This window comes from Triticum aestivum, chromosome 4A (genome assembly GCF_018294505.1).
Source record: "Triticum aestivum cultivar Chinese Spring chromosome 4A, IWGSC CS RefSeq v2.1, whole genome shotgun sequence".
Classification (NCBI taxonomy): Eukaryota; Viridiplantae; Streptophyta; class Magnoliopsida; order Poales; family Poaceae; genus Triticum; species Triticum aestivum.
Genome location: NC_057803.1, coordinates 563,947,734 through 564,019,822, shown reverse-complemented (window position 1 = coordinate 564,019,822; position 72,089 = coordinate 563,947,734). Strand labels below are relative to the sequence as shown.

At 45.0% G+C, this 72,089-nt stretch overlaps 3 protein-coding genes across 4 annotated transcripts; 1 reads left to right on the top strand and 2 right to left on the bottom strand.

Annotated features, from left to right (window-relative positions):
• Positions 1–42,700: 42,700 nt before the first annotated feature.
• On the bottom strand, positions 42,701–46,302 carry LOC123082317 (cathepsin B-like protease 2). 2 transcript variants are annotated; one of them, XM_044504673.1, is made up of 11 exons: positions 46,084–46,161; positions 45,608–45,652; positions 45,435–45,515; positions 45,178–45,340; positions 45,049–45,053; positions 44,877–44,951; positions 44,648–44,773; positions 43,737–43,955; positions 43,258–43,371; positions 43,138–43,173; positions 42,701–43,036 (listed from the first exon to the last, which is right to left on the bottom strand). In XM_044504673.1, exons 1-11 carry the CDS (start codon positions 46,144–46,146, stop codon positions 42,926–42,928), a joined length of 1,038 nt encoding a protein of 345 aa, XP_044360608.1. In that variant the 5' UTR covers positions 46,147–46,161; the 3' UTR covers positions 42,701–42,925. The 2 variants fall into 2 exon arrangements, with proteins under 2 accessions (XP_044360608.1, XP_044360607.1); XM_044504672.1 differs by lacking the exon at positions 45,608–45,652 and having other exon boundaries at positions 46,084–46,302.
• A 13,105-nt stretch (positions 46,303–59,407) lies between these two features.
• LOC123086983 (uncharacterized protein At1g28695) lies at positions 59,408–61,109 on the top strand. Its single transcript, XM_044508854.1, has 3 exons — positions 59,408–59,680; positions 59,834–60,217; positions 60,496–61,109. The coding sequence occupies exons 1-3, from the start codon at positions 59,462–59,464 to the stop codon at positions 60,964–60,966; spliced, it is 1,074 nt and encodes a 357-aa protein (XP_044364789.1). The 5' UTR covers positions 59,408–59,461; the 3' UTR covers positions 60,967–61,109.
• Positions 61,110–62,589: 1,480 nt separating this feature from the next.
• Positions 62,590–64,659, bottom strand: LOC123086982 (peptide-N4-(N-acetyl-beta-glucosaminyl)asparagine amidase A-like). The gene has a single exon (XM_044508853.1). It carries the CDS (start codon positions 64,491–64,493, stop codon positions 62,781–62,783), a length of 1,713 nt encoding a protein of 570 aa, XP_044364788.1. The 5' UTR covers positions 64,494–64,659; the 3' UTR covers positions 62,590–62,780.
• Positions 64,660–72,089: the final 7,430 nt, after the last annotated feature.

Sequence of the window (72,089 nt, the reverse complement as noted above, 5' to 3'; positions counted from 1 at the left end):
GAGGACTTGGTGTCCTGAACTGCGTGTTCAGGACTGGGTGTCCGGGACTGTGTGTCCTAAGGTTTAAATACCTAGCCGCTCCAACCAGACGTACAGTTGTCACAGCAACTGGAACTGGTCCAACATATCATTGTCTTCAACGAGTCACTGGTTTCATCTTCACTTCCTTTTTCTTACTGTTACTCATTGTGAAGCCATTGCATGCTTGCTCTATCTTTTGTCTTTACAACGTGAATGTATGATCTGTTTGGCTTCATAACTTCTTCCTACCTGATCCTTATTACACTGCAGCTGTTTGTCATTGTGCTTTCACTCTATTGAATACTTGACCATGGCTGGCCTAGTGTAATCTAACTTCCGCTGCATAGTAATAGGCATAATCTTTGCTGTTTGTCTTCATAACTCCCACGTTTTGAAGACTTTCATAAAAATCGCCTATTCACCCCCCTCTAGTCGATATAACGCACTTTCATGGAGGCTAGTCAACTGTTTGTCCAAAGATTGAATGAGTAGTAGGTGTGTAACATTTGAGGTGGAGATTCCCTTATTATTTATAATCCGGCACTCAACAACATTTGCCGCCATTGTTCAAGCAATTTGAGAGAGAATACTGCCTAAGAGAAAGTAGTCCACCATAGTGATGTTGTGGGACCGAGGATGATGTGTGATGTGATTGTACTTGTCAGTTAGCCCCTTGTGGCGATTCCAACATGTTTGATGCTATGAAGAAATTAAGTGGAATCAGTCGTTGTCAATCAAGTGTGATAGGTGGGCTAACATTGTTGAGTTTACTTTGATGGTCGCATTTCATATTATGTATGAGGAGCCAAGCTCATACATAAAGATGATTGTTGAGTGTGATGCAACTAGTTGAGGTCAAGCACTGACAATCAAACCCCCTGTAATATTGCACAAATAGAGGCTGAAAAAGAGAGCAAATAAGGGCATCATCCGAACGGGTGACATGCAACCCGGACAATTCAAAAGTAGTCCATACGCCAGGGTTGTAGCCTAGACAGTTCGGCTAGGTAGTCTAACCTACCGTTGTTTTGAGGACACAAGCCAAACGACCAGGGGGAGCCAAACAGTCTAGGCATTGGTCGAACATCCGACAAGCAGCCCAGACGAAGACATCCCCTGACTTACTATCCAACCTGATGTCCGACTTAAAGAAAAATGTTGTAATGTTTCTGGGCGAGTACTCGAACGTCCGACTAGCAGCTCAGACAATCCGGCCAAACAGTGAACATGAGAATTTGGCCAAATGGGAATTTGAACAAAGGTAGACTTATTTGGCTTTGGACTTTTGTGAATGATATGAGTGAATTGTGTATAGGTGATACTGACTTGAGCAAATCCATAATGAACCCCTTTGATCATATATGTCAAGATATAAATGGAAAAGATACTGCACAAAAAAATAGAAAAGGCCCAAGAAATGAGAGAAAAAGAGAGAAGGGGCAATGTTACTATCCTTTTTCCACACTTTTGCTTCAAAGTAGCACCATATCTTCATGATAGAGAGTCTTCTATTTTGTCATATTCATATACTAGTGGGAATTTTTCATTATAGAACTTGGCTTGTATATTCCAATGATGGGCTTCCTTAAAATTCCCTAGGTCTTCGTGAGCAAGCGAGTTGGATGCACACCCACTTAGTTTCTTTTTGAGCTTTCATACACTTATAGCTCTAGTGCGTCCATTGCATGGTGATACGTCTCCGTCGTATCTACTTTTCCAAACAATTTTGCCCTTGTTTTGGACTCTAACTTGTATGATTTGAATGGAACTAACCCGGACTGACGCTGTTTTCAGCAGAATTGCCATGATGTTGTTTTATGTGCAGAAAATAAAAGTTCTCGGAATGACCTGAAACTCCATGGAATATCTTACAATAAATAATAAAAAATCCTCACCAAGGATGAAGACCAGGGGGGCCACACCCTTTCCACGAGGGTGGGGGGCGCGCCCCCTACCTCGTGGGCCCCCTGGAGACCTCCCGACTCCAACTCCAACTCTATATATCTGCTTTTGGGGAGAAAAAAATAGGAGAGAAGATTTCATTGCGTTTTACGATACGGAGCCGCTACCAAGCCCTAAAACCTCTCGGGAGGGCTGATCTGGAGTCCGTTCGGGGCTCCGGAGAGGGGGATTCGTCACCGTCGCCATCATCAACCATCCTCCATCACCAATTTCATGATGCTCACCGCCGTGCGTGAGTAATTCCATCGTAGGCTTGCTGTACGGTGATGGGTTGGATGAGATTTACCATGTAATCGAGTTAGTTTTGTTAGGGTTTGATCCCTAGTATCCACTATGTTATGAGATTGATGTTGCTATGACTTTGCTATGCTTAATGCTTGTCACTAGGGCCCGAGTGCCATGATTTTAGATCTGAACCTATTATGTTTTCATCAATATATGAGAGTTCTTGATCCTATCTTGCAAGTCTATAATCACCTATTATGTGTTATGATCCGTTAACCCCGAAGTGACAATAATCGAGATACTTACCGGTGATGACCATAGTTTGAGGAGTTCATGTATTCACTATGTGTTAATGCTTTGTTCCGGTTCTCTATTAAAAGGAGGCCTTAATATCCCTTAGTTTCCGTAAGGACCCCGCTACCATGGGGGGGTAGGACAAAAGATGTCATGCAAGTTCTTTTCCATAAGCACGTATGACTATATTCGGAATACATGCCTACATTATATCAATGAACTGGAGCTAGTTCTGTGTCACCCTAGGTTATGACTGTTACATGATGAACCGCATCCGACATAATTATCCATCACTGATCTGATGCCTACGAGCTTTCCATATACTCGTTTACGCTTATTTACTTTCCCGTTGCTATTGTTACAATCACTACAAAATACCAAAAACATTACTTTTCTTTCGTTACTCTTTTGTTACCGTTACCATCACTATCATATTACTTTGCTACTAAACACTTTGCTGCAGATACTAAGTTTCTAGGTGTGGTTGAATTGACAACTCAGCTGCTAATACTTGAGAATATTCTTTGGCTCCCCTTGTGTCGAATCAATAAATTTGGGTTGAATACTCTACCCTCGAAAGCTGTTGCGATCCCCTATACTTGTGGGTTATCAAGACTAATTTCTGGCGCCGTTGCCGGGGAGCATAGCTCTATTCTTTGAGTCACTTGGGATTTATAACTGATGGACACTATGAAGAATTTGAAAGATGCTAAGACAACAATGTATCCCTCAACTACGAGGGGAGGTAAGGAACTACCATCTAGCTCTGCACTTGATTCACCTTCTGTTATGAGTAAGCTTGCGACACCTAAACCTGCTTCTGCTATTCGTTCCGATATGCCACATGTTATTGATGATGCTACTTCTGCTATACATGATACTTATGATGAAACTACCTCTATGCCTGATACTACTATGCCACTTAGTGATTTTCTCGAGGAATGACTTGCTAGGGCTAGAGAGATTGAAAATATTGAATCTGATTATGATGATGAAAGTGATGATGAAGAATCACTTGTTATTCCTGAGGGTTATTTATTTGATCAAGAAGCTTCTTTAGCTATTTTAGCTTGCAAAGATAGATATGAACTCAAAAGGTTATTAGCTAAATGGAATAAGCAATCTCTAAATGCTAGGATGAGACATGACCCTGCTTTTGCTACTTCACCTATCTGTGTTACTAGTAAGGTTTATGAATTCTCTGTTGATCCTGATATAATTACTTTAGTTGAATCTGATCCTTTTCATGGCTATGAATATGAAACTATTGTGGCACATCGTACTAAATTAAATGATATAGCCACCCTGTTCACTAATGATGAGAGATCTCGCTACTTTTATATCCTTAAAATATTTCCGTCGTCATTACAGGGTGATGCTAAAATATGGTTTAATTCTCTTGATCCTGGTTGTGTGCGTAGTCCCCAGGATATGATCTATTACTTCTCTGCTAAATATTTCCCTGCTCATAAGAAACAAGCTGCTTTAAAGGAAATATACAACTTTGTGCAAATTAAAGAAGAGAGTCTCCCACAAGCTTGGGGGAGGCTTCTCAAGTTACTTAATGCTTTGCCTGATCATCCTCTTAAGAAAAATGAAATACTTGATATCTTTTATAATGGACTAACCGATGTTTCCAGAGATTACCTGGATAGTTGTGCTGGTTCTCTTTTCAGGGAAAGAACACCGGATGAAGCTGAAATTCTATTGAATAATATGTTGACAAATGAAAATAATTGGACACCTCCGGAGCCAATTCCTGAGCCTATTCCTAAACCAACTCCGAAGAAGAGGGGTATTCTATTTCTCAGTCCTGAAGATATGCAAGAGGCAAAGAAATCTATGAAATAAAAAGGTATTAAAGCTGAAGATGTTAAGAATTTACCTCCTATTAAAGAAATACATGGTCTTAATTTACCGCCTATTGAAGAAACATATGATCTTAATCCCTTATTTATTGAAGAACCTCCAGACCTCGATAACCCGACACAGGTAGTAAATGTAAATTCTCTCTATAGATATGATAAATCTGAAATCCCTCCTGCTAAAATTGCTAGTCAATGCTTGGATGAGTTTGATAATTTTATGTTTAAGCAAGAAGACTTCAATGCTTATTTTGGTAGACAATTAAAACAAGATGCTAATATGATTAAATATTTGGGTGATTATATGGCTAATATTAGAGGTGAACTTAAACTTGTTAGCAAACATGCTTCTATGGTTACCACTCAAGTAGAACAAGTACTTAAAGCTCAAAAGGAATTGCTCAATGAGATGAATAGTAAGAAAAATAATTATATTGTTAAAGTGGCTACTAGAACCGGTAGAATGACTCAGGAACCTTTGTATCCTGAAAGCCACCCTAAGAGAATTGAACAAGATTCTCAGAGAAATAATATTGATGCACCTAGTTCTTCTAAAAGGAAGAAAAAGAAAAATGATAGAACTGTGCAAACTTCTAGTGAACCTATTGTTGAACCACCTGATAATCCAAATGATATCTCTATGTCTGATGCTGAAACACAATCTGGCAATGAACATGAACCTAATGAAAATGTTAATGATGATGTTCATAATGATGCTCAACCTAGTAATGATAATGATGTATAAATTGAACCTGCTGTTGATCTTGATAACCCACAATCAAAGAATCAATGATATGATAAGAAATATTTTGTTGCTAGGAAACATGGTAAAGAAAGAGAACCTTGGGTTCAGAAACCCATGCCTTTTCCTCCCAAACCATTCAAGAAAAAGGATGATGAGGATTTTGAGCGCTTTGCTGAAATGATTAGACCTATCTTTTTGCGTATGCGATTGACTGATATGCTCAAAATGAATCCTTATGCTAAGTACATGAAAGATATTGTTACAAATAAAAGAAAGATACTAGAAGCTGAAATTTCCACCATGCTTGCTAATTATACTTTTAAGGGTGGAATACTATAGAAACTTGGAGATCCAGGAGTACCTACTATACCATGCTCCATTAAAAGAAATTATGTTAAAACAACTTTATGTGATCTTGGAGCCGGTGTTAGTGTTATGCCTCTCTCTTTATATCGTAGACTTGACTTGAATAAGTTGACACCTATTGAAATATCTTTTCAAATGGCTGATAAATCAATTGCTATACCTGTCGGTATTTGTGAGGATGTGCCTGTTGTGGTTGCAAACGTTACTATTTTAATGGACTTTGTTATTCTTGATATTCCCGAGGACGATAGTATGTCTATTATTCTTGGAAGACCTTTTCTTAATACTGCAGGGGCTGTTATTGATTGCAACAAAGGCAATGTCACTTTTCATGTTAATGGTAATGAGCATACGGTACATTTTCCGAGGAAACAACCTCAAGTTCATAGTATCAATTCTATCGGAAAAATTCCATCGATTATATTTGGAGGTTTTGAATTTCCTCTTCCTACTGTCAAGAAGAAATATGATATACTTATTATTGGGGATGTGCATATCCCCGTTAAGGTAACCTAGTGCTATTCGAAATTTCTCCGGTTTCATGTTAATCGGAATGAGTTTGTTAACAAGACTTGATCAACCTTGTTAGTGGATTCCTTTTGATGAGCATGAGATGGATGAAACTAGAAGCACAACCTTCTGTACCCTCCCTATACTTTCTGTTATTTAGTTGAAATAAAGTAAAAATAAATATTTGTTTGTCTGTTGTCTGATTATCCATGCAATATAAAAATACCTCGAAAATAAAAGTTCTCCAAATGCCTTGAAAATTAAATATGATTTTTTTCTAGAATATTTGAGGATTTATGGAACAGAGAACACACCAGGGGGGCCAACCACCTTGCCACGAGGGTGGAGGGCGCGCCCACCCCTCTAGGGCGCGCCCCTGCCTCGTGGGCCCACGGTGGCCCTCCTCCACTTATTCCTGCACCCATCCTCTTCTTCTTCCTCCCACAAACACGAAAAACCAACTCAAGCACAAGTTCCAGCCCTCTTTGCTGCCATTTTTGATCTCCTTGCTCAAAGCACCTCTCACAAAACTGCTTGGGGAGATTGTTCCTTGGTATGTGACTCCTCCATTGGTCCAATTAGTTTTTGTTCCAGTGCTTTATTCATTGCAAAATTTTGCTGCTTAGGTGACCCTGTTCTTGAGCTTGCATGTCAAATTTATATGGTCAAAAGTAGTTTTGATGCATGATATAGGCCCTAGGCACTTGGAGGAGTGGTTGCTATCAATATTATTGAGTTTGGTTTACTTTTATTTTGAAGTTACTAAATTTTTTAGAATTTTTTAGAAAATGATGAGGAGATTATTGAGGGGCTCATCGAGCCAAAGCTCGAAGGAAAAGGCACCGAAGCCTAAGTATAATTTGCCGCGCACCACGGAGGTTCAGGCGTGTGAATGGCCTTTCGAGGATTTCTTAAGAGCAGCCGGGATTTATGAAGATTTTCATGAGTTGGCTCAGACTGCAGGCCTTACTGCTTTCCTCCATGACCAATGTGATCAGTATCTCTTGCTCACAAATACCTTTGTGCAAACTTTCATTTTCATTCTAAGAACTCACCACCTACGGTGGAATTTCATTTATATGATGAGCATAAGGAGATGTCACTTTATGATTTCTGTCGAATTTGTTTAGTCCCTTTTGGGGGCAAGACAGAGGAACCACATCGTGATGATGTGGAGGGATTTATTGACACTATCACTGTAGGGGAAACAAGGAAGGTTTCCGATGCACGAATCACTAGCATACATTTTCCTGTTTTACGTTACTTTGCATTATTTGCTAGTCGTTGCTTAATTGGTCGTGGAAACTGTGGAAACCTGAGTATCCCTGATATTATCATTTTGCATCACGGCTTATACGGTGATAACTCTTTTAGTATGGGCGGCATTATTGCTAGACGGTTAAGTATGAACCGTACCAAGGGCCCCATCTTTGGAGGCATCTATGCCTCACGCCTAACTGCACATTTTAACATACCTATTAGGCATGTTGAGAAGGAAGAAAAAGTGATGCCTCGTGTTTATCTAGATTATAAAAGTATGGTGGCATATTATTTTATTATTAAGAATAGGGCAGGAGAGCTTAAATATCAATTGTTATTTAATAAACATCATCCTGAGACTATTACCTTGCCTGCTCCTTCTTTATTTGATTTTACTGTAGGCACGTACCTTGTTCCGTTGACGGCTATTCACACCTACCAGAACCCTGCACCAGCCAAGGAGCCAGAACCGGAACCACAATTTGATCCTTCACGACAGTCTAACTATCAGTGGGATCCGGAGATGATTGCCAGCCAGTGGCAATCGGAGCCTTGTTCTTCCTCATCGCAGTACGACCCCAACTATTATTATGGATATCCGCCAGGCCAGCCGTGGCCATAGACCAACTTAGGCCAAAAGCCTAAGCTTGGGAGAGTACGTATTTCTCACCGACATTACATTTATGCTCACACACTCATTGCTAGATGTCGGTGCTCATACTTTTTCATTGTATCATCCATGCCAGTTTATTTCCTTTTATGCTTTCTTCTTGTGTGTTTGATAAACCTTAAGAAAAACCAAAAATATTAGTAGTAGTTTACTTTTCTTGTTGTAGTAATAATTAAAAAGAAAACTCAAAAATATTTCCCGTTCTTCTTTTGCTTGTTGGGAGCTTTCCCGTGTAAATAGTTTTATTTCTTTTCTTTAGGGGTCAGTAGGAGAAGACCATGATTAAATTGTTGAAGTGGCTCTTATATGCTTTATTGTTGATTTAACCAAGAGCCCATATTGCTTTGTCTTCTCCTGTTTATTGAATGCTCGCAGATTCTAGCTTAGTCCAATGCACGTGCACTCTTATTATTATTCACATTGTTCGGTCGTGCAAGTGAAAGGCAATTATGATGATATATGATGGACTGACTGAGATGAGAAAAGCTGGTATGAACTCGACCTCTTTTGTTTTTGTAAATATGATGAGTTCATCGTTCTTGATTCAGCTTGTTATGAATAAACATGTTCGCAATGACAATTAGAGATCATAGTTGCTTGTGCCATGCTTGATTAGCTATAAGTTATAATAGTTTACCTTGCATGCCAACATGCTATTGAGATGGTTATGATGTGGTATGATGGGGTGGTATCCTCCTTTGAATGATTTAAGTGACTTGACTTGGCACATGTTCACGCGTGTAGTTGAAACAAATCAACATAGTCTTCACGATATTTATGTTCATGGTGGATTATACCCTACTCATGCTTGCATCCAATGTTTATTAATTTTAATGCATGTACATGGCTGTTGTCGCTCTCTAGTTGGTCGCTTCCTAGTCTTTTGCTAGCCTTCACCTGTACTAAGCGGGAATACTGCTTGTGCATCCAATCCCTTAAACCCCAAGGTTATTCCAGATGAGTCCACTATACCTTCTTATATGCGGTATCTACCTGCCGTTCCAAGTAAATTTGTATGTGCCAAACTCTAAACCTTCAAATAATCATCATGTTTTGTATGCTCGAATAGCTCATGTATCAACTAGGGTTGTCTGTATCTTCCATGCTAGGCGGGTTATTCTCAAGAGGAGTGGACTCCGCTCCTCACTCACGAGAAAATGGCTGGTCACCGAGATGCCCAGTCCCATGCTTTATGCAAACTAAATCAAAATAATTGCAAAACAAAACTCCCCCTGGGATTGTTGTTAGTTGGAGGCACTCGTTGTTTCGAGCAAGCCATGGATTGATGTTTGTTGGTGGAGGGGGAGTACAAACTTTACCATTCTATTTGGGAACCGCCTATAATGTGTGTAGCATGGAAGATATCGTCATCTCTTGGTTGTTATGTTGACAATGAAAGTATACCGCTCAAAATATTATTCACCTCTATTTCAAAACCGAGCTCTGGCACCTCTACAAATCCCTGCTTCCCTCTGCGAAGGGCCTATCTATTTACTTTTATGTTGAGTCATCACCCTCTTATTAAAAGCACTAGCTGGAGAGTGCAGCTGTCATTTGCATTCATCACTATTAATTTATATTGGGTGTGACTATGATTGGATCTCTTTTACCATGAATTACAATGTCTAGTCAGTCCTTGATCTTTAAAGGTGCTCTGCATTTATGTTTTGCGGTCTCAGAAAGGGCTAGCGAGATACCATCTTGTTATAGCATATTATGATTGTTTTGAGAAAGTGTTGTCATCCGAGATTTAATATTATGGCTTGCTAGTTGATTATGCTATTGATATGGGTAATCATGAGACCTGAGAATTATTGCAAATATGGTTAGTTATAATCTTTGTTGAAAACTTGAATGCTAGCTTGACATATTTTCAACAACAAGAGCAAACAGAGTTTGTAAAAGTTTTTCTTTATTTCTTTCAGTTTGTCAACTAAATTGCTTGAGGACAAGCAAGGGTTTAAGCTTGGGGGAGTTGATAGTCTCCGTCGTATCTACTTTTCCAAACACTTTTGCCCTTGTTTTGGACTCTAACTTGTATGATTTGAATGGAACTAACCCGGACTAACGCTGTTTTCAGCAGAATTGCCATGATGTTGTTTTATGTGTAGAAAATAAAAGTTCTTGGAATGACCTGAAACTCCACGGAATATCTTACAATAAATAATAAAAAATCCTCACCAAAGATGAAGACCAGGGGGGCCATACCCTTTCCACGAGGGTGGGGGCGCCACCCTAGGGCGCGCCCCCCTACCTCATGGGCCCCCTAGAGACCTCCCGACTCCAACTCCAACTCTATATATCTGCTTTCAGGGAGAAAAAAATAGGAGAGAAGATTTCATCACGTTTTACGATACGGAGCCGCCGCCAAGCCCTAAAACCTCTCGGGAGGGCTGATCTGGAGTCTGTTCGAGGCTCCGGAGAGGGGGATTCGTCGCCGTCGCCATCATCAACCATCCTCCATCACCAATTTCATGATGCTCACTGCCGTGCGTGAGTAATTCCATCGTAGGCTTGCTGGACGGTGATGGGTTGGATGAGATTTACCATGTAATCGAGTTAGTTTTGTTAGGGTTTAATCCCTAGTATCCACTATGTTCTGAGATTGATGTTGCTATGACTTTGCTATGCTTAATGCTTGTCACTAGGGCCCGAGTGCCATGATTTCAGATCTGAACCTATTATGTTTTCATCAATACATGAGAGTTCTTGATCCTATCTTGCAAGTCTATAGTCACCTATTATGTGTTATGATCCGTTAACCCCGAAGTGACAAATATCGGGATACTTACCGGTGATGACTCATAACCCACAAGTATAGGGGATCGCGACAGTTTTCGATAAGTAAGAGTGTCGAACCCAACGAGGAGCTAAAGGTAGAACAAATATTCCCTCAAGTTCTATCGACCACCGATACAACTCTACGCACGCTTGACATTCGCTTTACCTAGAACAAGTATGAACCTAGAAGTACTTTGTAGGTGTTTTCGGAAAGGCTTGCAAGAAAGTAAAGAGCACGAAAATCAAACTAGGGGCTGTTAAGGTAAAGAAGCAACTAAAGTAAATATAGAGAGTGTGGAAAAGTGGTGGTAGGAGTTGCGAAATTGTCCCTTAAGCAATTGACTACTTTACTAGACCGATAGCAAGTATTATGTGGGAGAGGCCACTGCTAGCATGTCATCCCTGACTTGGAATTCTATGCACTTATGATTGGAACTATTAGCAAGCATCCGCAACTACTAACGTTCATTAAGGTAAAACCCAACCATAGCATTAAGATATATTGGTCCCCCTTCAATCCCGTATGCATCATTTCTATGCTAGGTTGAAGCTTCTGTCACTCTTGCCCTCCAATACATAGTCCTATCAACATACAACTAACCCTATGGTGTGATCCACGCGCGCAATCATATGATGGGCACCAAAGGACATCAACATAACCACAAGCAAATTAAATCAATCATAGCAATTCATCAACCACCGATAGGACAATGAAAATCTACTCAGACATCATAGGATGGAAACACATCATTGGATAATAATATGAAGCATAAAGCACCATGTTCAAGTAGAGGGTACAGTGGGTTGTGGGAGAGTGGACCGCTGTAGATAGAGGGGGGAAGGTGATGGAGATGTTGGTGAAGATGGCGGAGGTGTTGGTGTAGATCGCGGTGATGATGATGATGGCCACGACAGTGTTCCGGCGCCACCGGAAGAGAAGGGGAGAGGGGGGACCTTCGTCTTCTTCTTCCTTGACCTCCTCCCTAGATGGGAGAAGGGTTTCCCCTCTGGTCCTTGGCCTCCATGGCATGGGAGGGGCGAGAGCCCCTCCGAGATTGGATCTATCTCTCTGATTCTGTGTTCTGTTATGGCTCTGTTTCACCGTTTCGTATATATATGGAGATCCGTAACTTCGATTGGCCTGAAACCTTCGCCGTGATTTTTTTCCGAATATTATCTTTCTTGCGGCAAAAGAAGAGCATCAACCGCCTTACGGTGGGCTCACGAGGGTAGGGGCGCGCCCTAAGGGGGGGCGCCCCCTGCCTCGTGACCACCTCAGGCACTCGTTCACGTTAATTTTCGTTCCGAATTTTCCATATTTTCCAAAAATAAGCTTCGTCCATTTTTATCCCATTTGATATGGATATTCTGTGAAACCAAAAACATGCAACAGACAGGAACTGGCACTGGGCACTGGATCAATATGTTAGTCCCAAAAAATAATATAAAAAGTTGCCAAAAAGTATATGAAAGTTGAATAATATTGGCATGGAACAATCAAAAATTATAGATACGACGGAGACGTATCAGCGTCCCCAAGCTTAATTCCTGCTCGTCCTCGAGTAGGTAAATGAAAAAAAAGATAATTTTTGATGTGGAATGCTACCTAGCATAATCTTGATCATATGTCTAATCATGGCATGAATATTAAGACATGAGAGATTCAAAGCAATAGTCTATCCTTTGACATTAAGACAATAATACTTCAAGCATACTAATAAAGCAATCATGTATTTTCAAAATAACATGGCCAAAAAAAGTTATCCCTACAAAATCATATAGTCTGGCTATGCTCCATCTTCACCACACAAAATATTCAAATCATGCACAACCCCGATGACAAGCCAAGCAATTGTTTCATAATTTTGACATTCTCAAACCTTTTCAACTTTCACGCAATACATGAGCGTGAGCCATGGACATAGCACTATAGGTGGAATAGAATATGATGGTGGAGGAGACAAAAAGGAGAGGATAGTCTCATATCAACTAGGTGTATCAATGGGCTATGGAGATGCCCATCAATAGATATGAATGTGAGTGAGTAGGGATTGCCATGCAACGGATGCACTAGAGCTATAAGTGTATGAAAGCTCCAACTGAAACTAAGTGGGTGTGCATCCAACTTGCTTGCTCATGAAGACCTCGGGCATTTGAGGAAGCCCATCATCGGAATATACAAGCCAAGTTCTATAATGAAAATTCCCACTAGTATATGAAAGTGATAACTCAAGAGACTCTCTATATGAAGAACATGGTGCTACTTTGAAGCACAAGTGTGGAAAAGGGATAGTAGCACTGCCCCTTCTCTCTTTTTCTCTCATTTTTTTGTTTTTATTTTTTATTTTTTTATTTTTTTGGTGGGCTTCTTTGGCCTCTTTTTTTATTTGGGCTTCTTTGGCCTCTTTTTTTGTAAAGTCCGGAGTCTCATCCCGACTTATGGGAGAATCATAGTCTCCATCATCCTTTCCTCACTGGGGCAATGCTCTAATAATGATGATCATCACACTTTTATTTACTTACAACTCAATATTACAACTCGATATCTAGAACAAAGATATGACCCTATATGAATGCCTCCGGCAGTGTACCGGGATGTGCAATGATCTAGCATAGCAATGACATCAAAAAACGGACAAGCCATGAAAACATCATGCTAGCTATCTTACGATCATGCAAAGCAATATGACAATGAATGCTCAAGTCATGTATATGATGATGATGGAAGTTGCATGGCAATATATCTCGGAATGGCTATGGAAATGCCATGATAGGTAGGTATGGTGGCTGTTTTGAGGAAGGTATATGGTGGGTTTATGGTACCGGCGAAAGTTGCGCGATACTAGAGAGGCTAGCAATGGTGGAAGGGTGAGAGTGCATATAATCCATGGACTCAACATTAGTCATAAAGAACTCACATACTTATTGCAAAAATCTATTAGTCATCGAAACAAAGTACTACGCGCATGCTCCTAGGGGGATAGATTGGTAGGAAAAGACCATCGCTCGTCCCCGACCGCCACTCATAAGGAAGACAATCAATAAATAAATCATGCTCCGACTTCGTTACATAACGGTTCACCATACGTGCATGCTACGGGAATCACAAACCTCAACACAAGTATTTCTACAATCCACAACTACCCACTAGCATGACTTTAATATCACCATCTTTATATCACAAAACTATTGCAAGGAATCAAACACATCATATTCAGTGATCTACAAGTTTTATGTAGGATTTTATGACTAACCGTGTGAATGACCAATTCCTGTCATCTCTCTAAATAGATATAAGTGAAGCAAGAGAGTTTAATTCTTTCTACAAAAGATATTCCCGTGCTCTAACAAATATAAGTGAAGCAAAAGAGCATTCTACAAATGGCGGTTGTCTATGTAAAGAGAAACAGGCAATCCAAACTTCAAATGATATAAGGGAAGCACATGAAGCATTCTATAAAGCCATACTCAAAAGATATAAGTGAAGTGCTAAGAGCATTATATAAATCAACCAAGGACTATCTCATACCCGCATGGTGCATAAAAGAAAAATAAAAACCTAAATGCAAAAGACGCTCCAAGACTTGCACATATCGCATGAACGAAACGAATCCGAAAACATATCGATATTTGTTGAAGAAAGAGGGGATGCCTCCCCAGCATCCCCAAGCTTAGATGCTTGAGTCTCCTTGAATATTTACTTGGGGTTCCTCGGGCATCCCCAAGCTTGATCTCTTGCCTCTCTTCCTTCTTCTCACATCGAGACCTTCTCAATCATCGAACACTTCATCCACACAAAACTTCAACAGAAAACTCGGTAAGATCCGTTAGTATAATAAAGCACATCACTACTCTAAGTACTGCTGCAAACCAATTCATATTTTGTTTTTGCATTGTCTCTACTTTAATATAAGTTTTTCATGGCTTAATCCACTGATATAAATTGATAGGTTCATCAAAACAAGCAAACTATGCATCAAAAACAGAATCTGTCTAAAACAGAATAGTCTGTAGCAATCTGAACATTCACCATACTTCTGTTACTTGAAAAATTCTACCAAAACTAGTAAAAATAAACAATTTGTATAGTAAGACAGTGCAAAAAGAATCAGAACCATTTGACATTCCAGCTAAAAATTTAAAATCGCGCACTACAGCCAAAGTTTCTGTCCTGCACCGTACAAACCATCAAGCAAATGTAAACATCCTAAAGGCAAACCTTGGCACATTATTTTTATAATACAATGGAATTGTACAAGGGGATAATTATTTTTGTTGAAAAGTTTCTGTAATCAAGATTCACAAAGTTGCCGTGAGCATGAACAAAGTTCAAGGAGCTCTCCCACTTCAACAATGCGTGTCTTTCTCACTTTCACTTTCCTTTTTGAAAAGTTTTGGGTTCCCCTCTTTATTTTTGTTGTTTTTAAACTATATGAAAGCACTAAACAGAAATAAATGACTCTCTAAAACTTCCGGGTTGTCTCCCTAGGAGCGTTTTCTTTAAAGCCATTAAGCTAGGCATATAGTGCTCAAGTAGTGAATCCACCCGGATCCCAAGGTATATCAAAGCCAATTTTAATTAACAATGATTTGTAATTTAGTAGTGAGCACAAAGCAACATATATCAAGCAATGACGAAGTCTAACTCTCTTCATATGCATCGGCATGTCATAAAAGAACAATTCATGCACACCTAGTAAAGGCCAATGCATAGTATAAACAGTTTCTTGCAATTTTATCATGTTGGAAACATAGAGAGGTGGAGATATAGTTCCTCTCTCATAATAATTGCAAGTAGGAGCAGCAAGCACATGCATATTATATTTATCGAAATCATCATGTGCAACGGTAAAAGGCAACCCATCAATATAATCCTTAATAAGTGCAAACTTCTCCGATATAGTATAATCGTGAGAATTCAAAAAGATAATAGGACTATCATGCGTGGGTGCAATAGCAACAATTTCATGTTCAACATAAGGAACTATAGCAAGTTCATCTCCATAAGCATAATTCATATTGGTATCTTGGCCACAAGCATAGCAAGCATCATCAAAAAGGGATATTTCAAAAGAATCAACAAGATCATAACAATCATCATAGCAATCATCCTCCGGTAAGCACGAAGGGAAATTAAACAATGTATGAGTTGGAGGGTTACTCTCATTAGAAGGTGGGCACGGGTGATCAATCCGCTCTTCCTCCTTTTGTTCTTCACTCTCCTCATCATCTTTTTCATCCAATGAGCTCACAGTGTCATCAATTTCTTCTTCCATAGATTCCTGCAAAATATTAGTCTCTTCTTGGACAGCGGAGACTTTATTAATAAGTGCATTAATTTCATAATTGTATTCATAATTCTCATAGCAATATTTGAGGATAGCTAAATTTTCAGATCTATAACAAGCATCATCAATATCATCAAACTCTTTAAACATGGATTCAATTTCATAAGCACCCACAAAAGCAACAAATTCTTCTATTTGTTCCACATCATAGTAATCATATATACCTCTAGCATAAGAAGCCAAGGTTTCATTATCATTAAATCTGCATGAAAAGGGGAGGTGTGGAGAATTCATCCTAGAGCAACAAGTATAATCATATTTCGAGCATAGTTGTCTAGCATACCACTTCAATATATAAATTTGATCCCATAATAGTTTCCCTTTTTGTGTCAAGTGATAATCCCTAAAGTATTCATGTTGATCCAACGTTACTCCCATTACATAATTAAATGGGGTTTTCTCAGGATTATTAAAGTAGTACATAATATCTTTCACATAACCAGCATCGAGGGTTTTAGGAGGTTCCCCATCTCCATGAGTAGCAAGTACACCTAATTTTTTTGGTATTTCGTGTTCCATATCCATAACTAAAGATAGAGAACAACTTAGAACAGCAAATAAAAATTACTTAGTGATAAAGCAAACAAGCACACACGAGAATATTCACCCCACGCTATTGCTCCCCGGCAACGGCGCCAGAAAAAGATCGCAACAGTTTTCGATAAGTAAGAGTGTCAAACCCAACGAGGAGCTAAAGGTAGAACACATATTCCCTCAAGTTCTATCGACCACTGATACAACTCTACGCATGCTTGATGTTCGCTTACCTAGAACAAGTATGAAACTAGAAGTACTTTGTAGGTGTTTTCGGAAAGGCTTGCAAGAAAGTAAAGAGCACGAAAATCAAACTAGGGGCTGTTAAGGTAAAGAAGCAACTAAAGTAAATATAGCGAGTGTGGAAAAGTGGTGGTAGGAGTTGCGAAATTGTCCCTTAAGCAATTGACTACTTTACTAGACCGATAGCAAGTATTATGTGGGAGAGGCCACTGCTAGCATGTCATCCCTGACTTGGAATTCTATGCACTTATGATTGGAACTATTAGCAAGCATCCGCAACTACTAACGTTCATTAAGGTAAAACCCAACCATAGCATTAAGATATATTGGTCCCCCTTCAATCCCGTATGCATCAATTTCTATGCTAGGTTGAAGCTTCTGTCACTCTTGCCCTCCAATACATAGTCCAATCAACATACAACTAACCCTATGGTGTGATCCACGCGCGCAATCATATGATGGGCACCAAAGGACAGCAACATAACCACAAGAAAATTAAATCAATCATAGGAATTCATCAACCACCGATAGGACAACGAAAATCTACTCAGACATCATAGGATGGAAACACATCATTGGATAATAATATGAAGCATAAAGCACCATGTTCAAGTAGATGGTACAGCGGGTTGCGGGAGAGTGGACCACTGTAGATAGAGGGGGGAAGGTGATGGAGATGTTGGTGAAGATGGCGGAGGTGTTGGTGTAGATCGCGGTGATGATGATGATGGCCGCGGCAGCGTTCCGGCGCCACCGGAAGAGAAGGGGAGAGGGGGCCCCTTCGTCTTCTTCTTCCTTGACCTCCTCCCTAGATGGGAGAAGGGTTTCCCCTCTGGTCCTTGGCCTCCATGGCATGGGAGGGGCGAGAGCCCCTCCGAGATTGGATCTATCTCTCTGTTTCTCTCTGGTTCTGCGTTCTGGCTCTGTTTCACCGTTTCGTATATATATGGAGATCCGTAACTCCGATTGGCCTGAAACCTTCACCGTGATTTTTTTTCCGAATATTATCTTTCTTGCGGCAACCGCCTTACGGTGGGCTCACGAGGGTAGGGGCGCGCCCTAAGGGGGGGCGCCCCCTGCCTCGTGACCACCTCGGGCACTGGTTCGCGTTGATTTTCCTTCCGAATTTTCCATATTTTCCAAAAATAAGCTTCGTCCGTTTTTATCCCGTTTGTACTCCGTTTGATATGGATATTCTGCAAAACCAAAAACATGCAACAGACAGGAACTGACACTGGGCACTGGATCAATATGTTAGTCCCAAAAATAATATAAAAAGTTGCCAAAAAGTATATGAAAGTTGAATAATATTGGCATGGAACAATCAAAAATTATAGATACGATGGAGACGTATCAATGACCGTAGTTTGAGGAGTTCATGTATTCACTATGTGTTAATGCTTCGTTCCGTTCTCTATTAAAAGGAGGCCTTAATATCCCTTAGTTTCCGTAAGGACCCCGCTGCCACGGGAGGGTAGGAGAAAAGATGTCATGCAAGTTCTTTTCCATAAGCATGTATGACTATATTCGGAATACATGCCTACATTATATCAATGAACTGGAGCTAGTTTTGTGTCACCCGAAGTCATGACTGTTACATGATGAACCGCATCCGGCATAATTATCCATCACTGATCCGATGCCTACGAGCTTTCCATATACTGGTTTACGCTTATTTACTTTCCCGTTGCTATGCTTTCGTTACTCTGTTGTTAGTGTTGGGGAACGTAGCAGAAATTTTAAATTTTCTACGCATCACCAAGATCAATCTATGGAGTCATGTAGCAACGAGAGAGAGGGAGTGCATCTTCATACCCTTGAAGATTGCTAAGCGGAAGCGTTCAAGAGAACGGGGTTGATGGAGTCGTACTCGTCATGATCCAAATCACCGATGATCCTAGCGCCGAACGGACGGCACCTCAGATATTAGTTGTGAAACAATTTCCACAATGTCTTAATTATGTGCCAAAATCATAACTCAGATATTCATCTTTATGATTATATCATAGACATTTCATCATCTTGTCACGACAATCTTCAACTTCACTCTGAAATTACTTGAACCTTTCAATAATTCAGACTTGTGTTTCATCAAGTAAACATACTTAGCATCTACTCAAATCATCTGTGAAGTAAGAAAATAACGATATCCACTGCGTGCCTCAGCACTCATTGGACTGCACACATCAAAATGTATTACTTCCAACCAGTTGCTTTCTTGTTCCATCTTACTGAAAACGAGGCCTTTCAGTCATCTTGCCCATGTGGTATGATTTGCATGTCTCAAGTGATTCAAAATCAAGTGAATCCAAATGATCCATCTGCATGGAGTTTCTTCATGCATATCTACCAATAGACATGGTTCGCATGTCTCAATCTTTTCAAAAACGAGTGAGTCCAAAGATCCATCAACGTGGAGCTTCTTCATGCGTTTTATACCATCATGACTCAAATGGCAGTGCCACAAGTATATGGTACTATCATTACTATCTTATATCTTTTGGCATGAACATGTGTATCACTATGATCGAGATTCAATAAACCATTTATTTTAGGTGCAAGACCATTGAAGGTATTATTCAAGTAAACAGAGTAACCATCATTCTCCTTAAATGAATAACCGTATGGCGATAAACATAATCCAATCATGTCTATGCTCAACACAAACACCAAATAACAATTATTTAGGTTTAACACCAGTCTCGATGGTAGAGGGAGCGTGCGATGTTTGATCACATCAACCTTGGAAACACTTCCAACATATCGTCATCTCACCTTTAGCTAGTCTCCGTAGCCTTTTATTTCGAGTTACTAACACTTAGCAACCGAACCGGTATTTATTACCCTGGTGCAACTAAGAGTACTAGTAAAGTACACGATAATATGACGTATATCCAAAATACTTCTGTCGACCTTGCCAGCCTTCTCATCTACCAAGTATCTAGGGTAGTTCTGCTTCAGTGACCGTTCCCCTCATTATAGAAGCACTTAGTCTCGGGTTTGGTTCGACCTTGGGTTTCTTCACTAGAGCAGCAACTGATTTGCCGTCTCATGAAGTATCCCTTCTTTCCCTTGCCCTTCTTGAAACTAGTGGTTTTAATAACCATCAACAACTGATGCTCCTACTTGATTTCTACTTTCACGGTGTCAAACATCGCAAATTGCTCAAGGATCATCATGTCTATCCATGATATGTTATAGTTCATCACTAAGCTCTAATAGCTTGGTGGCAGTGACTATGGAGAACTATCACTATCTCATCTGGAAGATTAACTCCCACTCGATTCAAGCGATTGCAATACTCAGACAATCTAAGCACATGCTCAACGATTGAGTTTTTCTCCCTTAGTTTGCAGGCTTAAGAAACTTGTCATAGGTCTCATACCTCTTGACGTGGGCACTAGTCTAAAATTCCAATTTCAGTCTTTGGAACATCTCATATGTTCTGCGACGTTTCAAAAACGTCTTTGGTGCCACAATTCTAAACCGTTAGCATTACGCACTGAACTATCACGTAGTCATCAAAACATGTATGTCAGATGTTTCCCAACATCTACAGACGATGCTCGAGGTTCATCGCACTGAGCGGTGCATGAAGGACATAGCCCTTCTGTGCAGCAATGAGGACAATCCTCAGTTCACGGACCCAGTCCGCATAATTGCTACTGTCAACTCTCAACTAAATTTTCTCAAGGAACATATCTAAAATAGTACAACCAAAGCGTGAGCTACGACATAATTTTCAAAGATCTTTTGACTATGTTCATGATAATTAAGTTCATCTAATCAAATTATTCAATGAACTCCCACTTAGATAGACATCCATCTAGCCATCTAAGTGATACATGATCCGAGTCAACTAGGCCGTGTCCGATCATCATGTGAGACGGACTAGTCATCATCGGTGAACATCTTCATGTTGATCGTATCTTCTATATGACTCATGTTCGACCTTTCGGTCTTCCGTGTTCCGAGGCCATGTCTGTACATGCTAGGCTCGTCAAGTCAACTTAAGTGTATTGCATGTGTAAATCTGGCTTACACCCGTTGTATGTGAACATTAGAACCTATCACACTTGATCATCACGTGGTGCTTCGGAACAACGGACCTTAGCAACGGTGCACAGTTAGGGGGAACACTTTCTTGAAATTATGGTGAGGGATCATCTTATTTATGCTACCGTCGTTCTAAGCAAATAAGATGAAAAACATGATAAACATCACATGCAATCAAATAGTGACATTATATGGCCAATATCATTTTGCTCCTTTTGATCTCCATCTTCGGGGCGCCATGATCATCGTCGTCACCGGCATGACACCATGATCTCCATCATCATGATCTCCATCATCGTGTCTTCATGAAGTTGTCTTGTCAACTATTACTTCTACTACTATGGCTAACGGTTAGCGATAAAGTAAAGTAATTACATGACGTATAAGTTGACACGCAGGTCATAAATAAATTAAGACAACTCCTATGGCTCCTGCCGGTTGTCATACTCATCGACATACAAGTCGTGATTCCTATTACAAGAACATGATCAATCTCATACATCACATATATCATTCATCACATCCTTTTGGCCATATCACATCACACGGCATATGCTGCAAAGACAAGTTAGACGTCCTCTAGTTGTTGTTGCAAGTTTTTACGTGGCTGCTATGGGTTTCTAGCAAGAACGTTTCTTACGTACGCAAAACCACAACGGTGATATGCCAATTTCTATTTACTCTTCATAAGGACCCTTTTCATCGAATCCGATCCAACTAAAGTGGGAGAGACAGACACCCGCTAGCCACCTTATGCAACTAGTGCATGTCAGTCGGTGGAACCTGTCTCACGTAAGAGTATGTGTAAGGTCGGTCCGGGCCGCTTCATCCCACAATGCCGCCGAATCAAGATAAGACTAGTAACAGCAAGCAAATTGAACAAATCATCGTCCACAACTACTTTGTGTTCTACTCGTGCATAGAATCTACGCATAGACCTAGCTCATGATGCCACTGTTGGGGAAGTAGCAGAAATTTAAAATTTTCTACGCATCACCAAGATCAATCTATGGAGTCATCTAGCAACGAGAGAGAGGGAGTGCATCTTCATACCCTTGAAGATTGCTAAGCGGAAGCGTTCAAGAGAACGGGGTTGATGGAGTCGTACTCGTCGTGATCCAAATCACCGATGATCCTAGCGCCGAACGTACGGCACCTCCGCGTTCAACACACGTATGGAATGGAGACATATCCTGCGCCTTGATCCAGCAAGGAGGAGGGAGAGGTTGAGGAAGAGAGTCCAACAGCAGCACGACGGCATGGTGGTGATGGAGTGGTAGTTCTCCGGCAGGGCTTCGCCAAGCTCACGCGAAGGAGGAGAGGTATTGGAGGGGAGGGGCTGCGCCAGGTGCAAGGGTGTGGCTGCCCTCCCACTCCTCCATTATTTATAGGTGGGGAGAGAGGGGGACGGCCCCCCTAGATCCCATCTAGGGTTGGGGGCGGTGGCCAAGGGGGGAGGAGTGCCTCCCAAGTCAAGTGGAGGCCCTCCCCCTTAGGGTTTCCCCTCTCCCATGCGCATGGGCCTTGGGGGGCTGGTGCCCCTGGCCCATTAAGGCTAGGGAGCCCCCCTACAGCCCATGCTGCTGTGTTGGACGTGGTGGAACATTTTTCGGACCTCCAGACCCCTCCGGAATCCTCCGGAAGCTTCCCGGTACAATTCCGGAAAAACCGAACTTTTCCTAGAACCCGAACAACAACTTTCCATATATAAATCTTTACCTCCGGACCATTCCGGAACTCCTCATGACATCCGGGATCTCATCCAGGACTCCGAACAACATTCGGTAATCACATACAAGTCTTCCTAATAACCCTAGCGTCATCGAACCTTAAGTGTGTAGACCCTACGGGTTCGGGAATCATGCAGACATGACCGAGACAACTCTCCGGTCAATAACCAACAGCGGGATCTGGATACCCATGTTGGCTCCCACATGCTCCACGATGATCTCATCGGATGAACCACGATGTCAAGGATTCAATCAACCCCGTATATAATTCCCTTTGTCTACCGGTATAGTACTTGCCCGAGATTCGATCGTCGGTATCCCGATACCTTGTTCAATCTCGTTACCGGCAAGTCTCTTTACTCGTTCCGTAACACATCATCCCGTGATAAACTCCTTGGTCACATTGTGCACATTATGATGATGTCCTACCGAGTGGGCCCAGAGATACCTCTCTGTTACACGGAGTGACAAATCCCAGCCTCGATTCGTGCCAACCCAACAGACACTTTCAGAGATACCCGCAGTGCACCTTTATAGCCACCCAGTTACGTTGTGACGTTTGGTACACCCAAAGCATTCCTACGGTATCCGGGAGTTGCACAATCTCATGGTCTAAGGAAATGATACTTGACATTAGAAAAGCTTTAGCATACGAACTACACGATCTTGTGCTAGGCTTAGGATTGGGTCTTGTCCATCACATCATTCTCCTAATGATGTGATCCCATCATCAACGACATCCAATGTCCATGGTCAGGAAACCGTAACCATCTATTGATCAACGAGCTAGTCAACTAGAGGCTTACTAGGGACATGGTGTTGTCTATGTATCCACACATGTATCTGAGTTTCCTATCAATACAATTCTAGCATGGATAATAAACGATTATCATGAACAAGGAAATATAATAATAACTAATTTATTATTGCCTCTAGGGCATATTTCGAACAGTCTCCCACTTGCACTAGAGTCAATAATCTAGTTCACATCACTATGTGATTGCAATGAATCCAACACCCATGGGGTTTGTTCATATCTTGCTTGTGAGAGAGGTTTATCAGTCAATGAGTCTCAACCTTTCAGATCCATGTGTGCTTTACAAATCTCTATGTCATCTTGTAGATGCAGCTACCACGCGCTACTTGGAGCTATTCCAAATAACTGTTCTACTATACGAATCCGGTTTACTACTCAGAGTCATCTGGATAAGTGTGTCAAAGTTTGCATCGGCGTAACCCTTTACGACGAACTCTTTTACCACCTCCATAATCGAGAAAATTCCTTAGTCCACTAGTTACTAAGGATAACCTTGACCGTTGTCCTGTGATCCATTCCTAGAACACACTTGTACCCCTTGACTGACTCATGGGTTGGCACACTTCAGGTGCGGTACACAACATAGCATACTTTAGAGTCTACGTCCAAAGCATAGGGGACGACCTTCGTCCTTTCTCTCTATTCTGCCGTGGTCAGGTCTTGAGTTTTATTCAATGCTCATACCTTATAACACAGCCAAGAACTTCTTCTTTGCTGATCTATTTTTGAACTCCTTCAAATTTTTGTCATGGTATGTGTTCATTTGAAAGTACTATTAAGCGATTTTGATCTATCCTTATAGATCTTGATGCTCAATGTTCAAGTAGCTTAATCCAGGTTTTCCATTCAAAAACACTTTTCAAATAACCCTATGTGCTTTCCAGAAACTCTACATCATTTCTGATCAACAACATATACTCATCAGAAATTCTATAGTGCTCCCACTCACTTCTTTGGAAATACAAGTTACTCATAAACTTTGTATAAACCCAAAATCTTTGATCATCTGATCAAAGCGTACATTCCAACTCCGAGATGCTTACTCCAGTCCTTAGAAGGGTTGATGGAGCTTTGCATACTTGTTAGCATCTTTCAGGATTGACAAAACCTTCTGGATGTATCACATACAACCTTTCCTCAGGAAAAACGTCGAGGAAACAATGTTTTGACATCCTATCTGCAAGTTTCATAAATAATGCAGTAACTGCTAACATAATTCCAATAGACTCTTAGCATCGCTACGAGTGAGAAAGTCTCATCGTAGTCAACTCCTTGAACTTGTCGGAAAACATCTTAACGACAAGTCGAGCTTTCTTAATGGTGACACTTACCATCATTGTCCGTCTTCCTTTTAAAATCCATCTGCACCCAACAACCTTACAACCATCAAGTAGTTCTTTCAAAGTCTATACTTTGTTTTATACATGGATCCTCTCTCAGATTTTATGGCCTCAAGCCATTCGTCAGAATCCGGGCCCACCATCGCTTCTCCATAGCTCGTAGGTTCATTGTTGTCTAGCAACATGACTTCCAAGACAGGATTACATACCACTCTGAAGTAGTACACATCCTTGTCAACCTATGAGGTTTGGTAGTGACTTGATCCGAAGTTACATGATTACTATCATAAGCTTCCACTTCAATTGGTGTAGGTGCCATAGGAACAACTTCCTGTGCCCTGCTACACACTAGTTGAAGTGATGGTTCAATAACCTCATCAAGTCTGCACCATCCTCCCACTCAATTCTTTCGAGAGAAACTTTTCCTCGAGAAAGGACATGTTTCTAGAAACAATCACTCTTGCTTCCGGATCTGAAATAGGAGGTACACCCAACTATTTTTGGGTATTCTATGAAGATGCATTTATCCGCTTTGGGTTCGATCTTATCAGCCTGAAACCTTTTCACATAAGCGGCGCAGCCCCAAACTTTTAAGAAACGACAACTTAGGTTTCTCTAAACCATAGTTCATACGGTCTCGTCTCAACATAATTGTGTGGTGCCCTATTTAAAGTGAGTGCGGTTGTCTCTAATGCCTAACCCATAAACGATAGTGGTAATTCGATAAGAGACATCATGGTATGCACCATATCCAATAGGGTGCAGTTACGATGTTCGAACACACCATCACACCATGCTGTTCCAGGAAGTATTAGTTGTGAAACAATTTCCACAATGTCTTAATTATGTGCCAAACTCGTAACTCATATATTCATCTCTATGATCATCTCATAGACATTTCATCATCTTGTCACGACGATCTCAACTTCACTCTGAAATTACTTGAACCTTTCAATAATTCAGACTTGTGTTTCATCAAGTAAACATACTTAGCATCTACTCAAATCATCTGTGAAGTAAGAACATAACGATATCCACTACGTGCCTCAACACTCATTGGACTACACACATCAAAATGTATTACTTCAAACAAGTTGCTTTCTTTTTCCATCTTACTGAAAACGAGGCCTTTCAGTCATCTTGCCCATGTGGTATGATTTGCATGTCTCAAGTGATTCAAAATCAAGTGAGTCCAAATGATCCATCTGCATGGAGCTTCTTCATGCATATCTACCAATAGACATGGTTTGCATGTCTCAATCTTTTCAAAAATGAGTGAGTCCAAAGATCCATCAACGTGGAGCTTCTTCATGCGTTTTATACCATCATGACTCAAATGGTAGTGCCACAAGTATGTGGTACTATCATTACTATCTTATATCTTTTGGCATGAACATGTGTATCACTATGATCGAGATTCAATAAACCATTTATTTTAGGTGCAAGACCATTGAAGGTATTATTCAAGTAAACAGAGTAACCATCATTCTCCTTAAATGAATAACCGTATGGCGATAAACATAATCCAATCATGTCTATGCTCAACGCAAACACCAAATAACAATTATTTAGGTTTAACACCAATCTTGATGGTAGAGGGAGCGTGCAATGTTTGATCACATCAACCTTGGAAACACTTCCAACATATCGTCATCTCACCTTTAGCTAGTCTCCGTAGCCTTTTATTTCGAGTTACTAACACTTAGCAACCGAATCGGTATTTATTACCCTAGTGCTACTAGGAGTACTAGTAAAGTACACAATAATATGATGTATATCCAAAATACTTCTGTCGACCTTGCCAACCTTCTCATCTACCAAGTATCTAGGGTAGTTCTGCTTCAGTGACCGTTACCCTCATTATAGAAGCACTTATTCTCGGGTTTGGTTCAACCTTGGGTTTCTTCACTAGAGCAGCAACTGATTTGCCATCTCATGAAGTATCCCTTCTTTCCCTTGCCCTTCTTGAAACTAGTGGTTTTACTAACCATCAACAACTGATGCTCCTACTTGATTTCTACTTTCACGGTGTCAAACATCACGAATTGCTCAAGGATCATCATGTCTATCCCTGATATGTTATAGTTCATCACTAAGCTCTAATAGCTTGGTGGCAGTGACTATGGAGAACTATCACTATCTCATCTGGAAGATTCACTCCCACTCGATTCAAGCGATTGCAATACTCAGACAATCTGAGCACATGCTCAATGATTGAGTTTTTCTCCCTTAGTTTGCAGGCTTAAGAAACTTGTCAGAGGTCTCATACCTCTTGACGTGGGCACTAGTCTGAAATTCCAATTTCAGTCTTTGGAACATCTCATATGTTCTACGACATTTCAAAAACGTCTTTGGTGCCACAATTCTAAACCGTTAGCATTACGCACTGAACTATCACGTAGTCATCAAAATGTGTATGTCAGACATTTCCCAACATCTACAGATGACGCTCGAGATTCAACGCACTGAGCGGTGCATCAAGGACATAGCCCTTCTATGCAGCAATGAGGACAATACTCAGTTCACGGACCCAGTCCGCATAATTGCTACTGTCAACTCTCAACTAAATTTTCTCTAGGAACATATCTAAAACAGTAGAACCAAAGCGTGAGCTACGACATAATTTGAACTCCCACTTAGATAGACATCCCTCTAGTCATCTAAGTGATACATGATCTGAGTCAACTAGGCCGTGTCCGATCATCACGTGAGACGGACTAGTCATCATCGGTGAACATCTTCATGTTGATCGTATCTTCTATATGACTCGTGTTCGACCTTTCGGTCTTCCGTGTTCCGAGGCCATGTCTGTACATGCTAGGCTTGTCAAGTCAACCTAAGTGTATTGCGTGTGTAAATCTGGCTTACACCCGTTGTATGCGAACGTTAGAACCTATCACAACCGATCATCACGTGGTGCTTCGGAACAACGGTCCTTAGCAACGGTGCACAGTTAGGGGGAACACTTTCTTGAAATTATGGTGAGGGATCATCTTATTTATGCTACCGTCGTTCTAAGCAAATAAGATGTAAAACATGATAAACATCACATGCAATCAAATAGTGACATGATATGGCCAATATCATTTTGCTCCTTTTGATATCCATCTTCGGGGCGCCATGATCATCGTCGCCACCGGCATGACACCATGATCTCCATCATCATGATCTCCATCATCATGATCTCCATCATCGTGTCTTCATGAAGTTGTCTCGTCAACTATTACTTCTACTACTATGGCTAACGGTTAGCAATAAAGTAAAGTAATTACATGACGTATAAGTTGACACGTAGGTCATAAATAAATTAAGACAACTCCTATGGCTCCTGCCGGTTGTCATACTCATCGACATGCAAGTCGTGATTCCTATTACAAGAACATGATCAATCTCATACATCACATATATCATTCATCACATCCTTTTGGCCATATCACATCACATGGCATATGCTACAAAAACAAGTTAGACGTCCTCTAATTGTTGTTGCAAGTTTTTACGTGGCTGCTATGGGTTTCTAGCAAGAATGTTTCTTACCTACGCAAAACCACAACGGTGATATGCCAATTTCTATTTACCCTTCATAAGGACCCTTTTCATCGAATCCGATCCAACTAAAGTGGGAGAGACAGACACCCGCTAGCCACCTTATGCAACTAGTGCATGTCAGTCGGTGGAACCTGTCTCATGTAAGAGTACGTGTAAGGTCGGTCCGGGCCGCTTCATCCCACAATGCCGCCGAATCAAGATAAGACTAGTAACGGCAAGCAAATTGAACAAATCATCGCCCACAACTACTTTGTGTTCTACTCGTGCATAGAATCTACGCATAGACCTAGCTCATGATGCCACTGTTGGGGAACGTAGCAGAAATTTAAAATTTTCTACGCATCACCAAGATCAATCTATGGAGTCATCTAGCAACGAGAGAGAGGGAGTGCATCTTCATACCCTTGAAGATCGCTAAGCGGAAGCATTCAAGAGAACGGGGTTGATGGAGTCGTACTCGTCGTGATCCAAATCACCGATGATCCTAGCGCCGAACGTACGGCACCTCTGCGTTCAACACACGTACGGAATGGAGACGTCTCCCACGCCTTGATCCAGCAAGGAGGAGGGAGAGGTTGAGGAAGAGAGTCCAACAGCAGCACGACGGCATGGTGGTGATGGAGTGGTAGTTCTCCGGCAGGGCTTCGCCAAGCTCACGCGGAGGAGGAGAGGTATTGGAGGGGAGGGGCTGCGCCAGGTGCAAGGGTGTGGCTGCCCTCCCACTCCTCCACTATTTATAGGTGGGGAGAGAGGGGGCCGGCCCCCCTAGATCCCATCTAGGGTTGGGGACGGCGGCCAAGGCGGGAGGAGTGCCTCCCAAGTCAAGTGGAGGCCCTCCCCCTTAGGGTTTCCCCTCTCCATGCACATGGGCCTTGGGGGGGCTAGTGCCCCTGGCCCATTAAGGCTCAGGAGCCCCCCTACAGCCCATGCTGCTGTGTTGGACGTGGTGGAACATTTTCTGGACCTCCGGACCCCTCCGGAATCCTCCAGAACCTTCCGGAAGCTTCCCGGTACAATACCGGAAAAAACCAAACTTTTCCTGGAACCCGAACAACAACTTTCCATATATAAATCTTTACCTCTGGACCATTCCGGAACTCCTCGTGACGTCCGGGATCTCATCCGGGACTCCGAACAACTTTCGGTAATCACATACAAGTCTTCCTAATAACCCTAGCGTCATCGAACCTTAAGTGTGTAGACCCTACGGGTTCGGGAATCATGCAGACATGACCGAGACAACTCTCCGGTCAATAACCAACAGCGGGATCTGGATACCCATGTTGGCTCCCACATGCTCCACGATGATCTCATCGGATGAACCACGATGTCAAGGATTCAATCAATCCCGTATACAATTCCCTTTGTCTACCGGTATAGTACTTGCCCGAGATTCGATCGTCGGTATCCCGATACCTTGTTCAGTCTCTTTACCGGCAAGTCTCTTTACTCGTTCCGTAACACATCATCCCGTGATCAACTCCTTGGTCACATTGTGCACATTATGATGATGTCCTACCGAGTGGGCCCAGAGATACCTCTCTGTTACACGGAGTGACAAATCCCAGTCTCGATTTGTGCCAACCCAACAGACACTTTCGGAGATACCCGCAGTGCACCTTTATAGCCACCCAGTTACGTTGTGACGTTTGGTACACCCAAAGCATTCCTACGGTATCCGGGAGTTGCACAATCTCATGGTCTAAGGAAATGATACTTGACATTAGAAAAGCTTTAGCATACGAACTACACGATCTTGTGCTAGGCTTAGGATTGGGTCTTGTCCATCACATCATTCTCCTAATGATGTGATCCCGTCATCAATGACATCCAATGTCTATGGTCAGGAAACCGTAACCATCTATTGATCAACGAGCTAGTCAACTAGAGGCTTACTAGGGACATGGTGTTGTCTATGTATCCACACATGTATCTGAGTTTCCTATCAATACAATTCTAGCATGGATAATAAACGATTATCATGAACAAGGAAATATAATAATAACTAATTTATTATTGCCTCTAGGGCATATTTCCAACAGTTACCGTTATCATCACTATCATATTACTTTGCTACTAAACACTTTGCTGCAGATACTAAGTTTCCAGGTGTGGTTGAATTGACAACTCAGCTGCTAATACTTGAGAATATTCTTTGGCTCTCCTTGTGTCGAATCAATAAATTTGGGTTGAATACTCTACCCTCGAAAGCTGTTGCGATCCAGCCTAGTTGATATGAGACTATCTTCTCCTTTTTGTCTTCTCCACAACCATCATTCTATTCCACCTATAGTGCTATATCTATGGCTCACGCTCATGTATTGCATGAAGATTGAAAAAGTTTGAGAACATCAAAAGTATGAAACAATTGCTTGACTTGTCATCGGGGTTGTGCATGATTTAAATATTTTATGTGATGAAGATAGAGCATAGCCAGACTATTTTGTAGGGATAGCTTTCTTTGGCCATGTTATTTTGAGAAGACATAATTGCTTGGTTAGTATGCTTGAAGTATTATTGTTTTCATTTTAATATTAAACTTTTGTCTTGAATCTTTCGGATCTGAATATTCATGCCACAATAAAGAGAATTACATTGAGAATTATGTTAGGTAGCATTCCACATCAAAATTCTGTTTTTATCATTTACCTACTCGAGGACGAGCAGGAATTAAGCTTGGGGATGCTTGATACGTCTCCAACGTATCTATAATTTTTGATTGTTCCATGATATTATATTATCTGTTTTGGATGTTTAATGGGCTTTAATATGCAGTATTATATTATTTCTGGGACTAACCTATTAACCGAAGGCCCAGTGCAAATTGTTGTTTTTTTGCCTATTTCAGTGTTTCACAGAAAAGGAATATCAAACAGAATCCAAACGGAACGAAACCTTCGCGAGGATCTTTTTTGGAACAAACGCAATTCAGGAGACTTGGTGTGAAGGTCAAGGAAGCAACGAGGCGACCACGAGGTAGGGAGGCGCGCCTCCCACCCTCGTGGGCCCCACGAAGCTCTACCGACCTACTTCTTTCGCCTATATATACTCTTATACCCTAAAAACTTCCAGGGGAGCCAGAAACCACTTTTCCACCGCCACAACCTTCTGTACCTGTGAGATCCCATCTAGGGACCTTTTCCGGCGATCTGCTGGAGGGGGATTCGATCACGGAGGGATTCTACATCAACACCATAGCCTCTCCGATGATGTGTGAGTAGTTTACCACAAACCTTCGGGTCCATAGTTATTAGCTAGATGTCTTCTTCTCTCTCTTTGGTTCTCAATACAAAGTTCTCCTTGATGTTCTTGGAGATCTATTCAATGTAATCCTTTTTGCGGTGTGTTTGTCGAGATCCGATGAGTTGTGGGTTTATGACCAAGATTATCTATGAACAATATTTGATTCTTCTCTGAATTCTTATATGCATGATTTGATATCTTTGCACGTCTCTTCGAATTATCAGTTTGGTTTGGCCTACTATATTGATCTTTCTTGCAATGGGAGAAGTGCTTAGCTTTGGGATCAATCTTGCGGTGCTCGATCCCAGTGACAGAAAGGAACCGACACGTATTGTATTGTTGCCATCGAGGATAAAAAGATTGGGTTTATATCATATTGCTTGAGTTTATCCCTCTACATCATGTCATCTTGCCTAATGTGTTACTCTATTCTTATGAACTTGATACTCTAGATGCATGCTGGATAGCGGGCGATGTGTGGAATAATAGTAGTAGATGCAGAATCGTTTCGGTCTACTTGACACGGACGTGATGCCTATGTTCATGATCATTCCTAGATATTCTCATAACTATGCGCTTTTCTATCAATTGCTCGGTAGTAATTTGTTCACCCACCGTAATATATGCTATCTTGAGAGAAGCCACTAGTGAAACCTATGGCCCCCGGGTCTACTTTACATCATATAAGTTTCCGATCTACAATTCTAGTTTACTATTTATTTTGCAATCTTTACTTTTCAATCTATACAACAAAAATACCAAAAATATGTATCTTATTATCTTTATCACATCTCACTTTTGCAAGTGGTCGTGAAGGGATTGACAACCCCTTTATTGTTGGAAATATGCCCTAGAGGCAATAATAAAAGCATTATTATTATATTTACTTGTTCATGATAATTGTCTTTATTCATGCTATAATTGTGTTATCCGGAAATCGTAATACATGTGTGAATAGCAGACACCAACATGTCCCTAGTGAGCCTCTAGTTGACTAGCTCGTTGATCAACAGATAGTCATGGTTTCCTGACTATGGACACTGGATGTCATTGATAACGAGATCACATCATTGGGAGAATGATGTGATGGACAAGACCCAATCCTAAACATAGCACAAGATCGTATAGTTCGTTTGCTAGAGTTTTCCAATGTCAAAGTATCTTTTCCTTAGACCATGAGATCGTGTAACTCCCGGATACCGTAGGAGTGCTTTGGGTATGCCAAACGTCACAACGTAACTGGGTGACTATAAAGGTAGACTACGGGTATCTCCGAAAGTGTCTGTTGGGTGACATGGATCAAGACTGGGATTTGTCACTCCGTATGACGGAGAGGTATCACTGGGCCCACTCGGTAATGCATCATCATAATGAGCTCAGAGTGACCAAGTGTCTGGTCACGGGATCATGCATTACGGTACGAGTAAAGTGACTTGCCGGTAACGAGATTGAACGAGGTATTGGGATACCGACGATCGAATCTCGGGCAAGTAACATATCGATAGACAAAGGGAATAGCGTACGGGATTGATTGAATCCTCGACATCGTGGTTCATCCGATGAGATCATCATGGAGCATGTGGGAGCCAACATGGGTATCCAGATCCTGCTGTTGGTTATTGACCGGAGAGTCGTCTCGGTCATGTCTGCTTGTCTCCCGAACCCGTAGGGTCTACACACTTAAGGTTCGGTGACGCTAGGGTTATGAAGATATGTATATGCAGAAACCCGAATGTTGTTCGGAGTCCCGGATGAGATCCCGGACGTCACGAGGAGTTCCGGAATGGTCCGGAGGTAAAGAATTATATATAGGAAGTGCTATTTCGGGCATCGGGACAAGTTTCGGGGTTATCGGTATTGTACCGGGACCACCGGAAGGGTCCCGGGGGTCCACCTGTCCCGGGGGGCCACATGGGCTGTAGGGGGTGCGCCTTGGCCTAGATGGGCCAAGGGCACCAGCCCCTATAGGCCCATGCGCCTAGGGTTTCCACCAAGGAGGAGTCCTAGTGGTGGAAGGCACCCCTAGGTGCCTTGGGGGGGAGGGAAACCTCCCCTTGGCCGCCGCCCCCCTAGTAGATCTCATCTACTAGGGCCGGCGCCCCCCCTTGGCACCCCTATATATAGTGGGGGGGAGAGGAGGGATTTCACACCAGCCCCTGGCGCCTCCATCTCCCCCCCGTTACGTCTCTCCCTTGTAGTCTCGGCGAAGCCCTGCTGCTGTGACGCCCTGCATCCACCACCACGCCGTCGTGCTGCTGGATCTTCATCAACCTCTCCTTCCCCCTTGCTGGATCAAGAAGGAGGAGACGTCTCCCGTCCCGTACGTGTGTTGAACGCGGAGGTGCCGTCCGTTCGGCGCTGGTCATCGGTGATTTGGATCACGTCGAGTACGACTACATCATCACCGTTCTTTTGAACGCTTCCGCTCGCGATCTACAAAGGTATGTAGATGCATCCAATCACTCGTTGCTAGATGAACTCCTAGATGATCTTGGTGAAACGAGTAGGAAATTTTTGTTTTTCTGCAACGTTCCCCAACAGTGGCATCATGAGCTAGGTCTATGCGTAGTTCTTCTTGCGCGAGTAGAACACAATTTGTTGTGGGCGTAGATTTGTCAACTTTCTTGCCGTTACTAGTCCTTTCTTGCTTCAGCGGTATTGTGGGATGAAGCGGCCCGGACCAACCTTACACGTACGCTTACGTGAGACCGGTTCCACCGACTAACATGCACTAGTTGCATAAGGTGGCTGGCGGGTGTCTGTCTCTCCTACTTTAGTTGGAGCGGAATCGATGAACAGGGTCCTTATGAAGGGTAAATAGAAGTTGACAAATCACGTTGTGGCTTTAACATAGGTAAGAAGACGTTCTTGCTAGAACCCTAATTCAGCCACGTAAAACTTGCAACAACAATTAGAGGACGTCTAACTTGTTTTTGCAGCAAGTGGTTTGTGATATGATATGGCCAAAGTTGTGATGAATGATGAATGATCTATATGTGATGTATGAGATGTTCATGCTATTGTAATAGGAATCACGACTTGCATGTCGATGAGTATGACAACCGGCAGGAGCCATAGGAGTTGTCTTTATTCTTTTATATGACCTGCGTGTCATCAAGAAACGCCATGTAAAATACTTTACTTTATTGCTAAACGCGTTAGCCATAGTAGTAGAAGTAATAGTTGGCGAGCAACTTCATGGAGACACGATGATGGAGATCATGATGATGGAGATCATGGTGTCAAGCCGGTGACAAGATGATCATGGAGCCCCAAGATGGAGATCAAAGGAGCTATGTGATATTGGCCATATCATGTCACGTTTATTATTTGATTGCATGTGATGTTTATCATGTTTTGCATCTTGTTTACTTAGAACGACGGTAGTAAATAAGGTGATCCCTCATACTAATTTCAAGAAGTGTTCCCCCTAACTGTGCACCGTTGCGACAGTTCGCTGTTTCAAAACACCACGTGATGATCGGGTGTTTTATTCAGACGTTCACATACAACGGGTGTAAGACAGATTTACACATGCAAACACTTAGGTTGACTTGACGAGCCTAGCATGTACAGACATGGCCTCGGAACACAGAAGACCGAAAGGTCGAGCATGAGTCGTATAGAAGATACGATCAACATGAAGATGTTCACCGATGTTGACTAGTCCGTCTCACGTGATGATCGGACACGGTCTAGTTTAACTCGGATCATGTAATACTTAGATGACTAGAGGGATGTCTAATCTAAGTGGGAGTTCACTAATAATTTGATTAGTTGAACTTAATTATCATGAACTTAGTCTAAATATTTTACAATATGTCTTGTAGATCAAATGGCCAACGTAGTCCTCAACTTCAACGCGTTCCTAGAGAAAACCAAGCTGAAAGACGATGGCAGCAACTATACGGACTGGGTCCGGAACCTGAGGATCATCCTCATAGCTGCCAAGAAAGATTATGTCCTACAAGCACCGCTTGGTGACGCACCCGTTCTCCCTGCAGAACAAGATGTTATGAACGCTTGGCAGGCACGTTCCGATGACTACTCCCTCGTTCAGTGCGGCATGCTTTACAGCCTAGAGCCGGGGCTCCAAAAGCGTTTTGAGAGACATGGAGCATATGAGATGTTCGAAGAGCTGAAAATGGTTTTCCAAGCTCATGCCCGGGTCGAGAGATATGAAGTCTCCGACAAATTCTTCAGCTGTAAGATGGAGGAAAACAGTTCTGTCAGTGAGCACATACTCACTATGTCTGGGTTGCATAACCGCTTGACTCAGCTGGGAGTTAATCTCCCGGATGATGCGGTCATTGACAGAATCCTCCAGTCGCTTCCACCAAGCTACAAGAGCTTTGTGATGAACTTCAATATGCAGGGGATGGAAAAGACCATTCCTGAAGTATTTGCTATGCTGAAATCAGCAGAGGTAGAAGTCAGGAAGGAACATCAAGTGTTGATGGTCAATAAAACCACTAAGTTCAAGAAAGGCAAGGGTAAAAAGAACTTCAAGAAGGACGGCAAGGAGGTTGCCGCGCCCGGCAAGCAAGCTGCCGGGAAGAAGCCAAAGAATGGACCCAAGCCCGAGACTGAGTGCTTTTATTGCAAGGGAAGCGGTCACTGGAAGCGGAACTGCCCTAAGTACTTAGCGGATAAGAAGGCCGGCAAAACAAAAGGTATATGTGATATACATGTAATTGATGTGTACCTTACTAGTGCCCGTAGTAGCTCCTGGGTATTTGATACCGGTGCAGTTGCTCACATTTGTAACTCAAAGCAGGGGCTGCGGAATAAGCGGAAACTGGCAAAGGACGAGGTGACGATGCGCGTCGGGAATGGTTCCAAGGTCAATGTGATCGCCGTCGGCACGCTACCTCTGCATCTCCCTTCGGGATTAGTTTTAAACCTTAATAATTGTTATTTAGTGCCAGCTTTGAGCATGAACATTGTATCGGGATCTCGTTTAATTCGAGATGGCTACTCTTTTAAATCTGAGAATAATGGTTGTTCCATTTTTATGAGAGATATGTTTTATGGTCATGCTCCTATGGTGAATGGTTTATTCTTTATGAATCTCGAACGTGATGCTACACATGTTCATAATGTGAGTACCAAAAGAAGTAAGGTTGATAATGATAGTCCCACATACCTGTGGCACTGCCGCCTTGGTCACATAGGTGTCAAACGCATGAAGAAGCTCCATGCTGATGGACTTTTAGAGTCTCTTGATTATGAATCATTTGACACATGCGAACCATGCCTTATGGGTAAAATGACCAAGACTCCGTTCTCAGGAACAATGGAGCGAGCAACCGACTTATTGGAAATCATACATACTGATGTGTGCGGTCCAATGAGTGTTGAGGCTCGCGGTGGCTATCGTTATGTTCTCACCCTCACTGATGATTTAAGTAGGTATGGGTATATCTACTTAATGAAACACAAGTCTGAAACCTTTGAAAAGTTCAAGGAATTTCAGAGTGAGGTTGAAAATCAACGTGACAGGAAAATCAAGTTTCTACGATCAGATCGTGGAGGAGAATACTTGAGTCACGAGTTTGGCACACACTTAAGAAAATGTGGAATAGTTTCACAACTCACGCCGCCTGGAACACCTCAGCGTAATGGTGTGTCCGAACATCGTAATCGCACTCTATTAGATATGGTGCGATCTATGATGTCTCTTACCGATTTACCGCTATCTTTTTGGGGCTATGCTTTAGAGACTGCCGCATTCACTTTAAATAGGGCTCCGTCGAAATCCGTTGAGACGACACCGTATGAATTGTGGTTTGGGAAGAAACCTAAGCTGTCGTTTCTAAAAGTTTGGGGATGCGATGCTTATGTCAAGAAACTTCAACCTGAAAAGCTCGAACCCAAGTCGGAAAAATGCGTCTTCATAGGATACCCAAAAGAAACTATTGGGTACACCTTCTACCTCAGATCCGAAGGCAAGATCTTTGTTGCCAAGAATGGGTCCTGTCTGGAGAAAGAGTTTCTCTCGAAAGAAGTAAGTGGGAGGAAAGTAGAGCTTGATGAAGTATTACCTCTTGAACCGGAAAATGGCGCAACTCAAGAAAATGTTCCTGAGGTGCCTGCACCGACTAGAGAGGAAGTTGGTGACAATGATCAAGATACTTCTGATCAAGCCCCTACTGAAATTCGAAGGTCCACAAGGACACGTTCCGCACCAGAGTGGTACGGCAACCCTGTCTTGGAAATCATGCTGTTAGACAACGGTGAACCTTCGAACTATGAAGAAGCGATGGCGGGCCCGGATTCCGACAAATGGCTAGAAGCCATGAAATCCGAGATAGGATCCATGTATGAAAACAAAGTATGGACTTTGACTGACTTGCCCGTTGAGCGGCGAGCCATAGAAAATAAATGGATCTTTAAGAGGAAGACAGACGCGGATGGTAATGTGACCATCTATAAAGCTCGGCTTGTCGCTAAGGGTTATCGACAAGTTCAAGGGGTTGACTACGATGAGACTTTCTCACCGGTAGCGAAGCTGAAGTCCGTCCGAATCATGTTAGCAATTGCCGCATTCTATGATTACGAAATATGGCAAATGGACGTCAAAACGGCATTCCTTAATGGTTTCCTTAAGGAAGAATTGTATATGATGCAGCCGGAAGGTTTTGTCGATCCTAAGAATGCTGACAAAGTGTGCAAGCTCCAACGCTCGATTTATGGGCTGGTGCAAGCATCTCGGAGTTGGAACATTCGCTTTGATGAGATGATCAAAGCGTTTGGGTTTACACAGACTTATGGAGAAGCCTGCGTTTACAAGAAAGTGAGTGGGAGCTCTGTAGCATTTCTCATATTATATGTAGATGACATACTTTTGATGGGAAATGATATAAAACTCTTGGACAGCATCAAGGCCTACTTGAATAAAAGTTTTTCAATGAAGGACCTTGGAGAAGCTGCTTATATATTAGGCATCAAAATCTATAGAGATAGATCGAGACGCCTCATAGGTCTTTCACAAAGCACATACCTTGATAAGATATTGAAGAAGTTCAATATGGATCAATCCAAGAAGGGGTTCTTGCCTGTGTTACAAGGTATGAAATTGAGCTCAGCTCAATGTCCGACCACGGCAGAACATATAGAAGAGATGAGCGTCATCCCCTATGCCTCAGCCATAGGTTCTATTATGTATGCCATGCTGTGTACCAGACCTGATGTTAACCTTGCCGTCAGTTTGGTAGGAAGGTACCAAAGTAATCCCGGCAAGGAACACTGGACAGCGGTCAAGAATATCCTGAAGTACCTGAAAAGGACTAAGGAAATGTTTCTCGTTTGTGGAGGTGACGAAGAGCTCGTCGTAAAGGGTTACGTCGACGCTAGCTTCGACACAGATCTGGATGACTCTAAGTCACAAACCGGATACGTGTATATTTTGAATGGTGGGGCAGTAAGCTGGTGCAGTTGCAAGCAAAGCGTCGTGGCGGGATCTACATGTGAAGCGGAGTACATGGCAGCCTCGGAGGCAGCGCATGAAGCAATATGGGTGAAGGAGTTCATCACCGACCTAGGAGTCATACCCAATGCGTTGGGGCCGATCAAGCTCTTCTGTGACAACACTGGAGCTATTGCACTTGCCAAGGAGCCCAGGTTTCACAAGCAGACAAGGCACATCAAGCGTCGCTTCAACTCCATTCGTGAAAATGTTCAAGATGGAGACATAGAGATTTGTAAAGTACATACGGACCTGAATGTAGCAGATCCGTTGACTAAACCTCTCCCTAGAGCAAAACATGATCAACACCAGAATTCTATGGGTGTTTGATTCATCACAATGTAACTAGATTATTGACTCTAGTGCAAGTGGGAGACTGTTGGAAATATGCCCTAGAGGCAATAATAAAAGCATTATTATTATATTTCCTTGTTCATGATAATTGTCTTTATTCATGCTATAATTGTGTTATCCGGAAATTGTAATACATGTGTGAATAACAGACACCAACATGTCCCTAGTGAGCCTCTAGTTGACTAGCTCGTTGATCAACAGATAGTCATGGTTTCCTGACTATGGATACTGGATGTCATTGATAACGAGATCACATCATTGGGAGAATGATGTGATGGACAAGACCCAATCCTAAACATAGCACAAGATCGTATAGTTCGTTTGCTAGAGTTTTCCAATGTCAAAGTATCTTTTCCTTAGACCATGAGATCGTGTAACTCCCGGATACCGTAGGAGTGCTTTGGGTATGCCAAACGTCACAACATAACTGGGTGACTATAAAGGTAGACTACGGGTATCTCCGAAAGTGTCTGTTGGGTGACATGGATCAAGACTGGGATTTGTCACTCCGTATGACGGAGAGGTATCACTGGGCCCACTCGGTAATGCATCATCATAATGAGCTCAGAGTGACCAAGTGTCTGGTCACGGGATCATGCATTACGGTACGAGTAAAGTGACTTGCCGGTAACGAGATTGAACGAGGTATTGGGATACCGACGATCGAATCTCGGGCAAGTAACATATCGATAGACAAAGGGAATAGCGTACGGGATTGATTGAATCCTCGACATCGTGGTTCATCTGATGAGATCATCGTGGAGCATGTGGGAGCCAACATGGGTATCCAGATCCCGCTGTTGGTTATTGACCGGAGAGTCGTCTCGGTCATGTCTGCTTGTCTCCCGAACCCGTAGGGTCTACACACTTAAGGTTCGGTGACGCTAGGGTTATGAAGATATGTATATGCAGAAACCCGAATGTTGTTCGGAGTCCCGGATGAGATCCCGGACGTCACGAGGAGTTCCGGAATGGTCCGGCGGTAAAGAATTATATATAGGAAGTGCTATTTCGGGCATCGGGACAAGTTTCGGGGTTATCGGTATTGTACCGGGACCACCGGAAGGGTCCCGGGGGTCCACCGGGTGGGGCCACCTGTCCCGGGGGGGCACATGGGCTGTAGGGGGTGCGCCTTGGCCTAGATGGGCCAAGGGCACCAGCCCCTATAGGCCCATGCGCCTAGGGTTTTCACCAAGGAGGAGTCCTAGTGGTGGAAGGCACCCCTAGGTGCCTTGGGGGGGAGGGAAACCTCCCCTTGGCCGCCCCCCCTAGTAGATCTCATCTACTAGGGCCGGCGCCCCCCCCCCCTTGGCACCCCTATATATAGTGGGGGGAGAGGAGGGATTTCACACCAGCCCCTGGCACCTCCATCTCCCCCCCGTTACGTCTCTCCCTCGTAGTCTCGGCGAAGCCCTGCTGCTGTGACGCCCTGCATCCACCACCACGCCGTCGTGCTGCTGGATCTTCATCAACCTCTCCTTCCCCCTTGCTGGATCAAGAAGGAGGAGACGTCTCCCGTCCCGTACGTGTGTTGAACGCGGAGGTGCCGTCCGTTCGGCGCTGGTCATCGGTGATTTGGATCACGTCGAGTACGACTACATCATCACCGTTCTTTTGAACGCTTCCGCTCGCGATCTACAAAGGTATGTAGATGCATCCAATGACTCGTTGCTAGATGAACTCCTAGATGATCTTGGTGAAACGAGTAGGAAAATTTTTGTTTTTTCTGCAACGTTCCCCAACATTTATCGCGTTGGTTGCAAGGTTCTTGATTGTTTGTGCAGGTACTAGGTGACTTGCGTGTAGTCTCCTACTGGATTGATGCCTTGGTTCTCGAAAACTAAGAGAAATACTTACACTACTTTGCTACATCACCCTTTCCTCTTCAAGGGAAAACCAACGCATGCTCAAGAGGTAGCAGTGTCAAGAGATAGTTGGTGCAGATATTGTCATTATTATAGTTTGTCAATCGATGTTTTGATCGTTTTTTCTCTCTCTTAGGCATAGTTTTGATCTTATATGACTTTGTTGATTACGAGCATGTTTTTATATATGTTGGTTGTGTGCATAGGAGTTGTGCAGAGATCGGGTGTGTGCCCATTATGTCTGTATCCACTTGATGATTCATTTTGAGTCAATAAAATTCACTCTTTCAAACCCTACATGATTTGAGTTTTTTGATTGGATTATAGAAAAAACAAAGGTTCTTATTCAAACAAAATGAGTGGATGTTGGATGTCCTATGAAATGTGGTACAGATGATTCTTTAGGAAAAATTCTTAAAGGATTCAATCGTACTAATCAAATGGCCTACATAGAAAAATTCCTAAGAATTTTAATCTCTACCTAATAATAAAGAGACTACTGATTTTGTTCATCCGTCTAAATACTACCCCCGAAGTTTCTATAAATTACCCACTAAAACGACTCGACATTTTTTTTCCGAAGTCGCCTTGGGCTTTGATTCTTATATAGTGTTACTGTTATCCTCATACATCACAAGCAGAGTAGTAATGTAGTGGCCAAGACCTCAGTGTTTCATGTCAGAGACCCGGATTTGATCCTAGGATCCACCTTTTTTTTCTTCTTTTCTTTCTTAATGCAAGCGGACCTCCTCCGCCATGCATACCTATGGGCCGGCCCATGTCTGAGAGGCGTGATGCCCCCTATTTTTTTTATTTCTTTTTTGCCTTTCTTTCTTATTATTATTTTTTATTTTCTTCTTTAAATTAATTCAAGATTTTCAAAAATTCCAGATTTCAAAAAGTTGTGAGTTTTAGATTTTTTTTAGAAATCATAAAATGTTCTTGAATTCAGAGATGTATATTCAAAACATATTCGGGAATTTGGAAATAATGTCCATGCAATTTTAGAAAATGTTCATAAAAAATCAAACAGATCCGTAAATAACAAGCAAAAGAAACCATCACTTACATAGAGTTCTTTTAGGGGATCTTTAGAGGTCGTTTTATTATCTTATTAGTCTATCGTGCGTCGGGAATAAAAAAGTTTTTTGTGGTCTACACAGCGCTGGGACCCCAAAAAAATTGACAACTTCCTATGGGTTAATTTTTGTAAGCTATATGAAAACGACTAAATGTCTAATTTGTCTCCATAGATAGCTATATTTATTTTGGTACTATAGTTTTACTGGTCATGGAAAACACCGTGATGCCAGGTCAACGCGAAGCATATCATTCATCAGTCTAGCTCAAGTAAGGTCCATCAATGTAGTTTGCTTAGCCAACAAAAAATCGTTGTGGTGCCTTAGGAAAACAAGTCATGATGAGACCATCACATTTTCAGTTTTTGAAATGACTTTTTAAAAGTCCCTTGTCTCATAATGACATTATTCAGACGTAGTTTATGAAATGACATTTTAAAAGTCCTTATCTCATCTGGCATAATCTAATTGTTTTTCTCACGTTGCAACACATGGACATATTTGCTAGTCCTATGAAAATTCGTTGAATCAAAGAGGGTCTTAATTTGACAGGAAAATCCCTAATTCCAACTACAACGGAGGAAAGGCGCCGCTCAGACTTCAGATTGCAAAGGCGCTACCCGCGATGTTCTTTGTCGAGGGCATACCGGCATTAACATCTCCTTCAATGCCACATTCATTCATGCCCCTTATGACCTTGAAGTACCCGTCCTACAATGCATCACAAACCAAAACTTGTTAATTAACCAAACACATGATCCTACCAAAACTTGTTAATTAGCCAAACAATACAGGGTGTTTGTCACACTCACTTCGCCCCATCCTCTGTTCCACTGATTTGCAAGAAGCTGAGAAGCAGAAGACAAAATGAAAGACGTCAAGTCTTGATCATTGTTTGATAAATAGTGTAAAATAGAGAATTAACAAGATACCCAGTAATCCTCGCCAGCATCACTTGTTCCCCATCCAATCAATTTGGCGGCATGACCTCCCACCATCCTACCTGTGATTTGCTTGTAAACACCTGACTTGTAGTGTGCAAAGTCCTGCAGCAAATTGCAGAATTAAATCAGCACTGAAAGTAACAAAAATCTTCTTCACCTTTGATGATAGAATCTGTACTTCTGTAGTCTTATTATACAATCATAAAGCATATGAGTTGTTGACCGAATTCAAAGCTTCAAAGATAATAATTGTATTTCATATTTCACTATGCTAACAAGAGTATGTATGTTTTTGTTTCCGTTTCTCCTACTGCCATGTTCTTTCCACGGTTTTATTCAGACTTAAAGCTTTTCAAAGTTTTGTTTATATTATGTTTGTACATTTCAAAGTACTATCAGAAATTTTGACTCATTTTGACAGCCTTGGCAAAACACATGTCAAACATCAAATACTGAATCGAAGTTACCTCATAAATTATGAAAGAAACTTCTACAGGGCCATTCTTGTAGACCTCTGCCATGATGTCATGTGGATCAGAGTTTACTTGGTATGCATCGACACTGAAATGTTTCTTTTCCTCCCAAACTTGGTTCTGCACCTTGCATTTCTTTTCACACACAGGTGTAGGATAAGCAGGTTCGCATCCAGGATGCTGGCAGCCAACCTGATCAAAGAATGGATCACACTGCAAGACAATGTACAAGTATGAGTGGTATGATGAGCTGAATCTTTTTTACAAGAAACATGAGGGGAGAGCCTAGTTAAACAAAAAAAAAATGATATGAAAACAATACATAGTTAGGAACAGAAAAGAAAAAATGCAACAAAAAAAATCTAGCCAGATAAAGACGTGCAGCTAGTTTCAGCTAGGTTTTCTGTATTTTCCAAAGGATCTTTCCTGAAGATCATGCAGAAAGTATGACGATTCTTCTACTTCATGTTGTATGCTAAGCTACAACATATTTTCCAGAACTTGGAACAGAGCCATTTGTATTGTAGTTTTGTGTACTGAGGACACACTAGCACAATATGTCCTACTACTCCCTGATTTTCGGGTTCAAATATACACTGTTAGCATTTAGCGCCAAATGATACAGTCACTAACTGAGCTGTTAAAACTGTATTCACAAATAGACCAATTTCATTTATGGAGCGAAATATTATTAATAATTAATGTACCATCCAATTTCCATTATATTGATTTTTTTTTGCAGGGGGGGTATATTGTTAAGACAGATTCAGTAATACCCACTGTTGTAGTTAGAACTTAGAACTCAGAGAAGTGATTCATAATATAACAGAATCAAATGGTAATAGTAGGATTGCTCTAGGATCATCAGGACACGGAAATGGTAGGAAGTAGAGAGTTAGCTATACCTCGTCAGTAACAACACCGTTCTCGACGAAGTATTGCCATGCGAAGATAGGATATCCTCCATCACAACCATCGCCACACAGAAACCCACAGCAAGCCACTATGTCATTGACAGAAAGTGAAACGTTCTGCAAGGAATAAAAATAGCAGGCTGGTTATTGTAAGAAAAGGACCAAACAGGCCTGTTTAAAAACAGACCAGACAGTAGACGGGTCGTCCATATGCACTCACCACGCCATGATGAATGCAGAAACGATCTTGCAGACACTCCACGGCACCAAAGGCCCAGCAGGCACCACAGTGACCCTGCCATTGTCAACCAATACATACTACGTTGATCATCTTCAATTGTTCAGAAAGCACTCGTGGTGGTAACCATATAAGGTAATGTGCATAGACTTACTTGATCTGCTCATGAAAACCAGCGTTTTCCAAGGTATTGGAGAAAAAAGAGCAAATGAAGTTGGTCAGTGTAATTAAAACGGCGTAGAACCGGGTTATGGTCATGGAGTTATCTAGTAGTTGAGCTTACCAAGTATTTTCCCGATTGTGGTGCAGCCAGACCATTTAGATCTGGCGTCGAACTCCTTTGGGAGATCCTCCTTTTCTGATCTTGAATAAGTTTTGGTTGGGACACCAGCCAGTAAACCTGGAGGTGTTGGCTTCACTCCCAGGATATGCTTAAATTGCTCGATCTGCAAGGGGAAAATGATTTTGAGGTCAGCAAGCATAGAAGGAGAAAATGGTGCCTCGATGACAAGGACAAGATCAAGAGAGTGTTGTATGTACAGTATAGTTTGCGAGGTAGGGGTTGTGTCCAGCCGTCCATCCGGCATTGGGATGGTTGTTGACCGTCCGTATGATGTCTTCCTGTGATAGTACAACACTATGTATGATTATTAATAATAATACAAACAATACAAGATGGGTAGGATGCCAATTAGAGGGGGATAAAAAATGGCCTGGATGATTGGAAGGGAATGGTCTCCCCTCGCAGCTCCGACGAGCTGCAGGTACAAACACATGTTAAAGCAAACATGGATGTGACTCAGCCAACTGCGTAACATCATCACTGATTCCTTAATGCTAGTAGGGGTGGGTACATTTTATCCCAAGCAGAGAAAAACAGACCTATCTGTTCGGTTTTCTGTGTTAGGATTAGGATAGGTATTTTTTGTTCTTGCCCCCAATGAAATGAAGGGATCGAACTTCCGTTCCAAGCTATTCGATTTTCAGTGTTGGCATCAAGCTTAGCATCAGAGGACGGGCTCGTCATCTAGCTGCAGCACGGCGCGGGAAGCCCGAGGCCCCTCCGCCGCGGGCTCTGTCGCAACCCTTCTACCTTCATCTAGCTTCCGAGGTTCGCAGCACTAGACTGCTACTACCAAATTCGCAGCAGAGGTGGGATCTCGTTAAGATAAGGCGAGAAGAAACGAACCTGAGGGGCAGCGGCGGCGGCAGAGAGGACGACGAGCAGCGCCAGCGGGAGTAGGCCACCCATCTCCTTCCTCGACCGACGACAGGGGGAAGCAAGCAGGAGTAGCAGCTGCAACTGGCGGCCTGGCTTCCGTGCTCCCCCACGCCGCCCTTTAAACAGGGGAGTAGCTGTAGCAGGGGACTGGAGTCTGGAGGTAAGCTGCAAAATTGGTTTCCGGGATATGCCTGTCTGCCCTTTTCTGCCCTGTGAGATCGGCACCACGCCAGAGCCAACTATCGGGTTGATTCATTACCGGACTCGCGGTCTATGCCTACGGTCATGGGCCGTCGGCATAGGCCCCTAAGCCGTCGGCATAGATCTATGCCTACGGTTGCCGTTGGCATAGGCCCGTCGGTGTAGATGTCGTCAGCGTAGTCTTGTCAGACCGTCGGCATAGTATAGCCGTCGGCATAGGGGCCTATGCCGACGGCCTGACATCAGCCGTCGGCATAGTATAGCCGTCGGCAGTGTTTTTCGTCTGACGGCAACGGACGGCGCCGTCAAAAGCGCTGACGAATCACGCAATGCCACGTCGCAGAGATATGCCGACGGCAAAGCCGTCGGCATACCTCTGCCACGTGGCAACCCGTGGTACTCCTTAGGCATAGATGAATCTATGCCGACGGCTTTGCCGTAGGCATATCTCTGCCACGTGTCATCTCCTGGTTCCTCCTGGCAGCAGGGCTATGCCTATGGCAAAGTCGTCGGCATAGATTTTCAGCTAGTTTTTTTTATTTTCCCTATTTTCTCTTTTCCAATTCATTTGACAGCATTTCAAAACAGAACAATATGAAATTATGCAGAAATATGACAATTCATCATGTAAACATACTCAAGTTCATCTAAACATACTCAAGTTCACCATCATCATCTAAACATACTCAAGTTCATCACATCATCTAAAGATCATCACCAATGGAAGTTCATGAACATAAAAGTAGTGCAAGACATGAAACATCATAAAAGTAGGAATATGAAAGGCATGGCACGATGGCCACATGCACGGAATCATCAAGCAAGACCACCTCCGCCAAAACCACCACCTCCGCCAAAACCACCACCTCCTCCGCCAAAACCACCACCACCTCCGCCAAAACCGCCATCGCGACCACCACCACTCTGCCAGATCGGAGTGACTGGGGTCGACGGAGCAGGAGTCGAGCCACCGGTCCCCTACATGTTTCAGAAAAGATTCTAACGGTAAATATGATATGATAGTGTTTCATGAACGAGAACTAGTTTGCCAGTAGTTAGGCAAATGTACTAACCGGACCATCACTGCCTAGTGCCACCCATTCATCGAACGTGGGCACGTGTGGGGGTTCTCCTGCAGGTGGTGGTGGGGGTCCCATTTGTGGTGGATCCGTGCGGTTAGTCCAAGACGCCAACATAGCATGAATGTTAGTTAAACAAGCAAACTAGAAGATCAGAAGGAATGAAAGTGCAAAAATTTAGCTTGGTTTTAAGAGGGCAAAACTAACCATCATCATCTGACGGTTGTAATCATCGTTTGCCTTCACTCGTTTCAAGTACTCCCGCACCTCGAGATCCCTATGCTCGACAAACTCCTTATATGCCTACATAATTTAGGTTGTTTCTAAGTGAGCAATGCTGAAATAAACTGAGAATGCTAGATAGAAAAAGATAAAGAGGAAGTACTTACAGCATGCTGGCAGGCTAAGGGAGTTTGTGAACGCCCCGTACTCTCTAACTGTCTCGGGTTGGTAGTCCGAAGCTGTGTGTACGAGATCGAAGGAGTGATCAAGCCGTCGAAACACGGATACCGGCCATTCTTCTTCCCCTGGATGGCCACCACCGCCGTGTCGTCGATCTGAGACTGGGCGACCTCAGCAACAGGAACATCCGGATGCAACTCCTGATAGTGATGAATGTAAGACCCCAGGTGCTCCTCGGTCTTGCCGTAGTACTGGCTCTCGCCCTCCTTGTGATGACTCCGCTCGCGGGCCAGCTTCCACGACTCCATGTCTGAGAGCGGCCTCTTCAACTTGTCCTCCTACAACATCAAATAGAAGTCAGCCATACATAAGAACATGACAGTAAAGAAGAACAAAAATGCATCATGCACATAGATATACCTTCATGGCCTTGAAGCCCCAGTGGTTCCTGTTTCCTTGGCCGTGTGTCCCGTCGTCTCCTCGGTTAGCCCGGGCCTTGATGCTCTTGGCAGCAAACTCTGCATCGGCACCGAGCCACCTATCCACCAAACTCGCCCATCCGTCATGCCTTCCATAGCACCAACGAGGAACAACCTATGCAAATTTTGGAAGCATGACATGTGAGCATGAAACATATAGTTGACTGCTTGAAACAATGAAAAGTTAGTAATAGTTACCATCATGAACTGCTCCCTGTTCAAGGTAAGTCGTAGCTTCTGCGCTTGAGTTTTGGTCATCTTTTGGTGTAGGTAGATGTGGTAGTACTGCGAGACGGCAACCCAGCGCACCTCGTACTGCAACTGACGAGCTTTCTTCTTCGCAGCCGCAAGCAAGACCACGTCGGCTCTGGCCTTGTGCTCGTCAAGAACTCTATAGAGTTGCTGCAATCATGCATAAACCAGAAGCAAACAAGGCATGAGTTGAGTGATTCAATGATAAACTATGAACGAAACTGAAGACAAGTGATTCAGAAGAGAACTTACCCAAAATTTGGTGATCACGGCCTTAGCAGCCGTCCCGTACTCCGCGTTGCTGCAAGCCTCATAGTGGGCCCAGCTCATGGCCAAAACCCGCTGCTGTGGGTCCCTGTCTGGCCACGGGCAGAATAGGCCAGGCCAAAACTCCTTCAACAGGACAGTGATAAGGCCGTTCGGTTTACGGCCCTTTCCGCGAAGGATCCAGTTTCTGCAAAAGAATCAAATGATTGCCACGTGTACAATAAGAAAATGTTGTCATGTGTTGAAAATATGATTGAGAGGCACTTGCTCTGTCCCCACAGGTTCAATGAGCCACTTGTGCTCCTCGATAGAAGGTGGTGTAGGTAGTCCGGCATTACCACGCAGCCACCCCTGCGGAGCACCCGGTGGCAAGTCACCCCACAACGCGGGATCAACCTCCCCTCCACCCTCCTCGCCCTCCTCCTCACCCTCCTCCTCGGCCTCCTCCTCCTCGCCATCAGGAACATACTCCTCCTCCTCAGACTCAGAAGGTGCCTCTGTATAGGAGGGCATCGAAGAAGACCCTCCTATTTCGGACACGGCCCGGAGTTTTTGCCCCGGTTGCCTCTCCCCCCACCTCCTCCTCCTCTAGGGGCTCTCCCCCCACCGCCTCCTCCTCTAGGGTCTCCTCCCCCGACCCCTCCACCTCCCTATGAGGTGTCATCCTCACGTAGTCGGGAGGGAACCTTGTGGGCTCGTCCACTCCGAGTAAGTCCTTTAAATTCCCTTCCTTGTGCCACTTCATCATTTTGGCAGACTCCTCGGTGATGAAAAGGCGCTGCAGTCTTTTTATAAAATCAAGATACTGAAGAACCTTCACAGGGATTTTTAGCTGCTGCTTCTGACCATGCTTATCGACCACCTCAATATACCGAGAGGAACCGCACTTCCTACAGTACTTGTCATCCGCATACTCATGCCTAAACAAAAGGCAATTCTTTGGACAAACATGTATTTTCTCATAGTCCATCGAGAGCGCCTTCATGATTTTCTTCGTAGCGTACATGGTTTTCGGTAGTTCATGGCCCTCAGGCAGGCTATTAGCCCATACTCCCAGAAATGCTTCGAAGCAACCTCGGCTACAGCCGTACTCAGCCTTGACTGCCATCAGTTGCAAGATGGCATCCAGCACAGACAGCTTGGCACCCTCATAGAGAGGTTTCTTTGACGAGGCCAAGATTTCCAGGAAGGCCTTTGCGGTTTCCTCCGGCTCCTCCGGTTCATTCGCTGAATGTGACGGAGGTGTCGGCTGTGCAGCAAAGACATCATCTAGCATGTCTCTAACCCCATCATCCTCATAACCAGCGACGCGTTGTCGTATCACATCCTCTCTACCACGGTCCCGCTGGGCAAAGTTTATCGGCATATTAAAGTTGGGCATAAATCCATGCGTGCGAAGGTGCTTAGTCATCTCACTTTTATCTCTGCGGATACGCCTCTTACATCTGGCACACGGGCATTCTGGCACCATCCTCATTGGACTACGGAATATCTCTTTCAAAAACACATCAGTTTTCTCGACCCACTCTGTTGTTACTTGATTCCGACGGAAAAACCCACTATACATCCACTGATTATCTGCCATCTCTGCTTTATTGGAAGCCACACAACAAAATTAAGGATTCATTTAAATTACCCACATCAATATTTTATTTTTTACAAGGTTGACGAGAAACGACATTTAATACACCTACATCTCTAATAGGTAAAGATGGGTCCTAATCCCACCCGAGAATGTGTAGATTGAGTACGGTCCATGCTCTACCCCATTTCGAGACAAAATTTCGGCAGCACCTCCCCGCTGTTCTCCAAATACACGTCTCGGCAAAATGCCGAGAGAATGTGCATCCGGAGAACAACAGGGAGGCGCCGCCGAAATCCTGTCTCGGAACGGGGTAGAGCATGAACAACGTACCCAATCTACACATCCTCGGGCTGTCCGTGGAAAGCGCTGGACAATCCAAAAGAGCTGCGGTGATAAATATGCAATTGAATGCATATTTATCGATGCAACCCTTTCGGACGGGAGACCTAGGTTATGCGACTTGATGTGAAAATTTAATCTAGTGACATGGAAAAAAAGTGGACGAGGTCATGGAATTGCTTCTCACCCTCCGATGTAGTCGATCAAAGGAGAGGGATGATCGTGGACCAACACCTCCAACGTCGACGATCACTCCACGAAGATGGAACACCACAAATCCTGTTAATTACACCGAGTGAAAAAAAATTAGGTCATCACATATCACATAAAGCATTGACACTATATTATGAACCAACATGAAACAACATCTCAAATTACAAAAAAATCTTTATTTAAGTGTCCTATGGAACAACATGACCTAACACTAAACATGACCAAACACAAAACTTACAAATATTCATCAATCCATCCATCTAACAAAATTTCATCCATCCATCTATCACAAATCCATCTAACAAATTCATTAATCCATCCATCTATCACAAATTCATCTAACAAAACATAACAACATTCATCAATCCATCCATCTACCAATATTCATTAATTCATTTAACAACTAGTAACATAACAACTATCACAAATTTCATCCATGCATCCATGCACATAACAACTAGTAACATAATGCAAAAAAATTCATCCATGCATCCATCTCACCGCTGTAGGGGTCGCTGGGACGGGCGGCGGGGCCACCGCTGCAAGGGTCGCCGGAGGAGGGCTCCGAGCCCCGGCCGGCACAGCGAGGGCCGAGGCCCGAGCAGGAGGGAGGCGGACTCGGGGCGGCCTGGCTGGGGTGGCGCGGCGCGAGGAGGATGCGGAGAGGGGCGCGGCGCGAGCAGGGGGCAGTGGGGTGAGGGGGCGGGCTGGAGGCGGCGGCCGGCGAAGCTGTGTCGGGGTGGTGGCGCGGTGTGAGTAGGAAGGAGAGGGGCGCGACGCGAGGAGGGGCGGAGAGGGTCGCGGCGGCGACGCGGGTCCGGGTGGCGAGGCTGACGGCGGCGGCGCAAGGAGGTGGGCAGAGAGCGTGGCGGCGGCGGCGTGGGTCAGGGTGGAGCGGCGGCGCAGCGTGGCGGGTCGGGGGCGCGATGAGGAATGAGTGGAGGGGGTTCGCCCCACGGGTGGATAAGGCAGCCTATGCCGACGGCTAAGCCGTCGGCATACGTGAGGAGGCCATGTGGTACCTATGCCGACGGCTTAGCCATAAGCATACTTTTTTATTTTATTTTTTATTACCCACGTCACTGATCCGCGTAACGCCTACCGTATGGCCGCAGCTATGCCGACGGCTTTACCGTCGGCATAGTTTTATTTTCCTTTTTTATTTTATATAATTTTTTTAATGTTTTCTTATAGTTATATATTTATTCTTTTTTATTTTATATAGATTTTTAAATTTTTTTATAGTTATAATTTTACTTTTTTATGTATTATTATTTCATATAGGTTTTTTATTTTTTTTAAACCGCTCAGCCCTCTCCTCTCCCGGAACCACACAGAGGGGAGGGGAGGGGAGGCACCGAATTCGAGCAGCTTCGTCCGCCAAGGCCGTGGCCTGGTCGCGGGTATGGGAGCGCCATGGCCGCCCTCGATCGCGTGCTCGATCTAGAGCTTAGTTCGTCAGGTGAGTGAAGGGGGAGGGGGTCGTCGACGGTGAGGGTGGGGGTGGGGGCGGGGGTAGCTTAGTTCGTCAGGTGAGTGAAGGGGGAGGGGGTCATCGATAGAGGGACACCTGGGAGCAACATTCGGGCCAAACCCACTGCTACATATCCACACCGTGTAGACCCGACACGTCCGTTTCCCCCCTCCCGGTGCCGGCGGCAGCGCCGTCCGTTAGGGGGGCCACACCCCGAAGATGCGTGCCGCCTCTTCAGACATGCCACAACACCACCCTGCTTGTATGAGGGCCCGGTATGACACTCCGGTGGCATTGCTACCCCCTAGGGACCCCGTCTCGCCTAACCCTGGAGCGGTTGACCACGAGATCTAGCCCTTTGACTTCCTACGGACGGGCTTTGACTAGTGGACCTCTCCACCCGATTGTGTCAGGTCAGCCCAAAGGGACACCTGGGAGCAACATCCGGGCGAAACCCACAGCTACATCCACTCTGTGTAGACCCGACGCATCCGTTTCCCCCCTCCCGGTGCCGGCGGCGGCGCCGTCAATGAGGGGTGCCACACCCCGAGACGCGTGCTGCCTCTTCGGACATGCCACAACACCACCCCGCATGTATGAGGGGCCGGTACGATGCTCCGGTGGCATTGCTACCCCCCAGGGCCCCCGTCCCGACTAACCCAGGAGCGGTTGATCACGAGATCTAGCCCTTTGACTTCCCACGGGCGGGCTCTGACCAGTGGACCTCTTCACCCGGTTGTGTCAGGTCTACCCATAGGGACACCCGGGAGCAACATCCGAGCCAAACCCACAGCTACATCCACTCTGTGTAGACCCGACGTGTCTGTTTCCCCCTCCCGGTGCCGGCGGCGGCGCCGTCAATGAGGGGTGCCACACCCCGAGACGCGTGCCGCCTCTTCGGACATGCCACAACACCACCCCGCATGTATGAGGGGCCGGTACGACGCTCCGGTGGCATTGCTACCCCCCAGGGCCCCCGTCCCGACTAACCCAGGAGCGGTTGATCACGAGATCTAGCCCTTTGACTTCCCACGGACGGGCTCTGACCAGTGGACCTCTCCACCCAGTTGTGTCAGGTCTACCCATAGGGACACCCGGGAGCAACATCCGGGCCAAACCCACAGCTACATCCACTCCGTGTAGACCCGACGCGTCCGTTTCCCCCCCTCCAGGTGCCGGCAGCGGCGCCATCCGTGATGGGGGGCACACCCCGGAGATGCGTGTCGCCTCTTCGGACATGCCACAACACCATCTCGCATGTATGAGGCCCGGTACGATGCTCCGGTGGCATTGCTACCCCCCAGGGCCCCCGTCCCGCCTAACCCTGGAGCGGTGGACCACGGCATCTAGCCCTTTGACTTTGCACGGACGGGCTTTGACCAGTGGACCTCTCCACCCGGTTGTGTCGGGTCGGCCCAGAGGGACACCGGGGAGCAACATCTGGGCCAAACCCACAGCTAAATCCACTCTGTGTAGACCCGATGCGATAGTTTCCCCCCTCCAGGTGCCGGCGGCGGCGCCGTCCGTGAGGGGGGCCACGCACCGGAGACGCGTGCGGCCTCTTCGGACATGCCACAACACCACCCCACGTGTATGAGGCGCGGTACGACGCTTCGGTGGCATTGCTACCCTCCCAGGGCCCCCGTCCCGCCTAACCCTATAGCATTTGACCATGGGATCTAGCCCTTTGACTTTGCACGAACGGGCTTTGACCAGTGGACCTCCCCACCCGGTAGTGTTAGGTCAGCCCATAGGAACACTTTGGAGCAACATCCGGGCCAGACCCACAGCAAGATCCCCTCCGTGTAGACCCGACGTGTCCGTTTTCCCCCTCCAGGTGCCGGCGGCGACGTCGTCCGTGAGGGGGGCCACGCCCCAGAGACGTGTGCCGCCTCTTCGGACATGCCATCACACCACCCTGCATGTATGAGGGCCCGGTGCGACGCTCCGGTGGCATTGCTACCCCCCTAGGGCCCCCGTCCTGCCTAACCCTGTAGCGTTTGACCACGGGATCTAGCCCTTTGACTTTGCACGGACGGGCTTTGACCAGCGGATCTCCCCACCCGGTTGTGTTCGGTCAGCCCATAGGTACACTTTGGAGCAACATCCGGGCCAGACCCACAACAAGATCCCCTCCGTGTAGACCCGACGCGTCCGTTTCCCCCCTCCAGGTGCCGGCGGCGGCGCCGTCCGTGAGCGGGGGCACACCTCGGAGACATGTGTCGCCTCTTCGGACATGCCACCACACCACCCCGCATGTATGAGGGCCCGGTGCGATGCTCCGGTGGCATTGCTACCCCCCAGGTCCCCCGTCCCGCCTAACCCTGTAGCGTTTGACCACGGGATCTAGCCCTTTGACTTTGCACGGACGGGCTTTGACCAGCGGACCTCCCTACCCGGTTGTGTTAGGTCAGCCCATAGGAACACTTTGGAGCAACATCCGGGCTAGACCCACAACAAGATCCCCTCCGTGTAGACCCGACGCGTCCGTTTCCCCCCTCCAGGTGCCGGCGGTGGTGCTGTCCGTGAGGGGGGCACACCCCGGACACGTGTGTCGCCTCTTCGGACATGCCACCACACCATCCCGCATGTATGAGGGCCCGGTGCGACGCTCCGGTGGCATTGCTACCCCCCAGGGCCCCCGTCCCGCCTAACCCAGGAGCGGTTGATCACGGGATCTAGCCCTTTGACTTTGCACGGACGGGCTTTGACCAGCGGACCTCCCCACCCGGTTGTGTTCGGTCAGCCCATAGGTACACTTTGGAGCAACATCCGGGTCAGACCCACAACAAGATCCCCTCCGTGTAGACCCGACGCGTCCGTTTCCCCCCTCCAGGTGCCGGCGGCGGCACCGTCCGTGAGGGGGGCACCCCCGGAGACGTGTGCCGCCTCTTCGGACATGCCACCACACCACCCCGCATGTATGAGGGCCCGGTGCGACGCTCCGGTGGCATTGCTACCCCCCAGGGCCCCCGTCCCGCCTAACCCTGTAGCGTTTGACCATGGGATCTAGCCCTTTGACTTTGCACGGACGGGCTTTGACCAGTGGACCTCCCCACCCGGTTGTGTTCGGTCAGCCCATAGGTACACTTTGGAGCAATATCCGGGCCAGACCCACAACAAGATCCCCTCCGTGTAGACCCAACGCGTCCGTTTCCCCCCTCCAGGTGCCGGCGGCGGCGCCGTCCGTGAGGGGGGCACACCCCGGAGACGTGTGCCGCCTCTTCGGACATGCCACCACACCACCCCGCATGTATGAGGGCCCGGTGCGATGCTCCGGTGGCATTGCTACCCCCCAGGTCCCCCGCCCCGCCTAACCTTGTAGAGTTTGACCACGGAATCTAGCCCTTTGACTTTGCATGGACGGGCTTTGACCAGTGGACCTCCCCACCCGGTTGTGTTAGGTCAGCCCATAGGAACACTTTGGAGCAACATCCGGGCCAGACCCACAACAAGATCCCCTCCGTGTAGATCCGACGCGTCCGTGAGGGGGGGGGCACACCCTGGAGACGTGTGCCGCCTCTTCGGACATGCCACCACACCACCCCGCATGTATGAGGGGCCGGTGCGACGTTCTAGTGGCATTGCTATCCCCCAGGGCGCCGTCTCGCCTAACCCTGAAGCGGTTGACCACAAGATCTAGCCCTTGGACTTCCCACAGACGTGCTTTGACGAGTGGGCCTCTCCACCCGGTTGTGTCAGGTCAGCACAGAGGGACACCTGGGAGCAACATTTGGGGCCAAACCGACAGCTACATCCCCTCCGTGTAGACCCGATGCGTCCGTTTCCCCCCTCCAAGTGCCGCCGGCGGCGCCGTCCGTTAGGGGGACCACGCCCCGGAGATGTGTGCCGCCTCTTCGGACATGCCACAACACCACCCGGTTGTGGTAGGTCATCCGATATATATAAACACTTGGAGCAAAGTCCCCTTCGTATAGACCCGATGCGGCTGTTCCCCATTCCAGTTGCCGGCTGGCGGCGGCATCGTTCGTGAGGGGGGGGGGGGTCACACCGCTCTGTACAGAATCGAAAAATAATGTATGTATGCTTATTAACACATACGGTATGTAAGTTAGTTAAATAATAATAATAAAGAAAACAATGAAGAAAAAGAAAAGAAACTATATGTATGCTTATTAACACATACTATATGCTTATTAACACATACTATATGTATGCTTATTAACACAATCTATATGTCTGCTTATTAACACATACTGTATGCTTAATAATAATAATAATACTATATGGAAAAAAGAAAAGAAAAACTATGCCGACGGCAAAGCCGTCGGCATAGCTGCGGCCAGGGCAGATGGACAGCGCCGCGGATCGATGACGTGTCAGATATGCCGACGGCTGCCGTCGGCATAGGTCCTGGTCGGTGCGCTCTGGATCGGTGACGTGTCACCCGTATCTATGCCGACGGCCGCCCGTCACGGCCGTCGGCATAGATTTGACGTTGTTAGCTGGCCGTGATGCCCATTGTCGACGGGCCCGCATCTATGCCGACGGCCTATATATGCCGACGGCAGCTGTAGGTGTAGTCTTGGATAAGCCGACGGCTGCTGTCGGCGTAGACGTAGATAGCCCGACGGCCATTATATGCCGACGGCCAGGAGCTAGCTGTCGGCATAGTTCGGACTAGGCCGACGGTAGCCGTCGGCATATATTTGACTGTCGGCTTAGAGCCCTGTTCCGGTAGTGATTCGCCCATGCGTTGCCGCCTGCTTAAACGTTTCTTCTCGCGGGAATCATTTTGGAAATTTAGTACATACTCCGTTATTGAATAGTATGGGGTAGTAGCTGCAACTGTGCAGATCTTTTATTGTTTTTGCCAAGACATTTGTTGGAGCATGGAACACGAGTAGACAGAATGGCAGATCGGCACATGCACATCTTTTGGATAGGCATTATAAAATCGGACACGAGTACCTATCGTAGATCTCAAGCTGTGTTCATTCTTTTAGATAGTTACGTCAAAGCCAATTTAAGCATTTTCAAAGCGGACCCTCAAACTACCTTATAACCATCCGGGCCGCGAGATCCGGACGTGTTCTGTCATTCAACTCGGGTCTGTATCGATCATTCGAACGGTCCGAACACGTTTGTTCGCATAAATCCGAGACAAACATGAGTTTTGCGGGAGTTTGGACATCAAACACGCAGGACTCCGACACCTCTGGCCCACCCAAAACCCTACCCAGACCCCGCCTGGACCTCGCGCCTTCATCCTCCTATTTTCTCTTTTGCCTTCGTCGCCGCTCCACCAACCCTGCCACACCACTGTCGGAACTCGACGAGTCAGTCACCTCCATCAGCACATCCGGGCTCCAAGCCACTACTCATTCGTCGCCGTTCCACACCTCTGCCCCTCCCCCCCCCCCCCCCGCGGCCTCGTCAAGCACAGATTTGGCAACGGGGAGAGACCTCGCACAGGTCAGCACCGGCCCCGCCACCCTACAGCTCATTCTGCCCAATCAAGCATTATTATTATTCTGTTTCCTTTGTTGATCAGGCAGAGCCACCTCACTTCTTCATCCTTGTCTTGACCCTTCCTCTACGATGGAGGTGTAGCGACACGTGGTGGAGCAGATCGGACTTCATGATGATATATGACGGCGGCTAGGGTTGGAGGTGAATATGTAGGAGGCCTCATCGGGCCACCTCTGTTGATGTGGCTCCTCCTCGTTTCATCCAAGCGCGCCAGGGGAGCCAAATCCTCTTCCGAAACACCCCTTGTTCGCCAAGGATCGCGTAGGAACAAATCGAGATGAAGTCGGAGCAAAATCGAAAAAGTTATGACCGGTTTACAAAATTGTCTAGGGCTAGTATGCGCCGTCTTCAGACACCGGACCTTCAGGAGCATTACTTTTTGGCCGTCATCTCTTCGTACGAACTCCTTTGACGTTTTTTGGATTGTTCGAATCGCGTGAACGACGCCGATCCACCAGTGGCATTGCATCTTCAAATTGAGCTCGTTTAAATATGTCATATTTGACACTCCCAAAATACGAAAGTCTGATGCCTGAAACTTTTTCGGTTTGACCCCAACTTGGTCCTTTTTTGTGTGAAGTCCACGAACATGCCAATATACCTACAAAGATAACGAAAGAAAAGAAAACTAATAAAAACTTGATAACACTTTTTTATGTGTCAAGTGCATGAACATGCCAATATACCATGCAATGAACTTGGTAAACGAGTAGAGATCGAAAACTATGCATTGTGGACATGAAAATGTGCTAGATGAATTCCCGCAAAAAAAATGTGCTAGATGAATATGGTTTTTTTTTCTAGTATGTGGGTTTTCCACGGTGCTTTTGTGCTGATATTTCTACATATCCCAATCATTTACTTTCGGAAATTCTGACGGATGACTTTTTTTTTTCTCTCTCTAGGCAACTGATACAGTTTTTTTTTTGTGAGAGAGGCAACTGATACATTTTCTTTAGGGAGGCAACTGAGTAGTACAGTTAATCGATCAGATAGAGAAATGGGCGGTAGTGGACATGGTGGGCCGAAACTTCCGGACCTGGTGTGCACGTAAACTAGGCTTTCGGTAATTTTTGTCTAAATAAAAAGGCTTTCGGTCATTTTTCCCATTGGAAATACCGGAAATTTCCTGTATTGGATAGAGTTTTTTTTTGCTGGAAGTATTGGATAGAGGTTTTTTTTTTGCGGGGAAGTATTGGATAGAGGTTGGTAAGCCACATGAATTTCCACACTTTTTTGCTGTAAAAAAAAACTTCCACACTTTTTTTATGCTGTAAAAAAAACTTCCACACTTTTTTCATAGACAAATGGCGTCAAAAAGAAACTGCACGGTAATCGATCGATGTGCTACGTACGCCATGGATAGTTTGTGTGAGCGAAAACTCAGGCGTCCAGCAGGTTGGTAGGTTTGCTGCAAATTTCTCATGCGCACGTACCCCATTTACCCGTGCATTTCTCTGCTGATTACAAACAACTGAACTACTCCTAACGAACTCCGTGCCTCCATGAGATACCGCGCGACCGCCCGTCCTCATCCAAGACGCCGCCGTGCTCCGATCCCATGGTGATCGGGCCAAAGAAGGCGAGGAGTTGGACGCAGTTGCCATGCCCACACCGGCTGCTCTGCGTGCCGGAGCACTGCGCATCGGCCCGGTTCGTGGCCGTCGCCGCCGTCTGCCTCCTCGTCGTGGTCGGCACGTACTACGTGCTCTGCTCGCCGGCCGACGCCGACGGCCAGACGGAGCAGAGGTTCTTCGACATGTGGCGTCGTCGATCAGCGGCAAGTAGAATCCTCCGGCTGCAACTACAGAACTACTTACCCGATCGATTCTGGGCCTTTTATGCCAATTGCCAATTGATTGATATTAGTGGAGCCAACTTCAGGCGCAGCAAAGCTTGAAACCCTAACATTTTGGGGGGTTGTTAAATCCAGGTGCGCGCCTACGGCGGCGATGATCTGGAGGCGGCGCTGCGCGGCGCGGCGGACGCGAACAGGACGCTGATCCTGAGCGTGCTGAACAAGGCGTACGCCGAGGAGGATGGCCTGCTCGACCTTTTCGTGCGGAGCCTGAGGGAAGGGGAGGGAACCGCGCAGCTCCTCAGCCACGTCCTCCTCGTGGCAATGGACCGGCCGGCATACCACCGGTGCATGAGCCTCGGCGGCATCCGGTGTTACCGGCTCCCGGCGTCGAGGAACGACACCCAAGACTTGTCGTCGGAGCAGCTCTACATGTCCGACGGGTTTATACGCATGATGTGGCGGCGCATTCGCCTCCTCGGCGACGTCCTCAAGCACGGTTACAGCTTCATATTCACGGTAATTTCGTCGAGCCCTGCCTCTGAAAAGGTCACGTAAACTTAATTCGCACCCTTATATAATATATAAGCATCCGGTGTGGCTAGGTCTTAGTCGACTAAGATTCAACCAAGTCTAAATTAAGTGACTAACATGTAAAAAAGAAAAATATTAAAAGTAAAATTTTGCATGAATCTTAGTGTAAGATCTCATGGATATAGCATCGACTGAGACTTTATTAAATCTCAAGTATGTCAGACGAAGTGTTCATTTATGTGACACTGCTTATAATTTGCAAGGATTTGGATGTGATGTGGCTGAGGAACCCGTTCCCGAGTCTCAACCGCACCGGGGAGGAAGACCTCCTGATCAGCTCCGACAAGTTCAACGGACGGCCGCGGGACTACCTCAGCAATGAGCTCAACACCGGCTTCTTCTTCGTGGTCGCGAACAACCGGACGGCGGCGCTGTTAGCCCGCGGCGGGTCCGCAGGCTTGAAGGAGCAGGACGTGTTGAATCAGATGAAGCGGCGGCACGTGTTCCGGCGGCTCGGCGTGAGGGCGCGCGTCCTGGACACGGCGCGCTTCAGCGGGTTTTGCCAGGACAGCCGGGACGCCCGGCAGGTGGCCACCGTGCACGCCAACTGTTGCCGGACGATGCGGGCCAAGATCGCTGACTTTTGGGCCATCCTCAGGGCCGCTAGGCGGCTCAACGGGACGACACAGCTGAGGTGGCCGCCGCACTCGCAGTGCGCTAAATCATGGATATGAGACGATTCGTTGAGAGAAGTAGAAGTGCGTACATATAATTTCCTAATCAGATTTGCTATTTCACGTCTAGATATAAAAAGGTACCATATATACATTTCTAACCATATGATTTAGTCATCAAGATCAGTATTTTTTGCTTCTTTTATTCATTGATCCTTTTCTGTACGCGTTACTGGCAGTGGGCCGCTGTTGATCCATTTGATTTTGTTCCTCGTGTGTGTCTCGTTGGCTGTTGTGGCTACAAGTGAACTTTTTTCAATTTTCTTTTTTGTTTCTTTCTCCTTTTTCTTCTTTTTCCATTTTTATTCCAATTTGTTGACTTTTAAAGTTCATGATTTGTTTTTTTATTTTTTAAAATTCAAGATTTTTTTCATCGTTGTGGCTATATGTTTTTTTTAAATTGCAACTCTACCCTCAACTTGCAATTCGGGCCCTATCTTCTTTTGTCATAGTTACAATCCCATTCTCGACTCATAACTGGATTTTAACATTTTTTTATCTAAGTTGCAAGTTCATCCTCAAATCGCAACTAGGGATCAAAACTTTTTTGTCCCAATTTTAAGTCCACCTCGATTTGCAACTGAGGCCCAACTTTTTCCCCCTGTTGCAAGTTCACTCTTAACTTGACTGGACGCCCGGCAGGTGGCCACCGTGCACGCTAACTGCCGGCGGACGATGCGGGCCAAGGTCGCTGACCTGAGGGCCGTCCTCAGGGCCGCTAGGCGGCTCAACGGGACGGCACACCTGAGGTGGCCGCCGCACTCGGAGTGTGCTAAAACGTGGAGATGAGACGACTGGTCGAGACAAGTAGCTAGAAGCGCGTACATATACCATTTTCCTAATTCCACTACTTCCTTCGTTCCAAATTACTCGTCGTGGTGAACGGAGGGAGTACTAGATTATCACCCTTGACAGTGTGTGCGGTGAGGCAGGAGGATGATCAACCATTGTTGTTATGATATTTTTGAGACAGTGATCGTAATTGCTCCACTCAGGGCAACTCTAAGTGATCCCCTAGAGGAGTAAAACGGCGAAGTAAATTTCAGTGGAGTTATTTTACTCCACTAAATTCTTTTTTTGAATTAAGCAAAATTAGTTTTTTCTGAATGAGTAAAACCAGTGTTTGGAATGAGTAAAACCAATATTTTGAAACAAGTGATTATTTTAAATGAGTGAGATATGTTGATGAAATTCAAACTCGTTTAAAATACATCCGATATTAACCTTGTTTAAAGATCATGCCGTTAGGAATTCAAATATATAAAAATATCTAAATTGGAATTAATATTGAAAAGATGTCGACGAATTAATATCTCACTAGAAAATAAAATGCTAGCTTTTGTATGGATAGACCGGTTCCGCACAGGATGACATTTGCATTACTAAGCCCATGTATCACTATTCTCAATTAATGTTGATGAATAGTTTCTACATGTATGGATGGAGTATCTATATCTATACCAATATAAAAAGACCTAAGGGGGCAGATCCAATTAATCTCAGCCATTAATTATGTCAATCCAACGACCTATATTGTTTCAATGTCGAGCGCTCAACACGTTTAGCGTGCAGTTAATTTCATGTCAAATATAATGCTAATCACATACTAACACGCAAATAATATTCTACTTAATATCCACATGCACTTAATATACTTTCAAATTAGCGTGCATTGCACGTAAACTTTAACTAGTTGTACAAAGAGTGTCAACTAGACCATGCACGGGGTCTCTGGTGCATGGTAGAAAATCCAGTCTTTATTGTCCCCGCAAATAAAAAATCCAGTCTTTATTGATTCTGAAAGTTAAAAGTAACTATGGAAGATTCACCGCCGGTAGCGCGGCCGTGACAGTGCCAACTCCGGCGGATGCCGCCCCCTTCACGCACAACTCATTGGAGTGGTCCGACACGACGCTGTAGTTGCTGCTGGTCACGTTCCTGAAGTAGCACCCGTCGGTGGCGTTGTACCTGTACGTCTGCCGGACGCCCCATGACTTGCCGCCTCCCTCCTCGTCCTCCACGAGGCTGCTCTGCGTGGTGCGCAGCGACCGGTATGGCGGCGCCGAGGACCACCGGCCGGCGGCCACCGTCGTCTCCTCCAACCCGTGCGTGACGGTTAGACTATTCTGTTGATAGACCCAGCCAAGCGGGAAGTTCCCGTGCGTCTGCGCCGAGTACAGGACACCGCCGGCGCCGTCCGTGGCGACGACGCCGGTGTCCGCAAGGATGGTCAGGTCCAGCGTCTCGAAGGTGAGGAGGTAGTCGAGGGCGAACGTCCGCGTGGCGTTGGTCGTTATGTTCCCGTACGATGACTTGACCCACCCGGTGGCGGAGACGAGCCGGTCCGCCGTCGCGTGGTAGTGGGTGTCGACGGGGTCGGCGGACTTGGACGACGTCGTGTTCGTCGGTGGCGCGGCGTAGCTCACGAGGCCCGCCGTCGTCGCCGTGCCCCTGGGGTCCAGCCAGAGATGGAGGTTGGCGTCGATGTACCACACGTCCATGGCGTTGGTGACCGCGAACGCGAACTCGTGCGCCTTGCCGTCCAACAGCTTGCCCAGAAAAGGCGTGAGCTCGATGTCGTACGTCGGGAGGTTGAAGGAGCCGATGGGGGCGATTGGCCTCCATAGGAGGGGGTAGATGCCGCCAGGGTAGATGACGGGGAACGGGCACACGGAGCCGGCGAGGACACCGTCGACACGAGCGGTAACCTCGCGGAACGGGCCGTTCTGGTACCCGGGCTGGTTCTTGTACCATAACTCGTCGTCTTGGTGGGACGAGAAGTAGAGTTCGAGGACCGCGCGGTAGGTGTTGGATGGCAGCGCGACGCTCTTGGACGCAACGTCGGCGGCGCTCTGGATCGGGAACCACAGCCCGCCGTTCAGAGGGAGGGCCCGCGACATCGGGACGATGAGGTCGGCGGGAGCCGTGGCGGGCGTCGGCTTGGTCGTCGGCGTGCGGCGGAGGTAGAGGTGGAGCGTGACGTTGGCATGGTACACGCCGGTGAGCGTGGCGTTGACGTGGTTGCCGAGGTAGACGGCGAAGGTGGAGTTGCCGGCGGCGGCGAGGAGGGACGCGTACCTGGTGACGTCCTTGGAGACGGACCAGACGATGCCGTTGGGAGGCGGCGCGGCGGTGCTGCCGCGGAGGAGCTCGGCGCCGGCGAGCCAGACGCCGAAGATCCTGTCGAGCTGGGGTCCCCGGCAGGCGGCGCGCCACTCGAGCACCGCGAGGGAGATGGCCGAGGCACGGCCGCCCGCCTTGACGAGGCAGCTTGGCGGGGAGTAGGCGGCGGTGGCAGGGGGCTTGTCGAAGGTGGAGCCGAAGGAGGCGGACAGCAGGAGCGTGGAGCACCGGCGGCCGGAGCTGCCGCGTGCGCGTGGCGGGCGGTCCACCTCGAAGAAGGCGGTCGGCCGCGACGCCGACGCGTGGGCTGGGGATTTGCGCAGGCTCCGGCTCCGAGGTGAGGCGACGGTGGCTGGGATCATCAGACAGAGGAGGAGGGCGAGGCGAACGCATGGCACGGCCATGGTTCTTCAGAACTTGAGATTAGAGCGGAGGCGAGGCAGTCTGCTGCGTTGCTACGTACTGAGCGCGCCAGCGCGGCTTAAAACTAGGAGGAGGATAAGGCCATTGAAAGGACGGAACAGTGTGGTGTTTCTCACTCTTTGGATCTCATCAGAAATGGTTCATGCTTCTTGGACAGACAAGGTCTCTTTGGATCTCATCAGAAAGGAACAGTGTGGTTGGGTACAGGACGAGCGTGCTACGTACTATGCCAACTGCCAAGGACTGACGAGATGGTCTCCGATTCCGCCGTTCCGGCCGGCGCATGCATGCATGCAGGTCAGGTCGGCTTGCATTACAGGATACTTCCTCTTTACTATTTTAGATTACTATTTTAGTGATCTAAACACTCTTATATTAATTTACGGAGGAAGTACTAGGGTAGATAAGAATCAGCGGGTCAACCACAAGGATACAGCTTGCTCCATTTCGATCTGCAAATTGCATTGACCGGAAGTCCAGTTTGGCGTGAATGCACTAGCACGGAGCACGTGATCGATGTGCGTCGCCCCCCACCGCGCACGGGGCCACCCAAATTATCCAACTCGTCAATCACACTCGTCAGCTCATGGGCATGGCCTGACTTTACCACAAAAATTTACTCGAATAACTAGTCCAAAAACTTGTAGTACATCATATGTTTTCATAAGTTTTCCAGAATGTTTGTATAAGTTGTGCTTTAAAAGTCTTTTTTAGAACATGCCTTGTAAAGCACTATGTGATAAGAAAAAAAAACAGCATACAACACAACATTGATAGAAACTAGTCATAAGGGCCAAAGAGATTGTTCTAGTTCCTTTTAAACCTTTTAAACCTTGAACAATGTACCATTTGCCAACACTATTTTCTGAATGTGAGATATAGATCATCATGGGCTATTGCCAATGTCCTCTTTTGCTTGTTCAATTTTGTCGGCGATAATTCATCTCGCGAAGAGTTTTGTTTAGCCTGTAGTAGGCTCATTGTGGGTCTCAGTAGTAGCGGCGTCGAAGAATAAGTTATTAACACACGGCAGACTTTTGGTGTTGGAGTTGATGGTGCTGCTTCAGGCGCAAAGGCTAAAATCCGAGCTTCGTCAGATCCTGATCGCACGGCTGTGTTTGTTCCCGTGAGCGACGTTCTCTTTCCCGCGGTTGCCAGGATTCGACTCTATAGGAGCATCTTGCTGACCAACTGAGCTACTTTGCTATTGTTGTTCTGTACAGCAAGTTTAACAATTTGACCTTATCTTTCTACTGCAATAACAAGCATATCTCTGTTTTTTTCTCTCATGCCCTGTAGTAGGCTCATCGTGGGTCTCAGTAGTAGCGACGTCGAAGAATAAGTTCTTAACACACGGCAGACTTTTGGTGTTGGAGTTGGTGGTGCTACTTCAGGCGCAAAGGCCTACGTCTAATTTGCTTTCTCTTTCCATATATGTATATATATACTGATCCGTTTCCTCTTTCCATTATACCATATATACATATATGCACTAGGCTTTTCCAATAATGTAAGGAAGCGACTAGCGACAAATCCGCACGATCGTACAACCGCATCCCTTCCGCGCGTGATCCACTTCGGCAGAGCCACCCACGACCCAACCTTCTTTCGCGAGGCCCACCACGTGCAACGCATGAGGCCCAAGACAGAGAACACATCCTCTTTGGGGAAATACCGACGTAGCTTCAAGCGACATCAGATGTTAACCATAGAATTGCATCATATTATCACCCTCAGTCTAGTGGTCAAACTAAACGTAGCAATAGAGAAATAAAATTAATTTTGCAAAAGACTGTCAATAGGCCCAGGAAGAATTGGTCAAAGAAATTAGATGATGCACTTTGGGCTTATAGAACAACATATAAAAATCGTATGGGTATATCTCCTTATAAAATGGTTTATGGAAAAGCTTGTCATTTGCCTCTTGAGTTAGAACATAAAGCATATTGGGCCATCAAAGAGCTCAATTATGATTTTAAACTTGCTGGTGAAAAAAGGCTATTTGATATTAGATCATTAGATGAATGGACAATACAAGCTTATGAAAATGCAAAATTATTCAAAGAAAAAGTTAAAGATGGCATGACAAAAGAATCCAAAAACCCGAGTTTAAAGTAGGAGAATATGTTCTTTTGTACAACTCTCGTTTCAGATTCTTTGCAGGAAAATTCCTCTAAAAATGGGAAGGCCCCTACATTATCGAGGAGGTTTATCAGTCTGGAGCTATCAAAATAAATAATTTCAAAGGTACTAACCCGAAGGTTGTCAATGGGCAACGTATAAAGCATTATATCTCGGGTACGCCCATTAATGTTGAAAGTAATGTTATCCAAACTTTGACACCGGAAGAACACATAAAAGAGTCCTTTTGGAATAGTCCAGAATCGTGAAAATAAGGAGGTACGTGATACGATAAGTAAACGGACTTTGAAAAAATCTGCCAAAAATATTTTTTATCAGTTTTGGAATATTTAGAAAATTAGGAAATAAATAAACTTTCAGGAAGCGTCCCCTGGTGGGCACAAGACACCAGGGCATGCCAGGCAAGCCTGGCGCGCCCAGGTGGGTTGTACCCACCTGGGACACCTTCCGGACTCCGTTTTTCTTCCGTTTGCTTGTCTTCCAAGATAAAAAAAATCTATATATACTTCCCGAACCTGTTGATCACCGTATCGCGGAAAAATCCTCTGTTCTCTTTTCTTGTTGTTTCTCTGCCAGATCCCATCTACCATGGCCACCTCGAGCTCCTCCAAGGACAATTTCTTCAAGAACGTCATCAATCCGTACTTGCGGGAGGTGGTGCAGCACCCTCAGACCATCTAGATGCATGAGGGGGTGCTTCACCTTCGTGATGTGCCATGTCCCAAGGGGACGAGAACCGTGGAGGCCAGACTCGAAGCTATGGAGCAAGATGTCTTCCGGTGCAAGGGGATGGTGGGGCGTGGGCTCAATGCCAATCACCTCATGATCACGGACCTCTGTCGTGATCTCATGGTGGATGGCAAGCCCATGAAGGACATCGTCTTCACCCTCAACGAGCAAATCAACTTCCTCCAAAGCCAGATCTATGATCTCCAAAACAAAGCCTTGGAATATGAGGCGAGGTTTAAAGGTATGAGTTTGGCTGCTAGTTGCAAGACCCGTGAGACTCACTCCTCCTCTCACGATGGCGGGCTACTGTCATGGAAATCCGAGGACAAGATCTCTTCACCATCATATTCATCTTCACCACCAAAGGAGAACTGAGTATCAGGTATGGACACTCCCCTTGGCTTCCACCAAGCTTGGCGTTCCTTTCTTCTTTGAGAGCTGCTTAGTGATATATCCTTGTAATCGTGTGCAAGTTATATAATAAAGTTTAGTTTGAGTTTTTTCTTTCTTGTTGCAAATAAAAATAAAAAGAGAAAGGAATTAAAATAAAGAAAGGAAATAAATGAAGAAAAGATCATATACTAATCTTATGGTAGGCGATGACACCACATAAGCATAAGTATAAGTAGAAAATTTTATTAGAGATTGACAAACATATCATTAGTCAATGATGCAAGTCATGAAAGAATTAATAAGGGAAGAGAAGATTCACATATAAATATATTATCCTAGAAATCTTTTGTGATTGTGAGCCCTCATCAAAATATTATATGCCAAAATTGTTGACGTTGGACAAGGAAGACAACTTAATGGTTTATGTTTGTTTATATTCACATAGAACACATATTGTCATGGATCCTTTAACATGTGGTGCTTGCCCCTATCTTTGCTAGCCAAAAATTCTGCACTAAGTAGAGATACTACTTGTGCATCCAAAAACCCTTAAACCCAAATCTTATTTTCAAGTGTCCACCATACCTACCTAGGGATTGAGCAAGATCCCTCAAGTTAGTTGCCATTGGTGCAAAAAGGCAATAAAAATTGCTTCTAAAAGTGTGAGATCATTTAGTGTAAGATAAAATTGAGCGTTGCACGAACTTATGATTGTGAAGAATAAAATCGACAGACTGCATAATAAAGGTCGCTATCACAAAGGGACAATGCAACGTGACGTTCTTTTGCACTAACGGGTTGAGCATACAAACAAATATAGATAGCATGACAACCTCAGCTTCCCTCTGCGAAGGGCCTATCTTTTACTTTTATATATTTACTTTTATGCAAAGAGTCAAATTTTTCCTTCTATTCCTTTTTATTTTTCTCCTTTGGCAAGCATCACGTGGTGAGAAAAGATCTAGGCACATATGTCCAGTTGAATATAGATAGCACGAGTTATTATTGTTAACATCACCCTTGAGGTGAATACGTTGGGAGGCGAAATTATAAACCCCTATCTTTCTATGTGTTCGGTTGAAACGTTTTGCTCATGTGTACGAGGTGAGTGTTAGCAATCATAGCAGACTGTATGATGGTTGAGTATGTGGACTTGCCTAAGGGCTCCGATATGTGACCCTAAAAAGATGATGAATTATAGTTGCAAAGTTGACTGAGAACATAGTTTGTTGGTTTCTAATAGAGTTTTTGCTTTATACTTCAGTTGTGTGATGAATTGTCACTTATTCATGAGAAGTCTATGATAAAAGTCCTATGATAAAAGTTTTATGTTTAATTTTGTTGCTGCTATAATAATCTACATGATGCTTCTATGTTCCTATTTTGTTTTTATCGAAACCTCTCCCTCAAAGCATGTGGACATATTTTTCGATTTCGGTTTTCGCTTGAGGATGAGCGAGGTCTAAGCTTGGGGGAGTTGATACGTCCATTTTGCATCATGTTTTCTTACTGTTATTTTTAATATTTTTATCCATAATAATGCTTTTTGGGGTAATTTTAATGCCTTTTCTCTCATAATATGCAAGGTATACACAAAGAGGGAGAATTCCGGTAGCTGGAAATCTGAACCTAGAAAAGCTATTTCGGCTAGAAATTTCGGCAGCATAACGCGTCGAGTGGAATAAGAAATGCGTCCGCAACCACACTAGACGAGCGAAAATCAGTCTTGGCTGCACTAGAAAGGATGGCATGTATGCAGCAAATAATCGCCAGCTTTCCAATCTTTAACTCAAAAGGCATCCCAATCTTTAACTCAAAAAGGTTCAGATGAACTTTATGTTACCATGTTCCATAAAACCAGTAGAGGGAACAGTTCTTCTTGCCTTGTCGGAATCAAGATGACCCTCGGCCTCACAAGCCGCACCGGCATTATCATCATCATATCTCCAACGGTGGACACAATTGGGCAAAACTGATGCCGACTAAATGTTTACACTAGCTAAGCAGGGTGGTGTGATTTTATTGCTAGATTTAATACAAACAACATTACAGTGTGCATAAATTGCTTAACTAGATTCAATTATTTCAAGTAATCTAGCAGTTAGATAGTTGCAACATGACCATGTTTTTATCCTACGCTTTACATGAAATATTTCAAGTAACCAACATAGATTAATGATTAGATGCTAGTCTGCTAATGGTTTCTTATACACATGCATGCATTTCTCCTAGGGCCGTGCTACTGAAATAAACATAAATGGTAGCACGAACTAGAGAAAAATACTAGTATAACATATTTGTGCTGGAAATCACAGATAAAGTTGTAGAATTTGTCAGATTGATGACACAGGAGAACACTAAATTAACCACAAGCACTGTTGTACGCCCTGTGGCTAAACAAGCACTAGGTAGGCAGGCAGCGTCAACTGAGTTAGTGGTGTCATGTAGCATACCTGTGATGGAGAAGTAGCACATGGTGAGCTTGGTGAGGCACTTGAGGCCGACATCTCGATGAGTATGGAGCAGGCGGAGGGCCTGGGCGGATTCTCGTTGTTGCCCCGCGAGTTGGTGTCGGCATCTCATCTCTGCCATTAGAAAACCCATTAGATGGACCGCGTGGCGCCATGATACGTCTCCATCGTATCTACTTTTCCAAACACTTTTGCCCTTGTTTTGGACTCTAACTTGTATGATTTGAATGGAACTAACCCGGACTGACGCTGTTTTCAGCAGAATTGCCATGGTGTTGTTTTATGTGCAGAAAACAAATATTCTCGGAATGACCTGAAACTCCACGGAACATCTTAGAGAAAACAATAAAAAATCCTCGACAAAGATGAAGACCAGGGGGCCCACATCCTTTTCACGAGGGTGGGCCCCCCTAGGGCGCGCCTCCCTACCTCGTGGGCCCCCTAGAAACCCTCCGACGCCAACTCCAACTCTATATATTTGCTTTCGGAGAGAAAAATCGGAGAGAAGAAATCATCGCGTTTTACGATACGGAGCCGCCGCCAAGACCTAAAACCTCTCTGGAGGGCTGATCTGGAGTCCGTTCGGGACTCCGGAGAGGGGGATTCGTCACCGTCGTCATCATCAACCATCCTCCATCACCAATTTCATGATGCTCACCACCGTGCGTGAGTAATTACATCGTAGGCTTGCTGGACGGTGATGGGTTGGATGAGATTTATCATGTAATCGAGTTAGTTTTGTTAGGGTTTGATCCCTAGTATCCATTATGTTCTGAGATTGATGTTGCTATGACTTTGCTATGCTTAATGCTTGTCACTAGGGCCCGAGTGCCATGATTTCAGATCTAAACCTATTATGTTTTCATGATTATATGTGAGTTCTTGATCCTATCTTGCAAGTCTATAGTCACCTACTATGTGTTATGATCCGGCAACCTCAAAGTGACAATAATCGGGACCACTCCCGGTGATGACCATAGTTTGAGGAGTTCATGTATTCACTATGTGCTAATGCTTTGTTCTGGTTCTCTATTAAAAGGAGGCCTTAATATCCCTTAGTTTCCAATAGGACCCCGCTGCCACGGGAGGGTAGGACAAAAGATGTCATGCAAGTTCTTTTCCATAAGCACGTATGACTATATACGGAATACATGCCTACATTACATTGATGAATTGGAGCTAGTTCTGTGTCACCCTATGTTATGACTGTTACATAATGAACCGCATCCGGCATAATTATCCATCACTGATCCGGTGCCTACGAGTTTTCCATATACTGGTTCTCGCTTATTTACTTTCCCGCTGCAACTGTTACAATCACTACAAAATACCAAAAACATTACTTTTGCTGTCTTTACTTTTGTTGCTGCTACCACCACTGTCATATTACTTTGCTACTAAACACTTTGCTGCAGATACTAAGTTTCCAGGTGTGGTTGAATTGACAACTCAACTGCTAATACCTGAGAATATTCTTTGGCTCCCCATGTGTCGAATCAATAAATTTGGGTTGAATACTCTACCCTTGAAAGCTGTTGCGATCCCCTATACTTGTGGGTTATCAAGACTAATTTCTGGCGCCGTTGCTGAGGAGCATAGCTCTATTCTTTGAGTCACTTGGGATTTATATCTGCTGGACACTATGAAGAACTTGAGAGATCCAAAAACCAAGATCTATCCCTCAACTACGAGGGGAGGTAAGGAACTTCCATCTAGCTCTGCACTTGATTCACCTTCTGTTATGAGTAAGTTTGCGACACCTACACCTGCTTCTGCTATTCGTTCTGATATGTCGCATGTTATTGATGATGCCACTTCTGCTATGCATGATACTTATGATGA

Bases quoted from the DNA above. Each gene is read 5' to 3' on its own strand.
- LOC123082317 (XM_044504673.1), bottom strand. From the start codon at position 46,146: ATGGGTGGCCTACTCCCGCTGGCGCTGCTCGTCGTCCTCTCTGCCGCC. The intron at 45,653-46,083 runs GTTCGTTTCTTC...TTGTACCTGCAG, and splicing joins CCGCCGCCGCTGCCCCTCAG to CTCGTCGGAGCTGCGAGGGG. The intron at 45,341-45,434 runs GTACATACAACA...TTCCCCTTGCAG, and splicing joins CCTACCTCGCAAACTATACT to ATCGAGCAATTTAAGCATAT.
- LOC123086983 (XM_044508854.1), top strand. From the start codon at position 59,462: ATGGTGATCGGGCCAAAGAAGGCGAGGAGTTGGACGCAGTTGCCATGC. The intron at 59,681-59,833 runs GCAAGTAGAATC...TGTTAAATCCAG, and splicing joins TGTGGCGTCGTCGATCAGCG to GTGCGCGCCTACGGCGGCGA. The intron at 60,218-60,495 runs GTAATTTCGTCG...ATAATTTGCAAG, and splicing joins GTTACAGCTTCATATTCACG to GATTTGGATGTGATGTGGCT.
- LOC123086982 (XM_044508853.1), bottom strand. From the start codon at position 64,493: ATGGCCGTGCCATGCGTTCGCCTCGCCCTCCTCCTCTGTCTGATGATC.